A 65,741-nucleotide genomic window follows, 5' to 3' on the forward strand; every position below is an offset into this window, starting at 1 on the left:
CAGTTCTTATAGGCCTCTATACTGCTGCATGCTCCATCTCATTAGCAACATTTAATCTGCAAGTGGTATGATCTTCTATTAAAAAAAAAAAATTACATACACTGAAGTTTTTTTTTAAAGCCATTTACATGAGGGACAAAGTCCTGAGATAACTTCTTTCCACAGCAACTTTTCCCTCCTCCGCTTTAAAAGTTGAATACCCTCCCAGATAAATGTGGTCTTTGTTTTTCCCATTTTTCTGTGATTTTTATTATTTTGTACTTACTTGTGATGCTGCAGAATTTACACAGACCTGTAGTTTTGAGACTTCTATCTCCTCCCTCCACCTGCGAGGAAGATACCAGCTAAAATCACTGTCTATACACCATTTTCCCCCCCTTTTCCCTCCAAAATTTTCCAAACAAATGTGAGAGGGAAAAATGTTTAAGATAATGAGTTCAAATTCGGTTTGCTAAATCAAAAAAAAAAAAACCACCTTGGTTCAGTTTGTCATTTAATAAGCATTATCAACACAAATCATGGTCAGAAAGCCTCAGCACTGTAGGGTGTAGTATTTATAACTAAACTGCCTTTAAAAAAAAAAAAAAATCTGTCATCTCTTACCCTTTTCCTTCCACATATTTACCCTCCTCATACTGCTTAGATCTACAGCAGACTATGGCCGCATATGTATTTTTCCACCCAATTTCCTAGACACTGACAAATGTGAACCAAAGAAGAATTTTGCACAATGTTAACTTATCTAAACCACTTATTTCCTCCATTCTCTCCTTTTGCCCATGGCATCCAGTGCTTTTTTTTACCGTCTGCTGTTGTTTTGTTTTGTAGTTCCCCAGCTTCCTGTACATTTGTCTCCTGCTGATCCTACTAGACTGGGCAGGAAGAACTGAATGTCTGTCTCTCCCCATTGCTACACTGCCTCTCAGTTTTTGGTGTTTTATTAATTAAACACATTTGACCATCATTTTGATATATTTTTAAAGGTACTTTTTCTTTCCTTTCTCTAGAAACTTGCTGATTATGGTCACCAATACTTCTGTAAAGCAAGGTCAATCCTGTCCTGCTCTAGTACATGCTTCTGTCAGAATATTAAGGGTACACAACTTAAAAGTCTGTCATGCAACGCATGCAAAAGGAAAATGCATGAGAAAGAAAAAGAGGGTAACATGTACAGATGCCCTTAAATATCATAAAGAAAAAAAAAATAGAAATTTTTTATTGGTTCTGACTTTTTAAAGAGATACCATCATGAGAAAACACCTATCTTGGGGGAAATCTTTGTCTAGATCACTAGCAACACTTTTTCTCACTAATAAAAGTAAAGAAAATTTTAAAATTCAAATTTACTGTTAAGGATCAGCACTTTAGGATTTCTGCATTTCACTCAGCCTGGGGAGTGAGAGTTGCCTGTTGGTTTCACTTTTGTTCTCAGCTAGTTTCACTTTCACACACTGGCAGAATCTTTTATGTTTTCCGTTCAGCAATGTTAAAGACGACATTTACATCTTTAAACAATCCTCATTACACTTTTAATACAAACAATTTGTGTCCTTCTGCTTCCCAGGACACTAAGAAAAAGTAATTTGGGAGCCTAAACATAATGGGCAGCATACTTCTAAAGGAGCAGCTTTCACCTGTCTCATGTTGGGTTGTAGTCTGCTCTTTCTTTCCCTGAGATCAATAGGAAATGTGCCATTCACTTCAGTGATAGCAGGATGAGGCCACTGGGTCTGTAATCTGCAACAAAAGAATGCCATACGCAGACCAATATATTCCTTATAACATACAATGTTTGCCTTTAATTATTTTCCTATGCAAACTCAAGGGGGAAAAAATGGTCCCTGCATTTACCTTTTTGTATGCTTTTAAATTAGCAATAAATACCCTTCTTGACAGAGGCCATACGAAATTAGAGGGCATATGTTCACTTTGGTTTGCATGGGGAAGGAAACACCATGTCTCCCTGCTACGAACTGCAGTAACTCTTTCTCCTCCTCGTGCCAAGCACAATCTATAAAAAGCACTCCAGCCCAGACAGAACCTTGCACCAGGACCTTGTTTAACTAAAGTTTCCAAAGCATACACTTTTATAACCCTCATTTTTTCAGGATAAACCACAATGCTCTAAGCAACTAAACTATCAACAGCAGGACAAAAACTGGCTTGCATTTATTTATTCCAAACTTGTATATTCCCTTTTATATTACCTTCTCTATGGTACAGACTCCAAAACACAGCTGTGAACTCACATACGTCTAGGCAAGCACATATATACACAACGGAATCTTCCTCTAGCTACCAAAGCACTGCAGGTTCTGCCTTTATAGACACAAGGGCTTCTGAGACATTGAAACTTAATGGAAAGACTTAGGTGTTTGTAGGAGCCATGCAACAATCACTTTTCAATGTCTTTCATAGAAATTTTGTGTCCCACAAGCGCACATAGAAATTGTCACTTCATAGAATTTGCTTATAGAAATTACTGTCATGTTTACATGCCAAAAGTTAAATACTAAAAGCTCACATATGCAACTCCTGTGAGAATACTTACATCATAGTTTTATTTACACTACTGTTTATTTCACCATATGAAATGGGAATAAAAGCGTGGAATTGCACATGTGATCATGTACCCATCCACTTCACATTAATGCACTTTTCTATCCCAATAATCTCTGGTAGTCTATATTTGACTTACCAATGTCACATTACACGTCTAGACATGAGCAACTTCCACAGCATGATGTAGGACATATCCTGCTTTCTCTTTTCCTGGATATTACTACACAGAAGAAGAGTAACTTCTCTCTCAAAGAATTTGTCTCTGCCTTCCTTCTCAACCACCACTTCTCTTCTCCTTTGCCCAGAAGACATTCTTTGTGTTTCCAAGGCCAGTTCAACATGAGACTAACACTAAATTTTGAGCATACAAACATACCCCATGTTCAGTGGGGTTATTCACTCATTTAGGTAAACCACACCTTAAGGTGCTTCAGTGCCATACAAAAACAGACCACTATGATCACCTGCATCACAGAAAACTCAGTTTACTGGAAAGCATGATCACAACACCGACTTTCACATATTCACAACACGCTACATTTGCGTCCCCAAGGTATCCACATTCCTCTTAAGTGCCAAAATTCACTCTTTCCTAACAGCAACATCTAAGACTTGTTTGTCCCTAATTTCTTAATGTCCAACCATGCTGTTGATAGAGTGTTTTGGTGGGAGGTGGCTATTACACAGATTTTACATCAGGCTTTCACCCACGGCTGCATCTGCCCCAGTAATAGTATCCTGGGAGAAAGACACTGCTACTGCCAGCTTTCCTTGCATTAGCTTTTAGGGCAAAACCCCTGAATTGTATCCATTTTGTTAATATATGATGAAGCTTACCTTAAGTGAACACTCATGAACCAGTACATATCTATCAATTAATGTTGGTGAAAGCAGAGAAATAATTACAGGGAATACAACGGTCTGTTTCAAAACAGTTCCTTTAAAGGATGTGCTTCATAACTTAGCCTTGTTCTTAAATGATGTTCTTGGTGCACTCATACAAATTATTTCCTTCTGGAGCATTCTGGCCTATATTTTACCTGAATTTTATATAAATATTTGCTGCACATTTTTGTGTTTCTAAAACTAGAATAACCAGATAATTTTAGCTGTGTGATTGCCATTTATCTTTTGTCTTCCAATAATAAAGATATTAAGGCCTCACAGCAAGCATTTCAATGAACCCTTCGAAATAATGTGAGAGTGGCAGAAAGGCCAAAGACAGTTACATGGGAAAGACAATGGAAAGAGGGTTGGTGTTACTTCAAAGATACTTGATTTTATACTAATTTCTGAAGTGCAAAGAAGGGAACTCCCCATGAGGTGCCTTTTCTAGCCATGCCAGCAGTTTTGAAGGGTTCTGTAGTCTCTCCTTGGGGTTCCTAATGGAACCCTCTTCTGACAAGTTCTGCTGCAGTACAAGAGGTTATAACAAGGACAGTCTACTCTCTCCTTTTCCCTTCTGGAAACAAGGAGCAGAGCAACTATTAACAAATACTCGCTTGGGTATTTTTGTCTTGGAAGGCACCAGGAGTAACACCTGGTGCTGTGTAATAGTCACATTATTCATAACCCTTGTAAGTGGAGAGTAACTGTCATGACAGATAGGTTAAACAGAGGAACAGAGATGTGAACAAGTCAAACAGTGTCTGTGACAGGTGAGGAGAGCACAGCCTAGGATCACTGACTTTTCACCTCTCTTTCACTCTAGTTCCGTCTCAAATACACCAGACTTTAGCTGTCTTTACTTTTTCCTGATCTTTAAGCAGTGCCCTGATCCTAACTCAATGGGGCAGTCACATAGGAGAGACCAAGATGAGCACAGCAATAACCAGGCTAGCTCCTGGGGATGGGAATCCATGGAAAGAATCCCAGTAGCGTTGGGACCTCTCCTTTGGCTTGTGAGTGAACAGCATCTTCCTATTTGCACAACAGGGTTATCTCAGAGATATAGTGAATATTACAACACACAGATTGTAAATGCTATCTGGCCCTATTTTAAACAACCAAGGTAACACAGCTTCATAGATTTCCAATAGTCTTTTGCAACTTCAACTAAAAATCAGCTGATCAAGAGATCTAAAACAGTAGACACACAACACTGGGAAAAAATACTTTCATTCTTTCCTTAAAGTAAATATACCAACATCAAAACCTCTTCTATGGCCCATATCCTTTACCAAGAATAATTTTGTTTGTAGAGAAACAAGAGAGAAAGGTGACTGTAACTCAGGTGGTCACAGAGACTTTGCGCTGTTATGGAATTATATAGGTCCTCTGCCACTATCAGCAGACCTTCTCTGCATCCAGGTTAAACAAACCTGCTTTCTGTCACTTTCTAAAACTGGGCTGTTGGGGAATTCATCACTCAATGGGAACTTTGCCTCTGCTAAACAATTGTTTCTCAAACCATGGCTTGCCAAAGGACAACAATATTCACAGTGTTAAAAAAAACAAAGTTTGTCAGCAGGATCTCAGTTTTGAAGCTGGGGACTGAGAAGCTCCTGCAAGTAGGAGCTTCTAGGGTAGCCATTGATCTACCAGCTACCTTGGCTTGCTGTCAGTAAGTGCAGTCTCCCTGAAAAAGTGACTTTTCAGGCAGCAATTACAAAAAATTATCATCAAAAAAGGGAAGAATTCAAGACAATAACAGGGAGAGAGGTGAATCAAAAGGAAATCACAGATTCAGAAAGTTTAATAAACACTGTACTAAAGGACATAATGACATTGCATATAATAGACTGCAAAATAAGGAAGTGCATATACTGCCTGCTAACAAGAAAAGGAACTGCACCACAGGTTACCTCCCTATGAGATTAAAAGAAAGATACATAAAACTTTCCCTGATGATGGGCTGACTGGTAGCAGATTTATCAGACTTGATCAATTCACAGCACATCATTTAGTGACTACCTTTTTGCCACATATCCAGTATCCTTCCACGATTAAAAAGTAGGGCACGATCCTCACAGCCCAAAAGCATTGGTCCTTCTGAATGAGATAGTAGTAGATGAATGGGAAAGAACAACACATCACTCTGCTGGAAAAAGTGCTCAGCATGTCTAAAAATCCTATGGACTTCAACTGTCCCAAAACATATTGTTACCTTTGTACCTTTTGAGTTGTATGCAGATAGCTGATGAGCTTGCTCTATTTCCCTCTGCCATTTTCAAGGGCTTCAGCTATGAAAACAACTTATTGCCAAACAGCCCTTCTGTTTTCCTGTTCTTAGACCAGCTTTGTCTAGGACCAGCTCCCAAGTCCTTTCCCAACTCTTGCTTGGAGAAGATGGTGTGTGATTTCTCCCATAGCAAATCTTAAATAATATATTTTACCCATATTCTACATGTTTGTACATATATTCTACATAGAAATATATTTCTACATTTTCTTTGTAAAAATTATTCTAGGGCACCTAGGCAAATGGCATTCAAATCAGTTAATATTAAGCTTTTTGCAAAGGATAAAAGACCCCTTACTTCTCCCACCCTCTTAACATGCTAAGTGTGAAAAATAACACTCTCAGGTCAACAAAAGTTTGGCTAGAAATTCATAGGATAATGAAGATCAGAAGCCATTTACTAACAGGAGACTGCCAGAACATCCATTTCTATCCTCAGGAGGACCATCCAAAACCATACTATATCTATCCTTAAGAATGCATATTCCCATGGATTGTAAACCAAAATGTGTCCAAATAATCTTGGACATAAAGTATACCCACCCTTTCCTGGGTACCAAGTCAAGTCACTCTCAAATATCAAAACACACTCATTAGCACTAAGCAAGTGGCTTTCCAACAGTGCAGTTATGACCATGACATAACAATTTAAATGGGATTTAGCAAAATTCAGGAGACTTCCATAGAAAGAAAATGCAGGTTTTGGTTTCAGAAATATCACAGGTGTGACTTTGAGCTTTTCCCATTAAAAAAAAATTAAAGTGGTTTATAAAAATCACATCAATGATCCTACAGATTTTAATGAAAAATTAAGCCCTGTCAATCTTTTCCATGGACATTTCTTACTGTCCCATATGATTTTGCAGCACCTCAATATTAATGGTATTTTACAGTATTTGTCTAAATACTGTAGGATTTCTGGTCACAGCTAATAGCAAAATATTCTTCTCCAGCTGCCCAACCATAGTTAAAATAATCAGAAATCAGACAAGGGGACAGAAGAAGAAAAATTTGGCCTGATAGTTATCCACATGACAATAGATTACAGATCTATCTGTAAACAGTGGCTGTGGGCCCAAGTACTTATTCCTGATCAAAGCAGTATGAAGTGGACACTTCATATAGGTTTAAGGTCAGGTATTTCTGCTCAGGTTTTCTGTCTCTCACATGAATGGTATTGAAGCTGGTCTCACTGTGTTTTGTAAAGGGACTCAGCAAGCTGCCAGAGTATAAACTCAAGAAAAAGAGAAGGTTGAGCACATTAATTCAAACTTCACTCTGTTGAACTTCTCAAATAAACTAACCATGGGAAGAACACTGTTAATTGACATGACCTAGCTGAGATTTTTTCCCCACTTTGAACCTTCAGAGCTTGTATGCCATGTAGTTGAAGAATACGACCCATATTTCACTACTATTGTGTATCTTTGTGTGACCAGTGACCTCTGAAATTTCAGAAAATGTATACAGGAAAAATTCTGAATTTTAATTAAATTTGGAAAATGAGACACATGTGGAGCTCCCACAGATGGCAAGCGATTCTGTCAGCATCCACTTGATTTTTACCAGTTGTTAGTTTAAAGCAGCCATTAATATCTTCTTGCTTCATTTTACCCTCCACTCATATGCATAAGGAATAAATACACCAGCAGCTAGGTGACATCATCTATACAGAGTCTGTTCTATATACAATATTTTTTCTTTGGGAAAAAAATAATTTCTCTCTATTCCTAAAGTTTCAGTTTCTTTTAAGCAAGCAGTTAAAATAATCACGATGTCCAAGCTATAAATACAGAATATTGTACACAAAAATTCTGATAAATACAACCCAATTGAAACCAAGTGCACTGTGCAGTAGAATGTAGCCAAATAGTTTTTACCAAAACAGGCCTGACCATAAATTTCTGGAGGTTTTGGGTACCACAGACCTGGAATGGTCCCCCATCCAAGAGCTGGGCTGCTCTGAGGATGGGCAGGCTTGTGTTCCAGCTACGAAGCTTAGCCTGTACCTCCACCTCATCCATATCTCAACTCCAGACTCCATTTCAGGATGGAGTTAGGCTGCAGTACAACAAGTCACTGCTATCACATGAGCCCAATGATCACTGACAAGCTCTTGGCTGGATTTATATAGATCACACAGTCTGTATAATTTCACATCTTCACACCTATGATTCTATATGAATTAAAATTGCGTATCATAGTTCAACAATTTACAAAGAAGTTTGGTGTTAACCCACTTAAATCAGATATTCTTGTATTCTGTCTGCTTTCCTTTTTGTTCCAATTAGATGCCCCTGTGCACATAGCACCATCTCATCTTAAATCCCTCTGTCATGAAATACAGATTTGCTGCATTATTGTAGCAGAACAGTAGTGAAGATGATTTGAATGGCTGCTTTAAATCTTAAAAGCATGAGGCCTGATTGTTTAAATAGCACTCTATATGGTAAGTATTATGACCATTAAAACTAAGAGTTAATAACTAAAATCCCAATTTGCAACTCTTATAAATATTGAGGCAAATTAACTGGATTTTTTTGAGTGAATTAAATTTAATGAATGGTATATTTTAGGTTAAAAAAATTAATGCTAGTAGCAGCATGTCATTATTACCCCAAGAATCTGTCTTATAGAAAGAGAGGATTTGATATGAGTTAGGAAATTACAGAAACACAGAATAGTTTGAATTGGAAGGGACCTTAAATATCAACTAGTTCCAACCCCCTTGCCATGGCAGACGAAATTATACTAATCTGAGTCCTATTTTTGCCCTCTACCAAATTAACCAGGGAGAAAAAGGGAAAGAGAAAACTTAAAGTTAATTAAAGCTATATTAATTAATTCTCATCCTGACAGGATGGATTTTCAGAGACCAGAGAGCAAGCAACTGGGTCTTCTTATTTGAAATACCTTAAAAATAAAAAACGTGGCAAAAAATATTAGTAAATAGAATACAAATCTAGATAACTGTAGCAGAAGAAAAGTATTCAATTTGGAATCTCTAATACAGATATTCCTATGGTTTTAAGATTACAGTCAGAAATGAGGAAACTGCATTCCAAATTTTGCCTTGCCTAATCTTATTCTATTATCGGCTGGAGTTTTCAATGTAGGACCTTGTCTTATATTTACGGTGTCCTACAGAAAAAAAATTAATAACAAATTATTAAATATGAGTTTACGGGAAAAATAATTCATAGCTTAATCTTCATCATTGGAAATTTTAAAATTAATGGATTACATCAAACCATCTTTCACATCTGCTTTATTGTAATGTGAAATACAGAAATATTTGAAAACTTTTTGGGGGAACTTTAACTGGTAATATTTGACCCAAATATTCAAAAATATTTGAAAATATTTTGTAATATTTTGCAACTTTGGCATAATTTCTGGAGAGCAAAAAGATAACCTAATTAATGTCATACTTAATGACAGGAGAACAAAACATTTTCAAAAAGTAACAGAAGTATACACATTTGTGAATTTATTCTGGAGAATTTACTATTCACCTCTAAAATTGTTCATTTAAAAATAAAGAATGAAGCATATCATTAACACATGAATTCCGTTTTCCATCTTTGGCTTACACTATGACTTACAGAGCTCTCTTTCTAATTAATGAAATAGTTAATGACATAATCATATTTAAGCTTGTTAATAAATGTTTAAAATCCCATGATTTCATTGAAGCACATACAATTCACAAATTCAAATTTAAGGTGATATCTCTGTGGAAATTATAGTGAAAGAAATTGAACTTTGTTCCTGACATTTATGTGCTGCCCTACACTGAAGCAACTTTGAGCTCGCTCCCACTTCACTGTACCTACCTTCCATTTAGTTGCTAAAGTCTACCTTATTGTACTGATTATAGCACTAATATGGCCAGAAACAGATGGCCATTGATTTAGATGTTATATGGAAATAATTCTTTTCCTTTGAAAAAAATCACTTTTGTGGTGTTCCTGTCTCCATTGATCAGATATATGCAGTTATTCTTTTCCAAGGTAAACATTTAGGTTTACTTAGTACGTGAAAACATAATTTTTTAATGTAGTTTCAATTAAATTTAAGGAGCTGTCCAGACCTTTGAAAAGCTAAGTTCTGTGGTAGAACTCTCATTATGAATTTTAATGTTATTATTTGAATTTTAATACATTGCCAAAGCAAAAAAGCTGCTTCCCCTCTTAAAAAAATTGCAGCAGAAATTTAGAAACATTTTTATTCAAATATGGGAGGGGTGGGGGGTCATTCGTTTGGTTTTGTTCTTTTAACTCCTTCCCTGCAAGGATTTTAAAACTTCATAAAGTTACTTGTGCAAAATTTCTGTATATTTCCTTCTGTCAGTAATTTCTCTTGGTGTCAAAACAAAACCAATATTTATTCTTTATTTTAAATTCCAAAAACAACAGGAATATTGTGTTTATTATTCTGAAAGCCATAAATGGAAAAAGCTCCAAGAATATTAAGTAGAAACTGAACATAGAGCTTCCAGATACATGATCGATAGGGGACTTTTAACATACAATAATTATTACAGGTACTATTATGTGGATAAAACTTCACGTAGGATATTTATCTAGCTCATTTTTCTATTAAATAAGTCTCAGTTAAATTTACAAACAAAAATGATGTAGCCCTGTCTGCTCAGTCAGTTTAATGAGATATGAACTATCTATAAATAAAAATATTTTATCCTAAAAAAGATTTCTAAATAACCTATAATTTATAGGCAAAAATATATCAAGCCACTTTTAAAGATTTAGAAACATTTTTCAAGTTTTTAAGGAAGATTTGAAACATTCTTTTAATCTCAATTTGTTTTCATTGCTAACTACTTGAGAGACTTAAGAAAGAGCAAACTCCCCATAAGATTCAACAATGCAAATTAATGTTCCTAATAATTGTACCTGTATCTACATCCACATATTTTGTTAATTATTATGTACAGTATTCAATTTGAAAAAAGGCTGAATTCTAGCTGCAGTCAGTTATAAGATAATATTATAACTTTCAAAAAGCTTCTCACATAAAGTAACTTTAAAAAAATTGTTCAAATAATTTCCTATTACTAATTTCAAAGTAAAAAATCAGCTTCAAGAGAAGGAGTATTTGTGAATTATGATCGAATTTACTTTTTTTTTTCTGCTTCTCTATAGAAAAATCAATAACAATTTTTGAAAGAGGAAAAAACATAACATTTTAATAGAAATATATTCAGTAAGGATGAGTAACAATTCTAACAATTTTGTCTTTAAGTCATATGAATTAGTATGATATAAAGGAATTCATGGGATAGTGATGAACCTCAAACTGACTTATGCTTACTGTTTGCCCTTATCAAAGTATTTTCTTTGTGTACAAACTGTAAGTTTTAATCCTACCAATTATCCTTCTTCAAAGGTTGTCTCTGCCTACTATTTAAACAATGTATTTACTAAACTACAAATTTAAACTGACAAACACAAATATTTTTTTTTAATGCCTGAAAGACCAAATTTGTATATTTTGTTAAAAGAAGTTCTTTTTTGATGCAAAGACATCTCTATTTTATTTTCTAATGCTAACATTAAAATGTCTGTTCTTAGGTAACTAGGTATTAGATTCAGCAGCCAGATTTAATTGTTTTAATTGTCAAAACTTATTTCTACCTTTATTCTGCAAGGGCAGGGCTTTATTTCTTTTGCATCCTGTACATGTTAATGGAGAATCTAAAACATCTAAGTCCTATAAACCACTTAAAACAGTAGATAAATAAGACTGAATACTTTTTATTAAATTATCAGCTGATAGGCTACCAATAGCTACCTCCCAAAAGCTTTTTTTTAAAAGTATTTGCTAGTCCTTGTTTGCTTAGATTTTAATCTAACATTTTTGTTACTTTGATTTTAAAGAAACAGTGAGGTTTTATTATTTATCAGAATACTGAAGAGTTAATAAATTCTATTTTAAAAACTGACATGAAATTCAGCTCCCTTTGAAGGCAAATGGAATTTTACCACTCATTTCAGGAGAGCAGGATCAGTCCAGAAGAATTTAAAATCCAATTGTCTTCTAACTTTTACCATATGAATTCAGTAGCAACTGGGTATGCTTACTCTTTGGACACATTTGATAATTTAAATCTTTTTTATTACTGTTAGGAAATAAGTCCAGCAAAAGGGAAAAAAAAAAAAAATTAGCTGGCATTTTGGCTAAAGTATACAACATTCCCACTTCAGCTTTTTCATCTGTATATTAAGGTATAAAACACTGCTCTAAATAGATTTCACAAATACTTGTCTTTATATCTATATTGGATAACTGAGCTTATTTTGTTTTATATTTAGCTGCATGCTACGTAGTACTTTGGCTATTATGAGTCTAACTTCCCAGAATATAAGAAAATATCTTCCCTGAAAATTCTTTCTGAACTGGATGCCATTTAGTATAAATATTCACTTTTAAAAAAAGCTGCCCACTAAAATTATTTGGCTGGTGCCTGCAGTTCTAAAGTGTTTTCCCTAACTTTTAATCTTTTCTAATTTTTAATTTCCTTCAAGTCCAAATTCTAGACAATTAAGAGGACCTGTCTCTGTATGTCAATATTTCACAATATGTAATATTTTCAAATAAAAGCTATATAAAGCTCAAGCCTTTGTTTTTTCCCTGAAAGAAGTAATTTCAGGCAATACATTTAAAGGCAGTAGGTATTGTGCCTAAATTAACTATGGAGGTCAAGAGACCTGTATGAAATTTCTCTTAATATGAAAATATGGATTTATGATTCTGTGAAAATAATGTTTGTGGTAGACAGCATGTTATCAAAGCAGCTTTGAAAGCTTATATAGTTACCTTCTCTGAATGTTCTGGCTACTTCTGGTCCTCCCTCATCTGGAAGAAAAAGCTGGTTTCAAAGTTAAATTTGCAAATTATTGTTACAAATCAAATATTCAATTTCTTTACTTTAAAAACTCTAGTACTGTGCAAAATTTTGCTTATTTATTTAGAGATTCAAGCTGCTTGTCCTGGAGATTTTAATTTTTGTGGAACTGATTATAGCAGATCCCAAATATCCAAGAAAAGAAACTCAAACAAAACTACAGCTAAAGGCTTTTTAACTTGTTTTTTAATTCTTTTGGAATACTTAATGTTGTTTGATGTATAATGCATTTGGAAACATGCAATTAAAAGTTTTAACTTTTACTTTTGATTTACTGCTTTCAAAACTTAGCTCTAAAAGCCAGGTACCATAAGAGGAAGCACTGCAGCATTATCAGTTGGAGATTTTGCTGGGGCCATATTATGTTAACCTGCACTCCTAGGAATAATTCTGATCCACAGAAAAGTTCCTATTGAGTTCCTTGCTATTATTTTCATGAATATGCATGAATATTCACTATTTAGCCTCCAAATAGACAGCAGAAATTCCTTACTTTTTCCAGCAAGGAACAGAAAGCATTTTTAGTTCTGATGTTGATCAAAGCTATTTTACAGGACAAAACTTTTTTGGAACTAATTGTGTCAATCTAGGTCCCAGGATTTATAAACTTCTTCAGGAAGCAGTGCAATTTAGTCTCATGTAAAATTTCCTCTGAACCCAAGCAGAGTGTGGTGCAGAGACAGAGCAGGACGCTCACGAGCCTCCAGGCCAGTGCGGACCCAGGTACACAGGTCCTCCATGCTCAGGACCCAGGGCACCAGTAACAGCTGGGATGAAAGCTGGCTTCCAATCCACAAACCTACAGGTGTCAAACAGTGAGGGCAATGGAAAGGCATGGGAGGTTGCTCAAGATCAGGCCTTTGTGATGCATGCTTTTGCTAGTATACAGTTGAAAAAATTAGTAGTTCTATCTGTTTTACCTGTGCCTTGATGCCTCTGGTCTATTTGCTGTGAAGTCATAGGCTTCACCTCTCCCCCCACAAAGAAGCAAGCTGGCAAGAAATTTTCCAGCAAACACAGAAAGTGTGACCCAGGAGTGGAAAGGGAGAATTGGTGAAAAGTCGTTTATATTATCTAAATCCAGGAGTTAAATCAGGATGGTCTGTTAAAGAGTTACCAAATCAACCAGCAAAGCTCTCCACCGATAGTTCTTTGAATTGCTGGAGTTGAAGCAAGTCTTTGAGAAGGTGCTGGGCAGGAAAGGGTTAATGTATTTTTTGGAACTGAGTGACACTGATGGCTCTATTTGTGGTGACAAAGAGAGTTATGGGTCTGATCCAAGGAAATCGTGAGCACTTTAAGCCGAGCAAGAGCCTGAAACTACACAAGGCACAGCAGACTACACCTTGTGTCGTTTTGAAAAACTGTTGCCAAAAATAAAGCTTTGATAACTTTTCCATTCAGAATTACCCTTTTTCGGGCCAAAAACTGTCTCACTAAATTAAAACAGAATATCTAAAATTTCAGTCTAGATGTGTAACAAAGTTTTATTTAAAGAAGATGTGAAACTATTTAGAATGTAATTTGTAAGTTGTCCTATTTAAAACTTCGAAAAGAATTTAAAAATGCATTACTGATAAATACAAATTAGGGCTATTGAGACAATTTTGAACATTTCCTTAATTGTAAAAAAGGCAAGTTCAAGTTCAGAGCCCATTAATCATTGGTAAAGACAAATATTTAAACTAGAAAAAGTGCTTTTATACAGATAACGTATCTATTACAAGGTATGAAAAGAGTTAGTCCACTTTAAAAAAGTACCTGCTCCACAAGTATTATGAGCCATGGAGTTGCTGATTTTACCCTTTATTAGCCTTTTCACAGTAGATAATGATACTTTAGTGTTTTCCTAGAAAAACTGCCCACCACATCCCACCCCCCTCACCCCCCCACTTCCAAAGGGTTAACCAGATTTTAAGCCCAGATTTTTTTTAAAAAAAAAAAAAAGGTCTATAACTGAACTGGAATCTAATGGTCACAGTTCAGTTGCCAGTGGCAGGGGTCTTTTGTGTAGCTCTCCCACTGACTGCACAGTCTCAGGTATCTTGTCTTTGCTGTGCTCTTACACCCTCAGCTGCACAACCCTACTATGAAAAGGACCAGCCCGAGGGGCCAGATGGGTAAGCAGGGACTAAGAGCTATCTTCTGAGAAGTTAAAATACTCTGCATTAAGCAGAAAATAACATTTTTATTATACTTTTTTCACCTAAGAAAACAGCCATAAACCAGTTTTCAAAAACCACAACTGAACCCTTAATGCATGCATGACTTGTGAAACGTCTTCATGGGGTCTGATCACAAAAGCCGCTTGGGGTATGGTCTGATGAAATCCCCTGAGGTCAGCAAGTGTTCAGTGATTAGCCCCCAGTGGTGTTAACTCTTTACAGCAGGTTTATGGCACACACCTTCCAGAGAAGTGACTGCAAAACACTTCCCATTCCTAGCACATACATTCAGTTCCCTACATATAAATGTACTCTGTGAAACTGGAGTTGGGTGGTACACAGCACTGACCCGTGGCAGAAAACTTCCAAACATTTTGAGGGGAAAGATCTCCACATTTTACTGACAAACTAAAGCCAAAGCTACTGATGCAAACATCTGCAGCTGCAATGATTTTAGCAATTTCTCTCATGTATGCCAGTAAGAATTCAGATCCACTGCATGTACTTCTATCAGTGAAATGCTGGCAAACTACCTGTATGAGTTACAGAGAGTGGGACCTCAGTCTGCCTGGGAAAGCATCATGACCTCCATTAGGACTGGAGCACAGAGATCTGCAATAAGCACTATGAGAGGCAGTAAGATGTACCTTGATTTTCAGATTTTGGGGGCTGAAATGTGGCTTTAAAACATTTAAACTTTAGTTTAAATAACTGTTTAAAACGTTATCACCTAACACTGTGAAGTCACTCTTTGCCAAGGGCCAACACACCACCTACACAGAGCCGCAGTCCAAGCCAGTAGAATGTTGTCTGTCTGCACTTTGCAGAACAATCAGTTTTCCCCTGGTTACAATGAACTACAGATGTATGCAAAATCTTGTCAAAGTTTGGGGTTTTTTTTACATTTCTGCATTCAGACATCTTCAACTTAGCTCAAATAGTTTTCTTCATACACACTCCCTCCTTCAAAAAAAATTTTGCAGTACAGTATATTTTCTCCACTTTTTTTTTGTATTAGGAAGGAGAAGATTTTACTAGCAGAAATTTTTCATATTCTTTACTTTTTAGTCAGCATCTTGATACTAGTGTTTGAGGAAATGCTTAGCTGCCGAATTACATGCAATTTAGGTATTTATTTATAGAAGCTGAATCACAAAACCTGCACTTTCCCCCTTTCTAGCAGAATTCTGCCAGAGCCAGCCCCTCTGAATCCCCCCAAAACTCTAACAACTTCACTGGTTGCAGGTGAACCTCACTTTGCATCTGTTGTTAAGGAGGTGGGGAGGAAGCATGACAATGTCTTGTCATTAAAGTTATACAGAGAAGACCTGCTTACCTCAGTGTTAGTCCCCACTGATGAAAGTGTCTCCCCAGCCAGCACGTGGTTTTCTCTCTCATGGTAAAACAGAACCTATTTTTTAAAATGGATCCGAGAGGTATTCTTACACTGCTTTTTTTTCAAAAGCAGTGCTAAGGTTAAGTATTTTGATTAAAGTATATGTTTTAAATAGGTTCCTTACCTTTGTTACCACTAGCACACAGAACTGCTAAAGGGAGCAGTTTTTACAAATTCACTTGCATCTCACAGCCTGGAGTATCTGTGTGTTGGTGTACTTTGGTCACGTTGAACAGTGAAGCTGGACTGGCCAGCTTACTCTTCTGCCTCCTTGAGTTCCCAGGCTCCACGCAGCCCAGGGCAGCAAACTCCAAGTCACTAAAATGGCCTTCTGATACTACTTTTTACAAATCATTGAAACAATTCTAACTAATCTTCATTGCAAATGTAAAAAATAATCTGTTTTAATCAAGGTAGTTGGACCTACTTCTAAACATTTTGTTGTTTATCATTATCTATTTCACCCTGTTTGTTCTTATCAAATGTCCCTTCCAAATATTAACAAGTGCTAAGACTACAGTGAGATGTGGCCCTATGGATTTTAATGCACATGTTGGAAACACTGCAAACCAGGTAAGTTCAAAAAGAAAAAATGGCCTTCTTTGGCAGAGACTATGTCAAGTGAGCTAAACACCAAAATACTGTTCAGTCTGAAAGAAAAACATATTTCCTACTGCATTTAGGAGATACAAGTTAAGGCTGTGTTATTCTAAATGGGATAAAAGGGTTTCAAAGAGAAAGACATTCCTTCCTCTTTTCTGTCAGTTTAAGTCTTGAATGATTCCAGTGAAGTGACTGAGGTTACTTAGTCTTTATATCTCTGTAACTGAAGGTCGCTTACCAATACATCTCCTGGATAGTTTAATTGACAGACACGTCTTCTACTATTTGGTTCAACGTTTCTGTACCTCTGCTGTAGCCAAAAATATATTAATTGGGAACTAACACCTCCAAATTGGTCAAAGTCCTTCTGTCCCAGAAAGCAATGAATAGCTATATCAATGATTCACCCTGTCCTTCCAACAAATATTGATAATCATCTCCTTCCCAGCTCCCCAGATAGATACAGTGGATGGGATCTTCTGTGTTGATGGGTAAAGCCTTCCTGTTTTAGACAACCTTGCTATATAAACCCTTTCATTAAACAATCAAAATCCACAGCTAATTTGCTTGCCTGTTTCCACCACTCCCATGAGAAAACTTTTCCAGAAGTCTACACCTGTATTGGCTAAAGCCCTCCCCTAATTTTGAGCTTCTATATTAGGGTCACAAATTGAAAGTACAAAATTAGGAAAAAAAATCAATAAAATCTCCAAAATAAAGCTGTACCCTTCTGTCTCAGGACATTATTAATGGGCGACTAAGTAAAATTATGTTGTAAGGAATGACTGCAAAAATGCCCCTTGCTCCAGCATGTATTTCCTACTTCGATGTTTTCCAAGCCATACTGACATCATTTACCTGGAGTCCTGCCTAGACTGACGCATGCAGTTTCTACTGTCATCAGTGAGAATTCCCATCGTGTATCAGGGCCTCTGTACAGCCTTGTACTTCTGAGACTGCCAGTATGGCACAGTCAGGGTACCACTGGCAGTATGGGCACACTTTTCGTTGCCTGGTATGTGCCAGAACTCTCTTCTGACTCTAGAGCTGGGATGCTTAGGGACGGGACTCAAAGAGGGGACAAATCTCCAAACATCTGCACTGTAGATGACATGTTGATACCACTGCAGAGTTACTCTTAGAAGAGGAGGAGGAAATCTGGTATTGAACAAACTGAACAAATGTATTGGGGTGCTCCAAAACAACAGACAGCATTGGAACTTTCTCCAAGTAATAGCTATCTCTCACATAGCCAGTAATGCTCTTTTCTTATAAAATTCCTTGGATATATCTAGGCCTCACTGCAGAAATTCAAAGGCATTGGTATGAACACCAGGATAAATGGGAAGAAAAAGGTGCTGGTGTGGCCTTGCACTCTATTGTTTTCTACACACAGAAAAGTAGTATGGCTCTTTGAGGTGATGGTAGGAAATGTTTAAGCCTTGATCCATTTCAATCAATTAGGTAAATGTATCTATCTCTTGCTATACCAACTAGAATATACAAACCTTTCTGACATAGATCAGGGACATCAGTGACAAGGAACAAGACATACCATTCAGAAATCAGATATTTAATGGCCACTAATCCTATCATAATAGTTACAAAATAATGTAATGATGAGCCTGAGTAAACAAAATATATGAACAAAAATGGCAAGGAAAAAAATGCAATTAGAGTCTTGGGCTTGATCCAACTCCCTTTTGCTGTGGGAGTTCTGATAGACTATTACCCCTATGTAATTAGAGGTTTAGGCTTAATCCAGTTCCCATTTCCTTTGTGGGAATTGGGATAGGCCCCTATGCCCTAATTTTCTGCTGTCTTGGCCCTTGTATATACAGCTCTGTATAAGCACCTGTTTCACCATGCTGGTACTCTGTACCATATTAGGAATGATGTTTCAAGACTCAGGTAAGAGAATAGTGCAAAATAGAGCATCAATACCTCTTTTGCACTAACTTTGCATGGACCTAAATTATTAAATGAAGCAATAAAAATTCAAGTCTTTATTTTTATTCAAGATGCTGGAGACTGAAATACTTTTATTTCTGTTACCATTAAAAAAAAATTCCTGGTTCTTTGGAAAACTATGTGAAATGCTCCCACTTCAGGAAGATTACTTCACTTAACAAATTAAGTAGACAGAAAAACTGATGAGTATAATCTCTCACTTTGGCTCACCAGACAGCTCAAAGTGCCTCTAAAACACTTACTAGGGATGCAATTTCCAAACTTGGCATCAAAAATCTAAAGGTTTGTATTTCTAAGCATAAGGCAAAAGCAAACAAAAAAAACCTCTCAAAACCAATCTTGGCCATATTCTGCACTCCCCTAAGAAAAAAAGGTCAGGTTTCTCATAGTGCTGTAATTTTGTTTGGGTTTTTGGGGGGGGGTTTGTTGTTGCTGTTGTTGTTTTTGTTTGATTGGTTGGTTTTTGGGGGGGTTTTTTTGTGAATGAGAGAAAATAGAATCAATTTTGTGCAAGAATATGGACATTATTATCTTGATAAATTAAAATACCTTTCATGTTGGCAATCATTACTAACCCTGATGTTGTCATAAGCACTCAGTAGTCAGCATTCTGTACACTAAGAATATGTTAAATATCTGCAAACTAGTAAAAGCAAACTTCCCTCATATACACCCTTCTGCACAGAGTTATTCACCTCTCCAGATCAGACCAAAGCAGGTTAACCATGTCTTCATGAATGCATGCATACACAGATCATGGACAAGCACAGCTCCTGACTCGTACATGTAGAACTCAAATGAACTCAAACATGTGCCTTGGCAAACACAGCTAAATGGATATGGTTATGACTCACACTGCCTTGGAAGAACTGGTAAAATGGATTGTATGTATGTCCAGACAGACGCACAGAAAAATAAATGCAAAACACTTCATCAACACGCAGACACACATGGAGAGGACACACAGTTATACTCAGACAGCATATACATTATGAAGGCATTTGCATCCTGGCTACATAACCCCCTATTACTGTCTCTCTGCCCAAATCAGCCTGGAAATTTATCTGAGCTTGAACATCTTTTTTTTCTTTTTTTTCATAGAGAGACCATGTGCACATGTTTCAAAGCTAGTGACTACACTAAATGCATGCACACTTTAGTGTGTACATACCAATACTCACACATATTCCAGAGAGAAATCCCTATTTTCCAGAAATAAAATCAGCTCTTTTCCCCTGCCAGGCTCTTTCTCTTTATAAGCTGCTGATGTCTTTCAGCAGTAAGTGGGAAGGGAGAAGCAAAAATATCAGCTATTAAATAATAACTACTTGGATTACATTTATAAAGATCATTTATCCCCACTTTACTTCTTGAAGTTTTATTTCAAAGTATGGCTTTCCATCTACAGCCTTGTCATGAAAGATCTGACTTTGAAATCTAAGCATGGAAGAGCAGAAATAATGAATCCTTTGGTTAGTACACATAAATTTGAGCTAAAGGAACTGTGCTGATGCCTTTCCTCTTGTTACTGATTCAGTGCCATACGTGCATATATCCCAATACAGGTAAAAATATTAAAAAACATTGGTTCCTGAGAAGCTAATATTCTAAATTAAACTAATCCCAAACATACCTTAGGGAGCATGAAGAAAAGGCAGGAATAAAGTAGGGATGCTTGAGCAGCGCAAGGGTGTTCTACAGAAGACAGCCAGTGGTTGCTGTTTGGTTCCACATAGTCCTCACCATTTTATTTTATCATCCTTTTCAATCTGTTATCATGGACATTTCACTGGTAGATCTCCTCTGAAAGGACTTGCAGAAGAAATCTGTTCTGAGGAATCTGCAGAAAAAGACAGTACCTGAATAGCAACATTAACTGAGAGTTGGTGTAATAATTTTGTGAATAGAGGCATCCAGGAGTCAGTGCGGAGATGAGGAGAATGAAAGGAGAGGACAAAGCAAGGAAAACAAGTTAGAGGAGCTAAGTTAAATTCTTTGCAAAGCGAGACTTATGGTGAAGATTGAGGTTATCAATGCCTTTTCTCCTCATGATGGTATAGAGGTCACATCAACATATTTTTCTCCGCAAGACATTGGAGCACTTATTGAAGGTCTCCTATGAAAAGTCTTTGTAATAGAAGACTGGTACCACTGGGGAGGTTATAAGCATTGCTGACCTTCTTATAATTACTAGTCAACACTCCAGCTGTTGTGGACGCTACTGGACAACCACAGTTAGTCTCACTGTAGTAGGACTGTACAGTCCCACAACAACTGGCTGCTTCTGCTCCAAAGGTAAACTGAAGGATAAGCCCAGACAGAGAAAGAGCTTGACAGGTGTAGTAATGGCACTCAGTTTTGACAATAGGTATGAACTCAGGGCTCACCACGTGTTATTGACAAAGCCACATCATAGAACTCTTTGAAGGTTTCTCATTTATTAAACAGGGAAAAAAGTTTTAGGTTTTTGTTGGAGCCTTTTTCTTACTTTTTTTTTTCTTCCCCATTTAAATGGGATTATTCCTCAATTAACCTTGGTAAAATGTTTGGGGATCTCCAAGCTAGCAGCACTACATAAGTAACAAGAAACAGTCAGCAGGAGCTATAGTATTTAAAAAGACAAATGCCCACACACATTTCACTGTCTAGCTCACAGTTTATACTAGTAAGTCTGTGTACTGGTCTGGGCTGGTACTCAGAGCTGTCAGTTAGTATCATTAGTCAATATAGATATATACTGTCCTATATTAGTCAATATAGATGTATATTGTCCTCTCAGATGTATAAGTCAAGTTTCTTCTAACTCCCTTTATCACTGGTTATTAAAACCTGGTGCTTAAAGGAAATTACTTGTGAAAGCAGACAAGTTTTAGGGATTTCAATGATAAATCAACATTTTAATTGTATGTATGGATATTAAAAATAGATATACATGTGTAAATAAAAAGAAAAACTTAGTGGATCATACTGACTGTCAACGAAGAAGGTTGTTGATAGCTTTTAAAATTTTAATAGAGCTTTTAAATATTAGCCTTTTCCAGCAGGATGCACTTGTGAGATGTACTGTCTGATACGCCCTTGGCCAGAATTATCCTTACACACATTGTGCAGTTCACACACATTATGCAGTGTGCTGTAAGCTGATTATTTTCTTGGCTGCAGCCCACCCTCTAAGCCTGGGCATTTCAGAGGAGAAGGAATTCCTGTACATACGTCATTTGCAAAGCACCACAAGATCCTCTGGGTTGAATGTACACTGATAGCTGTACACAAAAGGAGATACAAATAATAGAAGTGTTTTATTTCTGTAGCATTTGATTGGCTAAAAAGGGCTAATCTCAGAGAATTTAGTCTTCTTGAGCTGTGAAATAATTCCATGTATGTATGTGTGGTAGTACATGTTACAACACTTCCACAGTGTAAGTTTTGCTGTTGGAACTCCCTCACAAAATTTCTAGGTAAAATTATAAAGAAGATATATGGTGGAACAGACTGTAAAGCATAATTCTCACACTGCTTGGTTTGGGGAGTCTTTGAAATACCCTGGAGAAAACAGGGAGACATCTGCGTAGGATGTTCTCAGGAAGGGTTCAGCACAATCCTAGGGAATCACTGAAGATGCAAAGAGTTTTTCATTCTTGGTCATTGCATTTAAAAAACAGATGAGCTAAGCAAGTCAAGGAATTACATTTCTGTTAAAACTGAAATCTTTCTAAGGTCCCTAAATTGTAGTTATATATTTTTGATGCTTCTTGAAGATATGTACATGCTCCTAATTTCAATCCTACTAACTTAGCAGTAAGGAAATTTGCATCAATATCTTCCTGTCTCGGTAATTTAATTCCCCTTTTAAAAATAAATTCAAATTAGCAACAATAAAAGAAAACACAAAAACTCCATTGAACTCAAGTAGTTACCATAAACAACTCCCCCAAACCAATCAGACACTGTGCAAAGTCATTGTTTGTTGAGGAAAGAAATCCTGAGAAAGGGGACCAGCCCCTGTTCTCACAAAAACCTATACTCTAAATCCCAGTGCCTGAAAGAAGAATGGGGGCAGAAGAAGGGGGGCACTTGATAACAGGACAAGGTGTACTAACACATCCCATGTGGGGAGAAGGGCTACGACAAAATGTGGAACATTTCAGGCCAGCAGCACTGACGTTACCAGAGTTGCTGGGAATGCTTTATTCAGTCTCATCACTGAACACTTTAAAAAAGAAGAAGCTGAATTGAGTCGTGACAGGCTTAAAGACACATGACTGCCTCCAAGCACAAATTTCTTACCAATTTCAGTAATCATTGTGTAATAAGTTTTGTCCCTCTTTTCAGTCTCTCTGACTTTCAGGTCATCATCTGCCTTCTGCATTGCAGTACAGGTCACCAATCTACAACAAACGAAACTCATTTTCTATTACTTGTTAGTTTTCATTTTTTTAATTACTGTGTACTAGAAAAGCTCTGATTTTGTTTTGGATAGCAAATCATTCAGAGGAAAGCTGAAATCCAAAAATATAAACAAAAACGTATATTTCAGGAAGAAGTTCAATGAAATATCTCTACTTCAGTTGGTTCATTTCTAAAGAAAATCTTAAGCTAGAAACAATTAATTTGCCCTTTTAACTATTATTTCTATAGCCAGACAGATGCAACTGAGAAATTATTTGTGAGGTACCTATTGCAGAATGTGGTTTTGCCGTATTTCCATTTCACTGGTCTTGAATGTGAAGGGTTTCAAAATTCTTTGTACTTTTTAACTGTACAAAATATAAAACCAAAATCTGTCGTATTACAAATTGCTTTTGGAATACTGTGATAGATGAGTAGACAACATAAAGTAATTTTAATGCTGTTGTACCATCAAATTATAATGGAGGGATACTGTTTTGACTATGCAAAGGCAGTCATTGTATACTTGAGAACCAGAAGAAATTTTAGTGAAATATGAAACTATTTTAGTAATATAGTGCTTTAGAAACTCAGTCTTAATTAGGCAATTGTAGAAAAATAAACAGCTGTGTCAGGAAATTATATTACCCCCCCAACCCAGAAAAGGAACACATGAAGAGCTCCATGTCTATACATGATGGGATCTGTTTTCCAGTCACTACTGAAATGAGGCTGAAATTGCACAAATAACCTTGTAAGGAACACATTTGAAGTAGCTATGCCAGCTAAGCTACCAATCTGAAATCAGTCCATGCGCATATGGACCACAAGTTGCAAGCACTATTCATGTATCCTGCATGAAATGAATCTGTCAGTCTCAATTCATGTCCCATGTCTACATCACAAACACATACCCCTATAAATGACCTTTCTTGTTGGGAATTTCAGCAAAGACATAAAAGGAAGAAGACGACACAGGAAACAAACCTCCTTTGAACCTCTAAAGCATGTCACAGATGAGCAGCATGGCAGAACTGATTCTCAGGGCCAATGAGAAGGGAATGTTGCCGGAATGGGCCCTCGTAAATCTTGTAACTGCAGCAGATCATAAATCACGAGCTATGAACTGTTCTGGATCTACCTGTGGTCTGCAGAGGAGTTTAAACTAATGCCTGCCAATAACCGCATTTTCAAATATGTACTAGGATCCCTGATGCTAATGCGTAACAGCCTTCAGAAGTGAATTTTGGTTCAAAGTTCAAATTGCAATCCATCTTTTTTAACATATCCAAGCATAAAAATTTGAAATTTTGTTTAAAAAAAGCCATCTAGCTGCAAATTTCAGATTGGGACCAAGCCACTCATACAGATTTGGGGTTTTATTGAAATTGTGTCACAACTCTGGGGTTACATTTCTGCTGTTTGGGGAACTGGGGGGTCTGCACATCTAGACAGACTTCTTCCAATAAGAAATACCAGAAGTTCAGAAATATCAGAAGGCGTCTAAATATTTGTAAGTAGAGTCATGTGTTTTGGGTTGTGAGCTGGCAAGATATTTCCCACAATGCATTTAAGTGATTTGTCTTCTTTTTTTCCAAAATGTCAATGAGCAGATATATTTTTCACAAATTACTGAAGGAGTAATTGCCAACATACTTCTGCCCATGAGATTGCTCACAAGCTACTCACCAAAATGACTGTTTTAGGTATTTTAGGAATTCACCACTCATAGATTAGTATTTATAGGGGGTTGTTGGTCACCCAAATCACCTGACATCTGTTTTTTACCCTTGGCTGGTAAACTTACAACCCATCAAAGGCTTCCCTAAGAACTGCACACAGACTTCCAGTTCAGGCATTCATATGGATACAGAAATGCATCATTGCATGTGACAGTTTTTCCACAGAATATCATCTAATGAATGTTTGTGGAAAGTGAAGGAATTGCCTCAATTACCATCAAAACAAATAGTTATATTCAAACAAAAGTTCACATTTTTTTTCCAACAGTCATCAGTCTTTATGTACTAACCTCCATGGACAGAATACATTTCCAGATTTTACAAATGAATAGACCATTTGTTAAAACTACTCTAAAATTCTTAGTTTAGAACATAATAATCCCAGTGCTGTATATGCAGTAGTCCTTCTATCCACAGAAGCCCTATACATACAGCATAAGAAATAACAATGACTACTACTTAATACCATTTGAAATGTATCAGAATTTGGTTCCATCTGCCTTGTGCATGCCCCCCTTCAAGAATGTGTTTGTTAATCTCAATACGTTGTGAACTCAATGCCATACCTTCTAACTTTCCCACAGGTTTCCCATTGATTTAATCATATAGTGACGTCCACACTGCTGGAGGATCCTCCATAAAAATATAGCACAGCTTTCTGAATAGTCCCCAAACAACAAAATCCAGTTCACTTTGCTAACTCATTGAAATAAGCAGACTAGCTCCCATGAGTTAAGCAAACAGCATTTGTCCCACAGAATATTTCACTCAACTATCAGTCTAACAGAAAGCCTCAGAATAGCAAAAATACCTAAGATATTTTGTTTACGTATCCAAGATAGCTCTAGGAATAGATACACTCATTTGAGAATGTAGACACAACCTTAACAGACTACAATGAATCTCCATGGTCCTGTATCATCACTGATTTGCCCAGGACATACCAGCATTTAATTAAAATATTGTCTTTTATTTCAGATTTTGACCTGTAGATTTGTAAAATATTATTAACAAGAAATTTAAGTCTTCTCAGTTAACAAAATAATCACCAGAAGGAAACCTCTTCCCCTTGGCTAACACTGTGCCTCCTAGACCACGGCTGACAAATGAGTCAGTGAGCAGAAGCCCAGTTAACATGCCTGGCCAAATTCAACCAGAGCTTCCATCAGGCTCCACAGGATGTTTCAGAATGAAGATGTACCTTGAAAGATTATACTGGAACAAAATAATTCTGGTGATCTTCTGAAGAGCCTACAAGGGATCAAAGCAATCTGAATGCTCAAATCAAGAACTTTTGACCAAGTGCATCCTTTCAGTAGGACCTCCATTACAGGTTTTCTGTGGATCGTGGCAGCAAACTACGAGTTATAAAAAAATACCTGAGAAGGTATTATTATCTGCCTTCAATACCTTGGGGCTTTAGCAAGGGTTTTATAATAGATAATGTCCTTTGTGGTGGCATTAGAGTTTCTGGCAACAGTGGCACAGGGACTATGGCGAATGTGGCACAGGAATAAAAACAGCAATGCCTTTCTGGCCGTACTGGTCACTCTCCCAGTGCACATCCTTGCTGCCCGACTACATTACAAAAGAAGCTGACATTTATTAATTAAATAATATTTATAGAATCCCTTTCCCTATCCTTGGGGAAATACAAGTTCAAACACAATCAAATACAATCACAACAGCAAACTATTAAACAGATGAAAATAGTAAGCCATTCCAGCATTCATCAGAATAAAATCTCATGTTTAAGTGAGAAGACAAAGGGATTGACAAAGAGAAGGAACTACAGCCCTTGTAAAAAGGATCAACCCTTCCATCTTCTTACTGTGGCAAAGGCACCCACAATTCACCTGCAAGACTGCTGGCTACACCTTCTCTGAAACATTAAATGGTGCCAGGGACACTACTGTTGGCATCTCTTCTCCAGTTTCTCGAAGATCCCTGGCATGGCTGAGGCCAGGACCAACCAGCACTCTCTCAAACAGCTTCTGAGTGAGGGCTGAAAGCTACCATGAGCCAGGGACTGTTCTCAAGAGACATTTTGCATATGGCTGTCCTGTCTTGGGAGATCAAGACAGCTTAGTAGTATGGACACTGGATGTATTGTGCCAGTTGACCTCAGTGCCAGAGAATGGTCCAGGATGCATATAATTCACTAGCATGGACACAGTCAGTGATGTGAGCCTTCAAGATACATGGTGCCAGGTCTGAAGTGTCTCTCAGTGAGCTGCCAGTTTCCTTTTCTTTAAGGATTTTAAAGCTATATCCCTAGGGTTTGAAAGAATGCAGGGAGATAGGTGCACACTCTGTGGCAACTTTAATCTCCTAGATGGCTTTTGAAAATAACTGTATTTTCATAGTTCCTTTCTCTGCCGATCTGATAACATCAGCACAGCTCCCAGACTGCAAATGTTTCATGGTTTGGCACCACGAGCAGCCCAAACCCTGTGTATACAACTAGTAAAGACAGTGATACAGTTCTAGGGAAGCTGGGGATGGGTGGTGAAAGAGAGTTTCAGAAAATGCGTTTTCCGTGCCCTTGTTGGTGGCCTCCAAGTTTTACAGTTTCCCACCATTACTCTAGCAGGCTTCTTCCCCCTCCTCAATAAACCCTTGATGCTGAGAAGAGCTTTTGTCCCTAGAAGGCCTAACAAAACTGAGATGGCTGGAGGCCATTGCTGAGTGACTTTGGGTACTCTGTTTCTGCAGCACTGACAAAGCCAGGGAAAAGAAGATGTAGAAATGCATATAGGATTGGGGTGAGCTATGTACCACTGGGATTTCCTAATCGTCCCTGCAAAGGAATCATTAATAAACAATATAGACATTTAAGACATAATTTCCATCCACTGGAGCAAAAAAGTATGCAGACAGGACAAGAGGAAGTATTTTTCAAGGCTGACATTTCTCTGATTTTACCCAAGAACAGGTAAAAGTACAAGTACTGTAAGAGCAAGTACATGTGAAAGCAGAGAAAATCAGAAGCAAGGCACAAGCCTTCCCTTGCCATGGGGACAGGCCACCATAACCAAGTTAAGTGTCCAATTTCTGAATTTCTAAAACAGTATATGGAAAATACGAAGTTTGACTTATTTTGATTCATTCATGATAAAACATGTACAAATAACTGTGCCCATTTGTAGGCACCTTATTTGAATGTTTACATGAGATAAAGAAATACATACTACACTTATATTACTAACTAAGCTGTTTTACACATATATATCCAGATGTTCCTTACGGCTTGTACTTTGCAAGTGTATTTGATAGAAGAAGATGGAAGAGAAGGCAACAATTCATGTTGAAAAGACAAATAAGTCTCTGCAAGTAACCATGTCGGTCAAAAAAGTGACACTTTGCTGCTCTGTTAGGGGGGACAAAGAAAGAAGTGTTACCCATGAACAGTTACCAAATGCAGGATGCATGTAATTCACTAGCATGGACACAGCCAGTGATGTGAGCCTTCAAGATACATGGTGCCAGGTCTGAAGTGTCTCTCTTATGGAGAGTTACGGTATACCTCAGATCTCCTGCCCAGGGAAGTACCTCTGTATCATAAAGGTTTAGTCATAATACACTATAAATATTTATTCTAAAGCAAAGATGCCAGTTGAGTCAGTTGTAACCAGACTAGCGATTTCTGTAATATTTAACCACTGATGACCCTGCTTGGGTTTTTGGAATACCTTTTGTTCCTGTGATGCTGCTACTTTTTTCAAGGTGGGCAAAACTCTGCAGTGAGATCAAAGTGATTATGGGAGACGTTCTCAACAACAAGCAGGGGACCAGGAAGGAAACTGCAAGCTCAAGCAGCAAGTATGACTACTAAATCTAGTAGAGACTGACTAGGGAGTGAGGTAAGGCCTGACAAAGATGGCAACCAGACAAACTCCATGATGGACACCACCATGTCATGCAGTATAAAACTAGCAGGCAGCAAGTATGATTTCCATCACCTAGCATCCAAACCTGTGTTTAATCTAATGAATAACAAAAGCCTGTGTTAGGAGTTTTTAAGAAAGAACAGGAAAAGGAAAACAATGAGCTCATGCCTTCTGACCTTGCTTGTTTTTAGCTTGGTTTCCTATAGCAACAAGCCTTGTGATCATGCTGTGTGTGTGCATGTGTGTGTACATGTGCATGGACAAGACACACAGAAAGTGACCATAAGGGTGGTCAATAACTGCTGAATGCGCTGGTAGTCTGTACTCAGTCCTGGTACTTAAATACAGGTCTCAATGGTAACTGAGTTTGCACAAGTTTTGTGGAAACAAGTGGCCAGCAAGACTTACAGAGACATGTAAACGTCCCAGGTTGGATGAAAAGGCTGCACTGTGACAGCGTGCCTTATTAGGCACCAGAGAATCCACACAGGAGAGGGCAGCTATGAATGGCCCAACTGCAGGAAAAGCATCCATCAGAATTTACAGCAAGGCATGAAACAATGCCAGGAAACCAGCTTTGTCAACTCTGGTGCTACTGTACATAAGACACTCAGGCAACATTTCTTTTCCTATTTTTCCTGGTGAAAGGTAACAGGGACATCCCCATTGCTGGTCTTCAGGAATCTGATCCTGATTAACAACAGGGAGACAACAACTTTCAATTTGGAATTTTTTTAGACTGTGAATGTCAATAGCCTCATAAATGAAATGTCTTGCAGGACAAGTAAGAATCAAAGATTTGATGATTGTCTTCTGAAACAAAGGGCTAAGAAACATCATAGGCAGCTTAGCTGGGTCCTCTAAAGACATCTGAGAAAAAAACAAGTGTTGACTTGTTGATATTGTTAAGTGTCTGCCAGATAAATGACAGTTAATTTCTGGTCAGTGTGGTTCCGGAAGACCCACCAGAGCCTTTCCACTTATCCTTGTACACAGCTTTCTGACACAACAGGCTGCCTTCTTTCTTCTGCTCAAGAATTTTTAAAAATGGAGAGAGACCAAATCACTATTCCAGACAGGACCCTTCAGAAACGATCAGAAACCAGGATATTCAGATGGTATCACCAAGCTACACTCATAAAAGAAGTGAAAGAGAATAAATAAATGTGTGTATGCCAATCTCCCCAAACTGATAACTAGCTGCCTAGGATCAGTCTACCCAAAACTGTGCCTGCTTGTTGAAGCCTCCATTTTGCTTAAATATGTTTAATGTAGATACTACATACCATTTGAAAAAGAGATGTCTGTCCAGGTTTATACTGGAAAGCTGGGGGACCCTGGAGGAGGATCTGGAAGTCCTGCTTACTAATGCTCTGTTTGAATCACAGAACCTAGCAATGCATTTGGGCTAGTCATATTTACAGGACAGAGGAGCAAAGCCATTACACAGCAGTTTGAAGAGGGCATGATAGCCAGTATTTCTGTCACTCATTTTAGCAGACAGTCTTCTGTAGTATGAAGTTCTGCATATGAGTAAATTCCCTCTTCCCTGTAAAAGCCAAAATTGCCATTTGTCATTGCTATGTACAGTTCAATAGCTATCGTGTTTAACTCCAAAGAGATTGCTCTCTATGCCTGATGAAATCATCTCTCTATACATTGGCAGATCAATTTGGGATCCTCTGATCTGGAAGTCACTCCAGAGTCATCTGAAAATAGTCTTTTTGGTTTGGTTCCAAGTCAGATGTGAGATGTTAAAATCTTCCCTCTTGATGCCATCAGGCAATATATGTCTGAGCGCAGAATTTGACTCTCAGAGGTTTTTCTTAATTTCACTACTGCAAAACCAGTATTTTTAAAAAACTTAATTGCCATTTCCTAGGTAGATATATTTGTCATATTTGTAGGCATGGCTTCTAAAACATTGATTTGTCGTGTTTCCTTATTTACCATTGACTATATCCACAGATCCCTTTTCTCTCATTGCACAGGCTTCTGACTACATTATAAATATTCTCCAAGTTGTGAAATACTCTTTTTATGTATCTCTCTCCTTCTGCTTTTACACCATACCCCTCACCTCTAAAACTGATACTGATCCCATTAAATTAAGTAAGAGCAGTATCAAGAACCAGGCAAGTAGCTTTTTCTTAGATGGTTTTTAATTTGTGGCTGCAGTTTGGAAGGGGTGTGGTGAAGGGGAAAAAAAGGCCTAACTAACCAAAACAAATTTCTTAGTGAAAAAACACAGCAGTCGTTAACAACTTTTATATAAAACCCAAAAGGCTGTTGATCTTATAGAATCTTCTAAAAGCCCCGACAAATTTTAGAAAATGATTCCTGCTTTTGCAAATTTTTCAACCAGGTATCATCAGATGGGAAGATTTTTAGATGTTTGAATGGTACCTAAAATTTAACTAAATCAGGACCAAAAGTTTCAACAATCACAATGATTAGATTTGATTAAGATATCAGGTATTTAGGTTAATTTTATTTTAGGTTATCAAGTCAGGCAAACAGCTTCATTTGTGTCATGTGTCCCAAAGAGTCCGTTTCATTAAATATACTGTCATATTTCTTGATGATCCTGGCAGGCATGTGTAATTAAAAATAAAACTTGGTATCTGTAGCCCTTCCCTATCATCTCCTCCATCCAAATATCTGCAGGTCCCAAGCCTGCAAACACATACTTGTTTGAGGAGCCCTGCTGGATTAGACTACTAACAAAATTAGACTTACTCATACGTACAGAAGTGTTTATAGCCTCAGACCTGAACCCCCAAGCCTGCAAGAAAGACTAACCCAAATACTGACTGCTCAAAACAAGACAACTTTAGTATAGAGTATTTAGTGTTTTGGGTAATGAAGGTAAAGTTACAGAGGGGAAATTCTCACTTGAAAGGCAAGATATTTCTCAGGAAAATATTAGTAATGTATGTAGAAATAGAGGATTAGAATCCTACAGAAATGAAAACCTATTTCATATACTGTCCAGAAAAAACAGCAAGTAAAATATCAAATAAAAAGCAATAATTGGGATGGTCAACAATAAGTGACAAGTAAATAAATTGTTAATCAGTAGTTTAAATGGAGGGGAAAATAAAAATCCAGCCTTTGTTCTCAACAGCAAAATGTTTTTATATTTTTAACTTCAAAATTAAAGAGAAAAATATGACTGTTACCGTGGAGTAAATACCAAAAGAGGATTAACATTTATTTTTAATATTCATATTTACTTAATAACATATATATTAACAGATGAGACTGGTAAAATGGCAGTATGCTGCTCTGACAGTTGGTTTTTTTTTTTCTGACGCAAGCTTGTTTAACATTTAGTTTCCACTACTACCACAATGGAATTATTTTCCTTCCTATTCGGGGTTACATTCATATAAAAAAAATCATCCTAAACCTGCTTTTTTAGTTGTGAATGTGCAGAAGAACTTTTGTTTGCACATGACTGAGCCAAAACCTGCTTCCTTTCTGTATCTGAATTGACTGTATGAAGCCAATGGGCTAGGTCCTGCTTACATGTCACAGCAGCAGATTCATGGGATGGGGCAATATAGATTTGACTGTTACCTAAACACACAATTAGTTTTTGTTTTATTAGCTGTAGCAGTCATTATGCACTTTATATATCAATAGCCCCCTGATTAGCTGCAGCAAGAACAACAGAGTAGAGGTTTAATTTTTTTTTTGTTTATTCTCAGCTTCATTGTAAATTTGAATTTTTTTTTTTTCCCAAAGAATGCAAAGGAATAATACTCTGGCTAATTTTTAATGCAAGTTTCTGCTCTGGCCACTCAGATAAATCCTTTCATTTACTGGAAACAAGACTGTGGTAAATGTACAAAAAGTGAGTTACATTAGGCCTTAACACACATGGGCTTGGAAACTGTATCATGCCTAACAGACATACTTATCTTTCACCCCCCTACAAAGCATTCTCGTGCTTCCATGTTGGACCCTTGAATAAGCAAATACAAAGTAAAACTTTCATTACAGCTTACTCATACTAGGCAAATGTGCTTCTAAAGCAACTACTTAAAAACATCTTCAAGGTCTCCATTACAAAACTGCCTAACTTTAGAATAAATAAAAAAAAAGCTGTTAAAATATTCCTTCAAGTAAGAGGTCAAGCCTGCATTCATCATGCAGCCAGAACTCCTAATTTCAAAAAGAGCCCCCTAGTACTTTTGATATCTTTTTGATCTTTAACTTTTCTTTTTAGCATACACTTTTCTTCATTTTTGCTCGTCCTCGCTCGCCAAATTAGCTCAGCCCTAGACACAGCAGGCACTGAGGCCGGCTGCTGGCTCAGCTGACCAGTATTGGCCACCACAGCTCCAAGGGACTTCACACATGTTACACACGTGCCTGTTTACAAGACTAAAACCCTCTAAAGTTAAAAACTGTCTGGGACAAAAGATCAGACCCACATATATTCCATTTTTCTTTTGACCCAGATTTTCTAACAGGCTGAGCTGCTGCTGTGGCAGGGCGGTGGGTAGACCAGCAGAGCACTCTCTGGTGCCAGAGCTGCAGGTGGCCCCAGCAGGATGGTGCATGTCCCCTCTCCTGCCCACTCACCCAGTCTGACACACTGCCACAGCCTCACATGTCTGCTGGACTAAGAGAGTGGAGGACTGGCTGCACACATGGGTTTCACCCTAGGCTGATGCTTATAGCCTCAGACCCGAACCCCCAAGCTTGCAAGAAAGACTAACCCGAATACTGACTGCTCAAAATAAGACAACTTCAGTTTAGAGTATTTAGTGTTTTGGGTAATGAAGGTAAAGTTACAGAGGGGAAATTCTCACTTGAAATGCCAAATGCTCACATTTCATCGTGCTCTATTAGCACAATTTGCATTGTTCAGAATGCCCTTAGATCCAAAATCTTCTATTCCCTCCACTGAATTTCTATTACTCAAATTACATACTGTTCAGGGCTGCTAGAAATAACAGAAAGCAAGCTGACTTGTTTCCTTCTTGACACCTTTTCCCAAAACTCCGTTAGACCTAACTGTGGTTACCTTTTGGATACCAGAAAGCAGTACCTCATTTATTCTTAAAACTGATAAAGAAATAAGTGCTGTATAGTTTGGGGACCATCTATAATGTTAGAAAACAATGGCCTGAAATTTCAAACTTGCTTGTCTGAGGTTAGGCTCCTAAACTAGGCAGCAGGAAAGGCAAGCCGATACAAAAAAGCATTGTAAATCAAAGAACAATTATTTAATGTAATGCCTATGTTACATACAGATACTACAGCCACCTATGAAAGAAAACACTATTTTTAGCTCCATAATTAAGCAAGTGGACTTGGTTAGGAAAATTTGGATAATGAAATTAGCAGGTATTGGCCCATATTTGCTTTACCACTATGGAGTGGGGAAAAAAAAATCTCTTCTGATGTGTTAGACACTTCAGATATGTGTTCTTAACTTCTCAGTCCTTGTGCCAGAGACATTACAGTCTGTTTCCAAATAAAAATCGTGACATGAAGTGATCACCAAAATAATTTTGACCTTCAAGGACAAATTAAAATGGAAAAAAACAGCAAAAATTCATCTGCCATTTTCCCCATTGAAGGTTAGATGATGGCTGTCTCCCAGATATAAAAAAAATAAATACTTGAGCATAAAGAGGAGACCACTGCAACACAACTCTTCCCATGTACTACTTCATGGACATGTGCCTACCTAACACATGCACAAAGCCACAGTAAAACTACACAAAACATATGGGGTTTTTCTATATGATGATACATGAATAAAATTTACATAGCTACACATGCACACACACACACAGAGAAATCCTGACAGCTGTTACCCTCAAATAAACAAGGCTACTGAAGGGACTGATACAATTCCTATTCAGTTAAAAAAAAGCCCTTAATTTCAGTGGGATTTGGATCAGATTTGGTTAAACTTGGTAAGGACTAGGTATGCACTTTATAGACGGGTATGTTCAAACATATTTTCAAAGCAACTCTTTGTGAAATCCCTCTCCAACATAGCTGTTTCACTGTATGGGAGAACTATACTGCAGTTTCATGAACAAATTAAAATTCTATTATTCTAACCAAATGCCTTAAAAACAAATGACCTAGGGACAGATTAATTTGATTCTATTTGTTATTTTAAGTTGCTATATTTTTCCTGTATTTTTAATGCACTTATGCCTACATACATGCCCATATACCTAGTCCTCCACATACAGAGTTCTATTCTACCAGTTCAAGTCTATACAAGAAATTCCTCTAAAAGGAATGAGCCAAAAGACTTATTTAGTTAATAAGAGTGAAAAGCAATGACCATTATTTAATTGAGACAATGTTAGCTAAAATTTCATCTACAGCATATGGGGAGTACAGGGGGACATGCATATGTGGTACCAGTGGGTTACATGGGTGTTAGACAATGTGGGGGCTGGGAGTGGACAGACTGTGGACTTTTATACATCAGAACACCCAAATTAATCTGAAAAGACAAAGATTAAATGCAATGTTACTTTATGCACAATGTTTTCTTCCATTTCAACGTCATCAGATTTTTCTGATTGTTTTTCTAAGATTGTTTTTCTTGCATGTAATATCTGCTTTTTAAATTTGCGCAGCAATTAAAATACCCAAACCATGACATTCCACTGTACATAAATATATATAAACTGAAAAAAATAAACAAAAGGGATGAATATGCCTCAAAAGAAGAGGTCAAATAACTTCAGAATAAGAAATTATCACTCTTGAACAAGGACTTTTTGTATACGAGTCTAAAGGAGTTTTACTAATGGCCTCACTGTAGGAGCAGAACTGACTCCATAATCTCACAAACCATATGGGAAAGTAAATGAAGGTGTTATGCAAAAAGATATAGTATAGCAGGTTACAAGAGTTTCTGCAGTCATGTTCATTTGGGAATCTGTAAACCTATTGGCATGACAGTACTTGGTAACATTTTGTTTACTGAGTGCTATACTGCAGGATCTCCATTCTCAAATTAGGAGCTGCATTATACATATATTTTTTAAGCCCATTACCTTGAGAAAGGCTTAGTATGACTGTGAATAATCAGAGAAGGAAACAAGCAAGGTAGAAATGGTTTGTGTGATATAAGTTTGGAAAGTCTCTGTTCAGTTGCCAGGCAATAATTGTTAGTGTTATAAAAAAAAATTTAAATTAAAAAATTAAAAATAAAGAATAAAAGAAAATACCCCTACTCTTTTATTTTGACAACCTAATCAGAAAGGACCTAGAAACCAAAATATTCCTCTCGGGCTTTGAATAGTCCCTCTGCCCTGGAGTAGATGTAGCATGGGGCAGTGAATTAAAAAAGCCAGAATATCTATTGCTAATAGGTTTACCAAGCATGGGAACAGATAGCCAGTAACACAATGCCAAAACTACATCCTATGGAAACTGTTCAAACTGACAAAAAAATAGATATTCAGAGACCAGGATCCTTCAGGGAGGCTGTAAGGTCTTTATCCCACTTCTGTAACTGGACAATTAAAAGTAAAGCAAAATTCAGCAAGAGCTTGATTTTCAACACAAGCAAGATATTTTTACCCATTGTGAAAAGGAAGAGAAAAAAAACCTCAGATGCAGTAGTGCAAAACAAAAGGCCTTTCCCTGCAAGCATCTGTGTCTCTTTGCAGCATTTACTGCTGTGAGAAGCCCTGTTGTGGTCAGGCTAAGTCCTGTTAGAAGTCTGCTTGGAAGAGGAAAGCCCTTGCTGGATCAGGATGTAGTTACTTTTCTCAAGAAACAGCTGCTGGGTTTGCAACCTACGTACCAAGCTTTGAATTGCAACAGACTGCTGGTGAATGCAAACAGCCAGAAAATATTTTCTTGACTAAATAGTTAAAATTGGTGTTAAAAAAAACACCTGAGTGGAAATTGCAGAAATGCAGGCAGTCACTGGTCAATAAACATTATTTTTTAAAATGTCCTCGACTCCATGAACTGTGATATAATAAAATAATCTGCCCTGTACTTCAGCATAATTAATACTGAATAGGCCTTTAAAAAGTTAGTAAATATTTATGAAATGAACTATAATTTTCTCAGTGTACATTAAAGCCTCTGGATCAGTAAACCATCTTCAATTTTTTGCAAAACTTATACCTAGCAAGAAGGGATCACATTTTGCCTTTATTACTTCTACTATGGACTTGCATGTACCTGTATTTGAAGATATGTCCACGTGTGCACATACACATCTGTCCATGCACATACAAAGATTTATATATTCACAAGTACTGGGTAAGAAAAACTAAAGAAGAGGTAAAAAATGTACCTTGTATAATTGTTATAATAAGTTAAAATTATTACGTAAATTTAAAATTATTATGTAAAAATGTCATGGTTCCTGATATTCTTTTTTTTTAAAAGCAAAAGCAGAAAGCACTTGGAGAAACTAAAAAAAAAAAACAAATAAACAAGGGGAAATCCTGATTTCCCATTTTATAGGCTCTTTATTCTTGCATTTCATTCAGTTTGGCCAGTAAAAAGTAACCCAACAACCTTGAAGATCAATTGTTTATCTTCCTGTTCTAGCCATATTGCCTCCTTGCTTTCATGTACTAACAAAAAGCAGTTGCTTTTGGTTTTTAATGTTAACTATAAAGTTTTTAAATTTAATTTAAACCCAAAAGATGGTTGAGGTTTTTTTTTTTTTCCTTTTCACAAATGTACTTCTCAATTTTTTTTTAAAGAAAAACATGTGACTTTAAAAATTCATTGTCATAGGGCCTTCAAGACTACTTCGAGGGTCACTTTTCAACATAATGTTCCTTATACTGCAAGCCTGATGAGCAGAGCTCCCAAATGTTTCAGCTGCGTGACTCGGCACTCTGGCTTTTTAAGTCACGCTTTACACAAGTCCTTCAACCTCTTAATAAAGCCCAGAGATGAAGGTGTGGGAGGCATGCCAGTATATGGACTCAAACAGTTCAGTGTAGAAATCAGTAGTGTAAAGTTGGGGGTTTTCCTCTTCCTCCTGTTTTTCTTAGTTTGGTTCAGTTAGGTTGGCCTTTTGGTACAACTGCGTGAAAAAAACATATGCACGTGAACATACACACAGAGTTAACTACGAAACTCCACATAAAAATGTGTAATACATGTCAATAAATCCTATTTTTGTGTAATGGATTCTTCCTTCCCATCCTTTCTTGCCTCAACTTGTCATAAAGCAGGGAGCATGTGCTCCCCTCTATGCCTTGTAACTTCCATCATCATCTGCAACATACTGCAGATAGGTAATTCCTTTCTAAACTGCCTGTAAAGTCCACATCAACTCTGTGGAGCACACACCACTCTAATTTACCTACAAAGCAATTAAGGTGAGGAACCCTAACACCAAACTCAGCAGGTGAGGGGAAGGTTTCTCACACTTACATTGACAGGCCCTGATGCCTGTGCACTCTGCATCCATGATGAACATTGTAAACGCCAAGTGCCCAAAAACAGTGGCCAAGCCAGCTACTGATCACATCTGCTGAACTGGCTGCTCAGGCTCACTCCTCTGCCTTCTGGCCTGACTCGCAATTTTCACCTCCTGTGTTCACCAGGAGCACTCATCTTGTGTGCATTGTGGGAAACAAGGTGGGAGGAGCAGTGTAGCAGGGGAATCAGCTGAGGGCCCTTTCCAGGAACAGGTGTCCGTGGAGGTGGGTGAATCTGGGAGACACAATGGAAGGAAAATAGAGAGACAGTGTGCATGTGCCTGAGTCAAGACAAAGAAGAAGAAGGAACAATAAAATAAAAATAAGGGAAGACTAGGAATTTATTTTTTTTTTTAAAGGAGGGAGGATTGAAAGAGGAAAAATGAGAACTGTCTTGCCACATTCCCACCATGAGCTGCGTTTAGTCATTTCTCTACCTGTGCCATACCATGCCTCCCCAGCACATGTTCCTGTGAGGGTAAGGAGAGTGGCTGAGAAGTGTTGCTTTGATGAGGGTGAGTCTGGAACCAACAGTGGACAGATCTTTTTAAAAAGCCTACCTGTCACTCTGCTAATTTGTTTCTTTTTTTGGCTTCATAAATCCTGATTTGGAAGGAAAAGAGAGTTATCAAATATATTGTCAGAAAACAACACCCCCCCGAAGTCATGTCGTCTGTCCCTCTCTTTCTACGTCGAGAAGAAATCCAATTTCTTTTCCAACCACGAATTACGCCTAGCCTTATGCTTGGGACACATGGGCTGGAGACTCTCTGAGGAGCAAGAGGCCACAGGAGCAGGTCTATGACAAAGGCTAAGAACTGTGCCCAGGCAGGGAAGCCCTCACTGCACCATCCTTGCACTGGAGATGGACCAACAAACAGCAAATTAGCAATGAGTATATGTTCACATCAAAACTGGCAAAAGTATTGGCACAGCCAGGAACTTCTAACAGGTATGTCAGGATTTTTCACATTTTCTTAACAGACAAATAGGTCTTCTCTTAAATCACTGGCCATTTTTATTGTGACAAAACAGAGGATGTGAACACATGCTGAAAAAATAACTAAAACAATATAATTAAAGGTATTTAGAAAAGAAACCAGAAAGTGATAGAGACCTGGCATCAGCTCGCCGCTAAGGACAAGGGCAGCTACGCCAGACATGCAGAATTTTATTGAGTCACCCAGCCAGACCTACCAGAAGAGAAAGACAAAGGCATTGAGATGTTTCTGTGTTGGCTTTTGTGTCTTTCTTTGGGTGTTTGCAGCTCAGGGTACTTCTGTTAAATTAACACCGCTGACTATGTATTCTATATATTGCTATATATTGAAGTTAAATAATTGATAGTGTCATGGCTGCTGGACACGTCTCCCCAGCCCTTCTCCTAATTAACTGGCCTTTTTTGTCTTTACTCCTCTCCCAGGAAATGCTGATGTTTTTTCCGGAGTGGACACTGTGTGCCATCCACTCAGTGCAAGATCAAATGCCCTCTCTTCTAGGCCACTTCCTCCTTTCCCTCCTGCTTGCAGTGAGGGTGGACACTAGCACAGGCTGACTTACATCTATACAGCTGGGACTGTGCTGTGATGAGTTGAACAACAGCACATGTTTTCCCAGTGCTTGTCCCAGTTCCTCTGTTGGAAAATAACCTTATTTTCTTCAGTAAAGCTAAAAACTCAAGGGTGTGGTGGGCCTTGATTTGGCAGTGCTTTCTGCCTCCCACACCTCTCCGGTAAAAACATTCACATGAGGGCAGATAATACAAAGAGAACAAAAATGGAAGAATCACATCCTTTAAAAAGGATGTAATTTCTCCATGGCAGTGTCCCACTGCTTTCCATTTTTTTCCTTCAACCTTGCAGTCATTTTGAAAAGGCATCATTTAAAACAATCAAATTCTCAGAAGAATTTTTTTTTGCAACTCGCCTTTTCAGAGAGGTTTGCACACAAATTGAAAATTTTCAGATTTCCCAGGCAAATGAACCTTGTCCACTTGGGCAGAAACCCATGATAGCTTATGTTATTTAGCTTGGCATTATCCCATGCTGTTTACTTATAGCTTGCTGAAAATAAGGGATGATGGAACACCTTTTCCAGGGCACACCCTGAATTTATTCTTAGTAAATTGTTTACTATCTTCTTGGCCTAGAAACTCACAATTCTCTGAGCCCTTTTTAAAAACTACTTGCCCACTTTCAGCTGGGGGGAGAAGGTGACAATAACCTCTTCAGTACCTCCACTGGTGAACAAAGTGGGTGACTTCAGAAGACAGCCTGGCCACCTCCCAGGAGACAGAGCTGCTGCAATGGGAGAGCATGGATTTGTCAAATTCAGAGAACGAGCTTTGGGGATGAGGGAATCCTCTAATAAAATAAAGAGAAAATTAAATTCACCTCCCTTTTCCTCTCCCATCTATGCCTGGCTGGAAGAGAACTACGTGGTGCCTAGACATTAGCACTAAAGACACTACAACTCATTGACAAACACAGGGGGCACATTTCTCCTCCCACTCGAGTCGAGGGAATCATCTCTTTTCTCCTGCAGAAGTTGATGCTGCATCCTGGTGACCAGCACAGGTACCACCAGTGCCTGAATGCGTCCTTGTCACCACACTTACAGGTCAGCCTGTGACTACCTGCACACAGACAGGAACATGGGTCACGGGAAGCACTTGAGCTGTGCTGGAATTTGGACTGTGGCCACGTGGAGTAGATGGTGTCTACTAACCCCAGAGAGGTTCTACAGAGACTAAAGCTGTATTACAAATGAGACTCATGTCATGCTGCTACCGTCATGCATTTCTCCATGTGCATGTAGAAAAATTAATAAAGCATCTTCTATCATCCTTCCAAACCCTCCTGAACAACAGCATCAAATATGCTATGAAACACAGGTGTCACTTCTTAATTTAAGTGGAAACCTTGAGTTTCACAGGGACTAGTTTTGTAACTCTCTTCTACAAATGAATAAGCTTGACTATCCAGAATTAAAACAAAGTGCTAGAAAATAATTCCATTTTATATTCACATGCATATGTACTTTTTGTGCATGTATGCAGCCAACCCTGTGCCTCTGTGTACTGCTCTGAACATTACTTGGTCACTTACACAGAAAATTGAATGTATTTAAATTAGGTGCAGCTTCTCCCTACTCCAAACAAAGTCCATGGACAATGCTGCTCTTTGCTGTTTATATTTACAAATGGAAATGGATTATATTTACAAACAGAAATAGCATCGTGTCATTTCAGACTAAGTTTGGCTGCTGCAGTGCTCCTCTCTGAACTTTGGGAAGTCTACATCCTGTATTTTCCCCCAGACTCCATATCATGTCTGCAGTACCATAAATCTGCCAACCTTTCCTACCATTTCTACTGCTAATTAGGCTTCATTGGGGTATCACTCTCCCACTCCCTACGTTAGATAAACGCAGTGTCAGCTAAGCACGCTGCAAGCACTACTAACTGCATAACTGGTTATCAGGACACTTCCACTTGTCATGCTAAACCAGTGATGATAACACTGGGAACATTTTGACAAAACACACTTCTGTAGACACTGCCAGTGAGTCAAAAAACCCTATTTAGTAGTCCATAAGTAGTTCCCATAAAATATTTCAGAAAAAGAAAGAGAAATAATAACTTTTTGTCCTTTTTTTTTTTTGGGTGGGGGGGGGAGAGGGGCAACAACATAACATCAACTGAATTAACCTGCCCTGTAGCAGAAAAGCTGAAAGATACTTATTTTAATTTATAGGAAAAGCCCCTTTAGACATATATTTAAAAACATCTAGTGTTTCAACAAGGCTTGATAGTTACTGAAAGTTACATGAAAAACAACCACTACACAACTTGCCTGAAAATATAATAATACAAATAAAAGGTAATTTACATGAGTCCTTTATAAGAGCAATCTCTACATCCAGAAATGAGATGGCAGCATACTACAGCTAATGCAAATATTATAGCCAAATATATTTGTGGTAACACATCTAAAAGAGAAAGAATGAGAACTGATGTGCAGATGATCTGTAAAAGATTCAAATACTAATAAAAACTGGGGGGAGAAGGAGGGTAGAAGGAGGGTAGGGTAAGAGTGTTAAATCATTTTTTCATGAGGCCTGTATTCACAAAGCAATTTTTTACAGATGGTTGGAGGTATTTCTCAGCCCTTAACTGACAGGAATACAGGAGGCTGAGGCCTTAAGCAGCAATTCTATTCATAGGCCCTTAGCCTTTGTATAATTGTATTAAGTGCAGTAACAGACATAAATTAACATGCACTGACCCCCCGCTCCTAGCAATGTATGCCTTGACCTTTTAAGAAACCTCAAGAGTAGTACTAGTTTAGTATTTGACACATCCTCTTTTGGGGCAGATTAAATGCTAGTCTGGGAGTCGCATGTACTCGAGGCTCTAGCAGGCCTTACCCATCTTTGGCTACGAGAAGCTGCTTTTCTTTCATATCTTTAAGTAAGCAGAGTTTGTCTACTATGGTGGCAAACGAGCTGATACCAGTAAAGCACTGCTAAGATTTATGGGTCCTAAAGGAGTGTTTGACGTAAGTCAGGTGGCAGGTTAGGAGCTCCTAACCTCTGAAGACACCTGCCCATAATGGCAGCTTTCTGAAGAAAGATATTTTTGTTGTTCTACAGCAAATCGTCCACTGCAATTTGTGGGCAGATAACGTCCATCAAGAAATTAGATGCCAAAATAAAAAGACAAAAATGGACTTCTTGCAAAAAGCCTTCCTCTGTGTATTTCATTTACTCATAAATTGAATTTAAAATTCAAAATATGAAAAATGAATTCAAAATTCAAAATGTAAAAAAACTTTTCTGTAGTTACTTATCTATAAACTTTTCATTTTGTAACTGGAACGTACTTCATCTTTCTCTAAAATTGCCATGTCTGGAAACAGAGCAGGGGACAAAGGCTAAACAAGACTGAAACAAGGATATGTTTGGTTGTTTTACTGGGAGAGGGTCCTTTTTCTTTTAAAACATGTGCTATCAATTAATGTGCCTCTTGATTTTCTACCTCACGACTATAGTGGTAGACAGTAATTTGTACTAGCTGTCTCAAGGATGGTGGGTTAAAAAAGAAGAAGAAAAAAGAAAGAAATCTACCAGACAAAAACTACGAGAACTGCAGACAGCAGACAATGCATTTAACTATGAAGTGGAAGAGTGTTAACTAGTGAATAAAGAAGGAAAGATGAGGGAAGTAAGGAGATTTTAGGCAAATGCTCACTAACTTTTTTTCTTCCCCACCTCCTTAAGACGACAGGTTTCACTAGAAATCCACAACAGCCTGTTTATATACAATTTGTATCAACTTTACATGGATTTGCCCCCCTGTTTCAATGCCCTGACCTCCCTTCCACCATCCTGGGCTTTCTCCCGTGTGCGATGAGGTTGCTGCCTGTGCCTGGGGGCAGCAGGTGCTGCCTGGGACCCTGTCGGCGCTGAGGGTCCGGGGGCAGCTGTGGCCTAGTGCTGTGTTAGGCCGAGCTTGGCTGTAACCAGCACCGGGGTCTGAGGGAATGGCAGCAGCCGAGAACCTGGACGGTTCCTCGGCTTTCGGGCGGGCCCCGTGTAAGGAATCCCCGGGGGTGTGGGGAATGCCCGTCGCTTCTCTCACCTGCCTGCAGCCCTCGCTGCTCCCGTGGCGCCTCCGGCCTCGACGGTGCGGCCGCACCTGCGGGGAAAGGCAGAGGGAGAGGAGGGTTAACGGCGCCGGAGTGGCTCCCGCAGGGGTCTCCGCTCCTCCCCGGCTCAACTGGCTGCGGCTTGCCTTGAAGCACCGAGGGGAGCGGAGACCGGCTCACGGCCCCACCCGGACGTCCCTGTCACCCGTGGGGATACACACACACACACACACGCTCACACACACAGAGTACCAGAGCGGAGCCTCTCCAGCTGCCTCAGGCCCAGACCTGGCACAGCACGTCGGGGGAGGCGAGGCCCGCCCGGGGTGCGCCTTGACAGGGTCGGGCAAGAGCCCGACGGGAGGAGGAGAGGGCCGGGGCTTCCCCGGGGCAGCCCAGAGGGGCTGCCGGGGGTGGGTGCCCGGTCGGGTGCGGCAGGCGCGGCAGCGGCCCGGACCGCCCGACGTGTCCAAGTGTCCTGCAGCGGAAAAGAACCTGCGAGGAGCGAGGGCAGGGAGAGGGGCAGGGCAGGGAGCGGGGCAGGGCGGCTGGCGAGAGGCGCCCTGTGGAGCTGCGGCGGCCGCGGAGCCCGGCCAGGGGCAGCCCCCGAGCAAAAGGGAGCGGCTCCCGCTCCGCCCGCAGCAGCCGCAGCCCTGAGCATGGCAGCAACAGTTGGCTGGCAAGGTAAAGAGACGGCGAGCTGCACCACCGTGGCTCGGATTTCCCCTCGCGCCTGAGCTGCCCCCCCAATATCACTCCTGGTTTCCATCCTCTTGAGGGGCGACAGTAGGCAGGGAACAGAGAGGATATTTTTTTAGCCTTAGCTTGTCTGATCCCTCTTATCACATCTCTCTTCTTTTTTTTCTCCAAGTTCCCTCTACCTTGTCTCTCCCTTTAGAATATGCTCACATGAATAAAACCCCTGTAAAGACGTTTGCTGGCGACCGGAAAGTACAAATGTCTCTTTTTTTCTCTAAATAGAAGAGGATAAATAATTATGAAAATGCGAGTCTACTTAAAAGATACTGTGACCCTTCCACCTTTGTTTTCATCAAGCCAGCTAGGTCTCAAACTACGTGTCCTGAGCAAGAAGGAAAGGAGGTAAGGGAGCAACGAAATGCTTTTGCTTTGCCTTCTTTCCTTGCTTATGCCTTAGCCGGCCTTTTACTCTTTTCTAAAGTGCGAGCAGGTCTTCAAAATATCTTTTATCTCTCGAGAAATATTAACTCTTAGACTGTGGTCCTCACCCGATCTCTCCAATGCAGGCTTCTCTGAAATGCAAGATCAGCCCTTTCTCAGCCGGATCTCCCTCCGTGCCGCTGTCGGGGGCGGGGGGGGGCAGATGGAAGAGCCCTTGTATTTTCTAACAGCTGAGACATTAGATCGCACCCCCACCTCCTTTTTATTTTACAGCCGGGCGAACCATAGGCCCCTGTGTTGCGTCAAGCGGCCACTCTGCTACCAACTTGCTGCTTAGATCTTGTCTCTTTCACGAGGCTGATCTGCACGGACAGATCTGCACTTAATCGCTCCTTCTTTTGGGGGGCGGCAGGCAGGGAGGATTTCTCTTTGCTATTTATTTCTTGCCCACGGAATCCGGGCTGGTAATTACTGGAAAGAGAGGGAAAATGCAGCTTCCCTAACTCCTGCCTGAGATGCTCTCAGTGCTGTGTGCATGCACAAGGCAGTTTCAGAACCACAGAGCTGGTGCTGATGCTGCTTTGCTCGCTTGCAATCACCTCGTCAAAAAGCATCGCCTCGGCTGGGTTTTCCCTCGGATTCTGCCTTTTTTACCCTTTTCGGGGGCACTAGTTTTTGCGGAAAGAGTGATTGGAGATATCGCCGGACTGCAAGTTGCTTAAAATCAGGTTGGAAGTGGGCAGGGGGGAGGGAGGCGCCTTTGGCAAGCGCTTCCATGGTGCATCTGCTGCTAACTGGGGTCTCCCCCAAACCGCGGCGGATCCGTGCACCTCCCCCTCCTCCTCCTCCCTCCCTATTATTTATGGGGTGATCCCAGTAAATCCCACCCTCCCCACCTCGAAATAAGCCGAGGCTCACGATTACAGAGCATTTAATGAATCGCTCCGAAGATTTTTTTTTTTTTTTATGAATTAATCTCGATCAACTAGGACACCCATATTTTTCAAACACGGCTATGCCCTGGAAGGGGGGGGGGGGGGGGGGGGGGGAGGAAAGGTGAGGATAGGAGAACTTTTAGGAAGTTTTATGCTATTTTTATTTTTCCATTAATGAAATAAAAAACACCATACAGTTATCCGAATAAACGTGTGATTTGCTCCTTTAGGCAAAAGTCGATTAAAAAGTTAGGCTACTCGGCGACGGGGAATATTTGGACGTCTGGGGGACCAAGCGGAGTAGGAAAAGGGGGAAAGGGTGTTTATTTCTCTCACTACATATATATCTAGAAACACATATATACACTCACAGCGGGAGGGGGGTGGGGGGGGGGGATGGGCTGGACGGGGAAAAGGGAAAGGTGCCAGGAATTAATAATAGAAGCCCACAGAGTCTAGATAAGTCCAAGGCTCGGCGATCGCAGCTGCTGCTCCTTCGGCGAATGCGCCCTCCGCGAATGCTTTTTGGGGTAAGGGCTTCCCGGGTAGGTAGTTATGTACAGCAAGCCCAGACCGCAAAAAGATTCGCGAAGGACAAAGTCTCCCGCGGCTTCCTACATCCATCCATCCGGCTGCCACCATAACATCCACAGGACCCACGGGCGATCGGCTCCGCCGTCCCCCGCCACGCCGGGTCCCCACCCCCCATCCCCGCCAAGTCCCGTTCCGAAACCCAGGACCCCGCCGGGGCGAGGCGGCGCTGGGAGGAAGGGGGGGGTGTCCCGCCACCCCCCCTCCCCCCCGCGGCGGGGCCGGCGGCGCGGGGCCGCGGGAGCGTGGCGGAGCGCGGCGTGTCCGCGGCCCCGCTCCGCGCGGAGGCTCCGACGCTGGGCACGGGCGCTGCGTAAAGAGAAAACTCTCCCCCCTGAGCGCTAAATAAATAGAGAGCAGGCGGGCCGCTCATTGGTGCGGGCTAAAATCGTCACCCACCAATCAGCGGGCGCCTCACACTGCCTCGCTCGGCTTTTTTTTTTTTTTTTTTTTTTTTTTTCCTCCTCCTTTTTTTTTTTTTTTTTTCCTTTTTTTTTTCCCGAAAGGGGGAAAGGAGACGAGAGAAGAGCGGGAGGGAAGGATGGATGGATAGAAGGAAGGAAGGAGGAAGGAAAAAAAAAAAAAAAAAAGAGGAAAAAAAGGCCCTCTCCATGTTCAATTAGTCACCAAATCCGCGACAAGAGCACGTCCAAGAGTGCGGCCGGGCCAGCCCAGATCCCTTCTCGCTTCTGCCGCTCCCCGAGCCCCTCTCCGGGAATCCTCTGCCAAAGGGGCGCCGTTAAGCTAAGGACCAGCCTCGCCGCGGGGTACCCCGGGCGCAGAGCCGCTGCTCCCCCCGACGGGGGCGCCCCAGGCCGCCTGCCGCCTCGCGGCGGGCAGCCGGGGACACGGGGACCTGCCGCTGCCTTCTCCCCTGTTCCCCCGCCTCAGCGCGGGGAGCCAGCCAGACCCGAGGGGCGACCCTTCGGCGTCGGCGGGGGACGCGGGACGTCCCCTCCCCTCCGCTCCTTAGCGCCGTCCTGGGCGCTGAGCCACCCGCCACCGCCGCCGGCGAGGACACCGCTTGCTAAAAGTTTCCAGGACATGTCACTGAACTCCAGAGGTCTTCTGCTGAAAGCCTGCGGGGAACCAGAGGCCCCGCCAGCGCCCGGCGGCAACGGGAGCAAGACAAACACACGTCCGCGTCGCGGCCCGCCCGCCCGCCGGCATCCCGCACGAGTTGGGGCACAGACCCGCGGGGGACCGAGTGTACTCGCATCCCGGCCCGAACTCCAGAACTTGCAGGTCCACCACTGCCCCGCGGCGGCAAAGGGTCCCACGCGAGCGGCACGGGAGATGCACGCGTGACGCCCCCGCGCGCGTCCCATCCCGCACGGCCGCGGCTCCCTCCCGGCGCTCCTGCCCGCCGGGCGGCACGACGGCCCGCGCCTCCCGAGCCCCCGGCGAACCCAGCGGCAGCGGCGCGACGGAGCGGAGCGGAGCGCAGGCAGGACGGGCAGGGCGGCCGGGGCAGCGCAGGCAGCAGAAGTTTGAAAACCTCCAGCACTTACCTGGCGGGGCGCGTCCCTGGCCGCTCCGGGGAGTCCCGCGCGGGGTGCAACCATCACCAACAGTGTTTTGGTGGTTTTTGGTGGGATTTTTTTTTTTTTGGAAAGCCCAAAAGCAAAGCGTCCCTTCCTCCAGGTGTGTATATAAGTTACTGTACTGTGTGGGAGGGTCACGATCTCACTAGGTGCAGAAGATTCCCCAGGATTAACCCCTCCTCTCCCTACCCCTTCTGCAACTTGTTGAGGATTTTATACACACACGCGCGCAGGCACGGGCACACGGGCACACACGCACACACACGGACGGGAGAGCAAGGAGAAAGCGAGCTCCGCGGAGTCCGGCTGCCCCCCGACGCCGTTGTGATTGGATGGTCTTTTCATGGAGAGGGGACGTCTCAAGTCGAAGTCACGATTTCTCCTCAGTTTGGAACCATCTGTGACTGGAGCCATGACGCAGCCAGAGCACATTACTCACTTTTACAGTCACGACTTGGAAATCCGTGCAGTTTCCAACCAAAATTACACCGCCACCATTGAATTATTTAATAGGATCCAGTTAAGGGTAATCTTATGCATTGTGTCAAGTGAGGCAACGATCTAGGAGGGGAGGGCTGGGAAGGCGAGGGAGGGGGCGAGGAAGGAGGGCATTTCTTGTTTTTAATGCCTGTTTTGTAGAGATATATTAAGAGTTGCAACGATTGGCTACACGTGTTGTAAGGGGATTTTTTTCTTGCTTTAAAAAACCAACCAAAAAAAATAGATGTCTGGTCCGCTTGTAAATACGACCACGCAAGCTCGGGGAAGGGACGGTTTAGACATTAAGAGGAGCCGTGGGTGGAGTACTGTGCTGTGAATTCAGGCGCTGGTGTTTGATTAATTGCAAGAAATTATGTTTTTGTATGCCTAGATTAGAGCCATTGCATGCGGTCTTGGCCAGGAGGTGCTCTCACCCCAGCCCAGTGTGCTGTGCTATACTGATGTTCATGGCTGCATCATGCCATTGTCTGCAGGATCCGCAATTGTTGCTGGGCTTTGTGTGGTAGGTGCACCATTTTCTAAGCTTGCTTTTACCGCCAGGCTATGGCTAAACGTGCTCCGGGGGAAGCTCCTTCCTTGGCTATTGTCTGCCTCGTGCGTTTTCCATCCTTTGCAGGTCTGAGTCTGCGGCTAAGCCCCCTTCCACGGCGGTTTCGGAGGGGATACCATTGTCCGGGATAACGAGGTGGTGCATGTGAGTGCCAGACGGTGTTTCCTTGTCTCTTTTAATGCAATCTGATGACATGCCTTTGCTAGCCGGAATGCCTGCGAACCTGCATGCTCGTAGCCTAGCGAGAACTTCCCCGGCTCTCAGAAGCGGTGAGGGCATGACGGGTGGTTGCAGCACCGAGGTAACCCTACATAGCTACTCCGTATACACCACAACAATCCCCCACTACTTCGCCTCTAATTCAGTCATTCCACCAACTCCTCTGGTGAGGATATGACTAAGGACGCGAAGGACGGGCAATAATAAAAACAGACGCTCGCACACACACGATCTGCAGAAAGTGTGAGCACTTAGAGGGGAAAAATGAGGTGGGAGGAGAAGGGGTGAGTCCAAATAAAGCAACCTATAGCCTCTTATTTTGCGGAGCACCATCATCAGGTACAGGCTCTTTCAAACGCACGGGCGGGAAGGGCAGGCGGCGCCGGGCGGAGGAGCGGCGGCGGGGAAGCCTCCGCGGGAGCGGCGCTGCGGGCGGCGCAGCGCGGTCCCCGCCCGGCGGGCACCGGGGCCGGGACCGACCCCCGCCCGTGGCGGCGGCGGCAGAGGAGCGGCGGGTTCAGCACCGGGGCGCGGACAGCTCCCGGCGGCCGCCCTGCGGGGAGCGCCCGGCCCGCGCCCCCGGCCCCGCCGCCGGCTCTGCCTCTCCCCCCGCGGAAGGCGAAAATAGAGGGAGGGGGGGCGGGCAGGGAGAGGGGCTCAACAGCGCCGACAGAGAGAGAGAGAGAGTTGCAGCTCGCTATTGATTCAGAGATTTACCGACAGGGTGATTCCCCTTTCTGCAAGAATTCCCTCTGTCTGGGCTCCGGGCATGCACCAAATTCATTATGTAGACGAGTATACCCCTCTCGCTTTAGAGGAAGAGTAGAAAGGAAGGAAAAAATAATCCAGGCATGCATAAAATAAAGACAAGACTCACGGCCACTCTCTGCATCATGCACAGGAAAGATCACTACTTACCCAAACGGGAACTCCTCGGTTAGGGGAGGGAGGGGAGGAGGGGGAGAGGGGGGAGCCGGGGGGGGGGGGGGGGGGGGGTGTGGAGGGGAAAATCCAACAATTAATTTCCAGACAGGAGTTGGAAAAAAAATACTGCGGTGATGTCCAGGTTTTCTTCCACCCGCGCTCGCTTTTTATACAAGTGCAACCCTCTGTCTATTTCTGGAACGCGATCAAAACCCTGATGCTATTTTTAGCAGGTACTGGGGAAAAAAATCCACACACAAAGGCATTTTTCTGGAACGCTACGTCCAAAACATTAAATGTGCATCTAGTCTGCCCCCCTACAACACAACAACCCCCAACCACGCACCCCCATACCCCAGCCTCTTTCTGCAACACCATCTACATTTGCTTTAGGTGCATCATTGCAGAGAAAAAACCCCCTACAACAAAAACAAACAAACAAAACCCACACCAAACGACCCAAACTGACCGCCTTCCATGCTGTCCTATTGCATAAACCCCTAATCCACAGTTGTATTGAGTCTGTCTCTGTGCCTCTCTGCCTGTTGCCTTGCAAGCATTATTGTGTCTGTCTTCCTCCGGAGTCTTTATAAAGTGGGCTTTGGAAAAAACACAACCACCATGCACCAGTTTGCCATCATGCACAAATGTGGATTTCAGGCAGGGATGCTTGCTTTGCCGAGAGACAGAGATGGTTTCATGTACTGAACTGCACCCAGCACCAAGAAGGGTTGTTTTTAAAATAATTCTCCCCTCCCCACCCACTGCCTTTTCCCCCTTTAAAAAAATCCTTTGTTTGGAGAATAAAGGATCTATAAATATATATATGAAAAAAAGGGGGTGTGTGTGTTTGCGTTCTAGTAATTCACTACGAGGGGGGACTGGGGGAAAAAATAGAATCATTAGGGCTTGCAGGCTGCAAGGAGCCAGCCTGAGACTCCTTTGCAAGGCTGCGTCAGTTATCAGCTATTGACGTCACGTTCAGATTCTCCTCTTCAGAGGCTCTAGTTCATCATAAAAGATGTCTGTGCTTGGAGCTTTGTGCTTGCAGTAAGGCACTTCAATTCGAGGAAAAGAGTTAATTAGCAAGCCCCATATTTTGTGTAGTGCAGTTCTCTGTACAGTTGCACAAAAATCCTGAGGGCGCTGAGGGGGGGGTGGGGTATGGGCTGGGGACAGGGAGATATTTCTTAAAAACCACACACATATCCCATGCAGAAGCAGAGGCAGGGAGAGCAATCTGCATAGCCAGACCTTGCAAGAACATTAGCCCCCCCCCCCCCCCCCCCCCAAGCCCCCTTCTCGTGGTTACCAATTTTAAGAAAAAGAAATTTGGAAACATAAGCCTGTTTTCTGAATATCTGTAAGGCAAACAGCATGGGGGTTGCTGAATATATTTTAGCATCCTTACTTTCTCTCCTTCCCTCTCACCCCCCCGCGTGCCCCCCCCCCCATACCAACAACAACAGCAGCAGCAAGTCCCCCTACCACTTTACACTTGTATTTGGCTACTGTAGCAAAAGACAGATATTGATAAAACCAGGATTAATTCTGTATATTTGTCAGGCAAACAGCCCCGTCTCCTAGAATGACGCAAATAACAGATTCTATGGCTCTGGCTTTCTATATTCTGCACCCACGCACTCTGCTTGGTCTCCCACGGAATCAGCTACAGAGAGCAATGATCCAGATTATACAGAGAGAGGGGTGGGGGAAAGGGAGAGAATATCAAATGAAATTGCAATTAAAAATTATAATGCTGCTATTGTCTGTACGCAAATGGCTAAACCTGAGCTTGCACAGTGGTACACACAGACACACACTCGCACCCCCGAGCCCCCCGCCTCAAACCCAGGCATCAATAGCAACTAGACAAAAGAGAATTGTCTTGCTAACAAATGCGGGGTTTATCTGACCAAGAGAGGTATTTTCTTTAAGCACTACACCTTTCCCTGCTCCCATTAAGCAAAACACATCTCTGAAACGACCTCTCTTGCCATCAAGTGTGTGAAGAGGGGTCAATTAACAAATGCAGCCGGGGAGGGGAGGGCACCAGGAGCCCTTCCACGGTCCCAGAGGAGCTAATGAGGACCTTGAAGAGCAGATCGCCTTCCCTGTCTCCCAGTCAAAGGGATGCAGCTCTTTCTTAAAATGCCTAAAAAAAGGCAAGCGCAAAGGGCTGCTGCTATTTTTAAACACATCTCTCATTTGTTGGAAAATGGCACTAAAAGCATTAAACAACCTCCCCGCCCCGGGGACAGGCTCAGGCACACACACCAGCACCCGAGGGAAAGCCAATGTTTATGGGACCATCTCTTCACCAGGTGAGAATATCCTACCATGCCCTGCCCACCATCAGCCCTTTTCACACCTTGTTTGAAGAGAGAAGCAAAATGCTTGGGCAATCAAGAAGCCAGTAAGTTATTTACAGTCTAATCTGTACACACACATTCCTTATTTATTAACTCACTTAATTATTACCAACTTCTTTTGCAGACAATGAATTTTCTAATGTCAATAAACTGCAATCAATGAGGTAAGGCTGTCTCCTCCTCTGTCTCTTAGCCAGATAATACCATTGCAAACTATGGTACTGATAGAGCAGCACGTAGAGAGCGGACATCACACACCTATATGAGATCACATCATAGACACTGTCAGGCTTGGGGAGACAGATAGGCATTTTAAAATGACTACACACACTCTCTGGTAGAAGTGAGCAGATTCAGGACTGGGAGAGATGTTGTGCTCCAGACCTAGGAGAAAAGCCCAACCTAAGCTGTATTTCCACCATGTACACCTGGGAAGCTGGCCTTTATAGCAGTAGCAGCCCAGAAGCCAGACAGATGCAGAGAAATACCACTGTAGGGAGACCTTATACCAAGGACAGATCAAGACACCTCAAGAGCCCAGACAGAGCACCAGACACACAACATATCTTCTTTGAGGAGCTGCAAGGAAGCTCATCCTGGGTTAATAAAAACATTAGGCAACACAGGAGATTAAGGATGGAGGAGTGCACACCTAAACTATCTTCTGTCACGCAGACCCAAGAGCTTTCAGATAACCCATGGCCTCCTGTGGAAGGAGGGGATGATCATCTACTCTATTCCCTCCCACACACACCCCAAGAGCTCTGCATTTCTCTGTAGTGTTCACTTCTGCACATGTGAACAGAGGAAAGCTGTTCAGCTTTAGTTTTTCTCTGTCACAGAGAAAACAGTATCAACCTGGTTGTGTACAAAGGATGTTCTCTGTGGCAGGTCACAAGCAGGCATACTGGCAAATCTTGCAGCTCCTGGACGTCAGGCCCTCTCCAGCCATAAAGATACCTGGAATTCCCTCCCTGCTTCACATCTTGAGCAGCTCCTTGCAGTCACATGTGTGGGTTACTTAGGTTTGATTTTGGTTGTTTTTTTGTGTTGGAGGATGGGGGGGGGGAGTTGGGTTTTTTGGTGGGTTTTCTTTTTCCCTAAGCTCTCTAATCTTAGTGAAAGAACTAGATCTTCCTATCAAAGGGTTTGACATGTTCTCATGGAAGCCGTAGTACCATCTTTCAGCCTCATTTTCACAAAACCAGCCTGCCTTCCTCTTTGCTCTCCCCTACTTCTCCAGCCCAATGCATCATCTGCATCTCAGCAGAACCACCTCGTGTCTTCCCTACCTGCTGCTAAAGGCTTGGTTGAAGTGAGGTCCAGTGCCCAGAGAATCTCTCTCATGAAAAAAATAAGAAATGGAAACTATCCAAACTGAAAAGAATGTTTGGCAGGTGACCATGTACCAAACAGCAGTTCCCATTTCTCCTGATCATTAGAAGCACTAAAAAGAAAATCTATCTTCTATCTCAACATTTTAGTTATTAGCCATCTCCTTATTTTTGAACAATTAAGCCTTCCTACCAATGAAGTCTTAATGAAAGCAATGGATCCTGTATTTTTTCCTCCACTGTTAAGTGATACCTGACAGCAACTGAAGCAGCAGAGTCCCCACCAGCTGCAAGTATGTGGCCTTTCACCTACAGCTACTGAAGATGCCAAAGGGGCAGCCCAGTTTCTAACACATATGATCCACATATTGAACTATTCTCACCCTTGGAAATTTCCCTTTCAGACTCTGGCCTGATGGATAATGCCGCAGACTGGGATACTACTATTATTATTATTAGTAAAACATTAGCGTGCACAAAATTGCTGCTCAAAACCAACTATGATCTGACACTTAAAAAGTAGTATACTTTGAAAAGAAAACTATTTTAGTGGTATTCATAATTTGTTTGGGGTTTTGATCCAGCAAATTCAAGGCACCACCTCCTTCTCATTCTGGTTTTGCTGTAGTTTGACAGTTACCTCCTCAGAGCCTTGGAGATCTGCTCACCTGTGAGCCATTCATTAACATAACTGCTGTAAAATATTCTCCTAACCCAGTCTTACTCCCACTAACATTTTGAGTCTGTTCTTGGCCTAGTTCACCCAAGCAGCTGAAAGACATGTGATATGTTCCAAACATAAGGAGAACAGAAGATAAACAGAAACAGAGTGAAGTGCCACCAGGATATACTAGGATCTCACAAACCCCCGTCACCTTTTTGGATAAAATTCACCTTGTATCAGGTCAATCAATAACTTATGCTAGTTAACTCTTGTAACTGGAAAATATAGAACCCAGAAGGAAAGAGCAATCACATTAAAAGTAAATAAATTAGAGCAACATCTATTCAACAATTTGCTGGGTTTTATAGGTGGCAGAGTATATGCTAGTGAAAGGGCTGAAGAAGGGTAATTGCTAGTTAAAGCAGAGGATTAGAATCTGGATATTCCTCTTCCAATCACAAATTTGCTACAACAAGTGTTGATTTGAAATTTCTCATGGAAAGGCTTTTTCCTTGAATAATTTTGAGGTTCTCCTCAAATTTTAGATGAAGTACCAATCAATTTATGCTTGGCATATCTACTCATGAAGTGAAGATAAGGCAATACTCACCTAAACAGGATGTTCTTGAAGATATCTATAGCATTGAGATAATCAATAAAAGTCATCAGTAAGAAGACAGCAATATTATAAATAATCAGAGATCAGAGCATGCAAGGAAGCAACAGGAGGAAAGGAATGCTTTACCTCCAACATCAGAATGAGAAACTGCAGTACATTAGTAAAGAAAATCTCACCTGTGTCAGAAGATCAAGGACTTATTAAAACTTCAATTTATGGAACATTTTGAGAAGCTGAATGCATATACCAGAACACCAATAAAATAGACAACTTGTGCAAGTATCATCTCACACAGATTGTATTAATAAACACTTTGAACAGTTTGGGGTTGAAATGTCAGTATACGTGGGTTGCTTTGTCATCATTAGCTTTTCTGTTTACATTAGAGATACGTATCATTGCTATAACATGTAAAAGGATAGAAACTGGATTTTCCTCCAATGGCTGCAAAATCAGGCCCTGGAGACATAGCTCTGTGTAACAGGGATGAAAAGAAGAAAAGCATTAGCATAATGAAGCTCGTGGAAAAGAGTACTAAGGTCTCAATATTGAGGATGATATCAAAAGAAAATCATACAACTTCTTAATGAAAGTTAAACCTATGGAAGAAATACAGTGAATAGGCATCATACTTCAGATACAAGGAGCATAACCTTTGAGGAATCCTGCTACAAATTTGATGAGCCTTTACGCTAAGATTTGATTTTCATTAGCCTTTAAAATGGAACTTGTCACAAATAAGACCCGTGACCTTTAACATAATGTGCACACATATCTGGCAACCACCTTAAAGAAAGAGTTATAAACAAGACTGAAAAGATAAGACAACACTTCAAGGTAAATTATGTAGGAACTTGAACAGGTAGAAAATAAGGGAAGGCTGTGATGAAGAGATGCCAGAAATCTGTGTCAGTCTTCATGCTAGCCAGTATTATAGTCAGTGGGAGAGAATGGGCTATGGAGTGGGGTGATATTGAAGTAATTGAGAAAGAATTTATTTACTGAGATAATAAAACATGAAGCCAAAGGATCCAATCAAAGAAAAACCATCAAGTTCTCTCAAGGCAGAAGACAGTGGGGTGGGAAAAAGAAAATACATTCATTTAGCTTCATTTCATAGATGGTGAGGTGAAAGACAAGGTGAGATGCCTAAGGTTATGAGGACATGGCCTTGTGAGATCTTATTCTGATATATGATGCTCCTGTAACACTGTTCTTTCCTAATTTGCTGCTTCTGATTTGTTCTTCCTTATAATGCAGTTCAATGTGGCTATCAAAAATTACAACATAAAATTGCTACTCAGCCAGAAAATGTAATACATATTCAAATAAGGACAGGATGGTGATTTCATCAGTCACTTCTCTACTTACCTTTCACAGTAACAAAACCTCTCAAATTCACACTGTTCAGTAGTCTGGAATCCCTATCTATCTAGACCCCCAAATTCCAGAAATCCACATTCAATAAAGCAGAAACATCTGGCAGTCTCAAATAACATGAAGGAAAATGAAAACACAAATGGATCAAAAGATCTAGATCACATATGATTTTTTGTCTGAACATCTATTTTTATTCTCAGTTAACATTTATGCACTGTGTGCTAATAGCAAGTTCAACCCTATAAATGGCACCAAAATCCAAGCTGTTTCTGCTCAGATCCAAGCTGTGTTTTCTATGCACAGTTCACAAACTAAGCCACTGGTTCCCTGACTGTGACTGGCAAACCATCAGTGTGTACAGAACTTGTGGAAGTCCCAGGAGGAGCAGCTGGGCAAGCACCAAGACTTTTACTTTTCCAGATGCTGACTCTTCTCAATAGAAACATGCTAGACTTCACATTCTTTTACTTTGCCAAATAAATGACTATGTCTATTAGTACATGGTGTTATTTGGTCATGAATCGGGAGGAGGTAAGTCATGTGACTGGGCATAGGAGCAGAAACACCTACAAGTTTTTACTGTTTAGACATGCTGCAGTTCCCCTAGGAAAAGCTGTGACAGCTGCTGGACTAACAGCTATCACTGAGAAGACAAGACATGCCATGAAATTCACCAGAAAAGGGACACACTTCATTACTTGGAAGGGTATAGGCCCTTTAGAAAGTCCTCAGAAACACCACTGCACTGCACACACCTGATCAAAACACTAGCACCAGGCAATATATGGCCAAATGCTTGTGGGGGAACTACAGTGGTTCTCTCCATTTTGTCCCCTCCGAAGCACAGGATGGGCAGCACCTCTGGTCCTTGCTGTGACTGTATGTACATCCTTTTAATGACAGGAGATGTGTATTAATACTCACCCAGCTCATGAGGTGAATTGGATGGAGAAGTATCATACATAAGTTACTGAGTATTAGTAGAATATCTGGAGATCCATGGATAAGCAACAGAGAAGTGCAGGCTATTATCATATTGCTATAAATGCTTGCTGCAGAGCCAGGGGATGAAACCCATATACTTCTGCAAATGCCTCACAGATCACTGTTTTGTGCTGCTTTTGCAGTAATTGCAATTATTATAGGACTATATGAACAGAGATACAAAGTCTGAATTACATTCCATGTAATGATTTTCTGAGTAGTTCAAGGTTTGCATATAAAAGCTATTCTGAGTTGTTGTTTAAGACTGACAATGAGTATTTAGCTAAATTTAGAAATGTGTTAATTTTTGTTCACGTTAATATTGTATCAGTTGATTGCTCCTTATATTAGCAACGTGTCACAAGTTAAACTTTCAAACGTGAGCCTCATTATCATATGCTGGCAATCTCAGATTAAGCTCCCATCCTACTGGATGCTGTGTAAACCCAGAATCAAAAAGGAATCATGTGGAACATTCTAGCCAGGAGCCAACACTTGAAAACACAGGTTGGAGCATTAAAATAAAGCTGGATACTTATTCAGGGAGAAGAAAAAGTAAAAATAACGACAGATGATGTCTTTGTTACCTACCCATCTGTGATGCAACTGGTAGTGAACAAAAGAATGGACAAGACTCAGCCCTATGAGGTTACAATTCAAATGGAAGGGCACAGAACAGAGTCCCATAAAAAACAGGAAAATTACTTATGTCCCAGAATGGTTTTGTGTTTTGGAATAGTTATATTTTGCAGAAATATTATTGTTATATTATAAATTATATTATGGAGATAACCTATTATTTATACTATAAACTATATTATTTATAGTATAAACTATATTGTGCAGATAATTTTGGTAGCATTACAGTAAGTGACAGACACAAGTTGATAGGCAGGAGATCTTGGGTAGTACAAAGAGAAGTGGAAAGTAAGCAAGCAGTAAGAGCAAGATGCATGGCCTCATACTGCCAGTGGGGATCAACAGGAAGCTGGTGGCCTAGGCTGAAAGGCAGGAGCAGCTTCTACACAGCAAGAATCTGCAAGAATGCATTGCAAAAGAGCAAATATAAGGGCTGAGACAATCTTTCAATCCTATTTGTGATACTGGTGTTTCAAGGGGAAAAATGTCATAGAATATCAAAAATACTCCAATGAGTATGAGGATGAGTGGAGCCACTCATCTTGGCTTGATACTAGGTTTTCAATTGAGAAAGGAGAGGTGAACTAACTGGGCAGTGAGACTGCACATGGGTGTCAATGAATTTTAGAGTGTCTTTCAGAGAGGTCTGCAGTGAAGTTGAGAGAGGGCAGATCTTCCGCCAGACAGTTTGTGGACTGGTATCCTCTTGCTCATTTTTCTATAAATTAAAAGGGAATACAAGCAATAAACTGTTTAGCTCTACCTCACCAGCACTGACTTTTTGTCCAGTCCTTCTACAGAATGCACAGTTTAGTAGAAGAAAAAGTTTTGCTTCTTGTGCCTGGAGCTTATAAGGTGGTGTGGGGTTGCCTCTCTGAAGGCTTTTCAGAAGAAAGTGGTACTTTCATTGCCTATTTACTGTTAAGACGACTGTATCTAGATCTCCAGAAGTACTTTGCAATTCTTGGTAAGACCATTCAGAGAAGTCCTGTGAGAAGAAATACAGGATTTTCATCTATATGGCTGTCCACCTGACATTGAATATGCTCTATGGTGACATAAACGACCACCATCTTAAATAAAAACTTCACTTTAGAACTAGCTTACGCAGCCTCCTTGAGATAAGTTGCAGCACAGGACATACTTTAACATGAGAAAATCAGGAGTAGCAGAAGACTGTACAAATCAGGAGGAGTCTTAATGAGGAATGTTCTTCTGCACAAGCATCTAAACCAACATACGCATTTTCAGGGTAAGATCATGTGTTGATGCAGTCCTGTTCACTGTTGGACTAGGAGGAGATGGTAGTAGAGAGAAAGGACATGGCAGAAAAAGAGGTAGTGGTTAGCTCTTTCAACACAGAGAATCCTTCTAAACCTGACATGAAAAGACACAGCATCTGGAAAGCTGCAGGAAGGTAGATGAGCAGTGTGCAAGCTGGAGAATTCCCTCTATTGCACAAGCTATGCAAATGTAATTGTAGGCTAGAAAGTGCAGTGACTCATAGGTGAAGTGGATGTGAGAATATCTGGGTTAAAGAGAGTTTGTACAAAGGAGACCATGCGTAGGACCTCAGAAGTTCCCAGAGAAGAGGAAGTCAAAGGAGTTAATGAAAACCCATTACCAAGAGTCATCCTGCCACATACTGCTGTCTTGAAGTGGCAAGGGAGGAGCTCCTGAAGGTGTTTAAACCTGGTAGCATTTCAAAACATTCAGATAGCCAGATCAGTCAAAGATTTAGGGGTCAGGGTAAGGAGCAGAGAAAAGAAATACCAAAAATCAGAGGCATTAATGCAGATTAGGAGGGCACAGGTTGGACCCAAAACAGCACCCCGAGGTGATGCACTCCAGCTGCTGCAATGTTATGTGGAGGAAACAAGAGAGTAGCACTGCCCCATGGTGTTTCAGCTTCTGTAGTCTCACTACTCAGATGACCCCAATGACGTATGCATCAAGATTCACAGGAATAAAACACAGGATTTCCATGTTCCCTCAGCTAGACAGGCAAATGACAGATGAAGGGTCAACAGATGGCAGTAGAGGTGATTCAAGGCCAAGCTAACTTGAGATCTCCATGTTTCTGTAAGGGAGGTGGACCAATGATGCAGCAGACATCAGAAGAATTAAGTGTTGGATGTGTTCAAGACCAGGTTGGCTAGGGCCTTGAACAATGTGGTCACATGGATGGTGTCCCTGGGGGTTGGAACTAGATGATCTTTAAGGTCCCTTCCAACCCTAACCATTCTATGACTCTATGATTAAGAAATGAGTGCTTTGTAACTACCAGTCCATTCTTGACAGAACTGTCCTTCACGACAAGGGGTGAAAATAGTGTATGAGCAAGTGCAAAGGGAAAATGCCGCCTCCTAACCACCTCACTTTTGACTTCCTGCACGACCTGCCAGGACTTTGACTTCCACTGCCACCTCACCCTTCTGAGGCACTTGGTCATCACCCTGCAGTTGCATGTTTTGTCCCCTCTGAGGTCAGGCTGCTTCATTGCTCCACTGAGTGCCCTGAGATTCCTCAGAAGAAAAGGCATTGCCCAAGGTGTGACACATTACTCACATTGTGCCCTGTGTCTGTTGTCACCAGGTATTACTCTTCTAGTTACACAGAACTTGAGCAGGATCCTCTGAAGGGAAAAACACTTTCCACTGGTTAGAGCAGTTGGTCCCTACAGCTACTTTGGAAACCTTTCCCTCAGACAGTGAAGACCATCCAACTTCTTCCAATTAAAAAACCTGCTTGAAATTAGTAATACCAAACCCACTCTTCTCAGGCAAGATATCTCTTGATAACCATGTCGAGTGCGGCAGCAGTAAAGAAAACCAGGATGGTTTTCCTAGTGCAAAAACAGATGGCTGCAGCCTAGGTGGAGACTAAGAATCAGTAGCTGCTAAACCCCCATTACTCTTGAGCTAACAGTATCTGCAATTTGCAAGCCACCGAGAATCTTGGCATCTTGGCTAGCACATTGCAGAGCAGCAAAGTTAGGAACATGTAATTCTCTTTAGTTTCTGTATAGATCAGCTATCAGACATTACTATGTATAAAGATTTCCCTCTACAGGTGGTTAGAGCTTGTAACAGCCTCTCACTTTCCTGCATCACTTTAATTAGTATTTTGCCTCATCATTTACTTTGCTACTATTTTACCTATTTCCCCCCCTCCACTATGGACTTTCAGTCTATTCCCAGTGGTAGCAAATTCTCTATGCAAAAAATCTCAACTCCCTTTCATCCTCTTTAAGCTTCAACGCTGCTGACTTTGACTCTTTCTGCAATCAAAATTTCATTTGCAAGCTCGTTTCCCGAGTGACTTGACGCCTTACTTCTCCCCCCACCCCAAAATGTGACAAAATGAAAGTTGCAGCCTCTACAAAAAGTGTGTGTGGGTCTAAAATGCATAGCTCCCTGCCTGCAGTTTGAGCTCACAAACTAGCATGCTTTCCTGCAGGAACATCAAATGCACAGGACACACGACACGACAGCCTAGAGAACTCTTTACAAGGAGGAGGAATGCAACGCTGTCCAGTCTTTTCCAAGGCAGGCAGCCGAACAAATCAGAAAAGTCTACTTCTTGCAAAGCATCTAGCAACTGAAATCAGAAAACTTTGCAAAAAGCAAAAGGAAAACACCTGCACACGCACACACACGCACGCACACACGCGCACACACAGAGAAACCTACCTTGCAAAATCTTCTTCACTTATTTTTGTATGCAAAGAAAAAGAATCAACAAAGCAAAACAATCCCCAAACAAAACAAAAATAAATAACTCCCTCCCCTCCAAAACCGCTTTCTCCTCTTCCCCACGCCTTAGCTGGATTTCTAGGGAATTTGGGGACGGGTGGGAAGAGCCGAGGGTGGAGGGGCTATATAAATAAACTAGAGCGTTTCGAGCTGTGTATCGCGAAAGGCTGTGGGTTTCGCGTAATGTGTGCCTGCACTCTTCCAGGAGAAAGGGGAAAAAAAAAAAAAAAAAAAGGAAAAAAAAAAAAAAAAAGAAGAAGCCAGTTCGTGTTCAGAGCCTGACTTGGAGACAGGGAGAAGCAGCAGCCCCCTCCTCCCCTCCCCCTCCGCCGCCCACGCACCACCCCCGCACCGCCGAGCCCGGCACCTCCTGAGCGAGTGCGCGGGGCGGAATCGCTCAGCCCCCGCCGCCCCGCGCCCCCGCCGCTATTTATAGCCCGCGGTCCCGGCCGGCCGGGCGGGCACACGCGTGTCCCTGCCTGCCTCCCTCCCTCCGTGTGCGTGCACCGCCACAATAATGCTGCCTTTCACAGGTAGTGAGGGTTGGCTTCTTTTTCCACCGCACTGGCTCTCATGGCAGATTTTAATTTTTTTTTTTGGGGGGGTGGGGGGCGTGGGGGGTGATTGCAAACAGCCCACGAGGTGCGTGGGGGGGCGGGGGTGGCCAGGGAGGCGGCGGGGGTGCGTGTGCGGGAGCCGGGGTGTTGGAGCGGGCTCCCAGCCCTTGGCTCCCGGTAGCACAGTCAGTTCCTCCAGTGTGTGCTATTGACCTGCATTGACGTCATTGCGTCATTAGGTCTCCCTTAGAAACACTGACTTTCAAAAATAGTATCAAATTAATTCAACTGGCAGAGAGAAGCCACTAGCTGGAATGAGCCATAAAACTCCAGAATCTTCAGCCCGGCTTTGCTGTGCCAGCCCACCCCCCTCCCCCCAGCCCTCCCCCCCCCCCCCCCCCCCCCCCAGCCAAGCGGGCAGAAATCAGATTGTATGGAAAATACCACCGATGGAATAAAAAAAGAGAGTAAGGAAAAAAAAAAAAAAGGAGGGGGGAAGAGGGAGACCAAATTAGATTGCAAACCCTAGACCAGCCTCTCTCCCTCTCTTTCCTTTCTCTCTCCCTCTCCCCTCCTTTCCCTTTTCTGATCTAAAAATATCCCCTTTGCTTGAGCTGACTGCGGTATCTTTTGTGTTGCATCTTTCTGTTTTTAGCCTTTGCATGAGCCATTGAAGGGTGGCCCGCAAGAGATCAGAAGCACAAGATATTGATCTATCGATACCCTCTGGGGCCAAGAATTAATTTTAAATGAAAGAGCTGCACCTTGATTTTGGCAGTGGGTGGGTGGGCAGATGACAGGGGTTATTTTAGGATACCATTCACATTCTATGAAGCCGCAGCTTCCACTTTCTCCCTCTAGATTCATTTTAAAAATATCTCTCCTTCCTCACCCCACCTCTCTCACGTGGACCTGTGGGCAAGCACATGTCACCCCCATTCATACAAACACAATGCAACGGAGCAGCGGTAATTTGCAGAGATGGTACATTCACAAACAGCAACCCAGTCGCTTTAATGCAGGTTGATTTCACAGAAAGGACACCACAGCCCAGAGGAATTTGATTAGACTGGTGACTTAAATTTGCAAGCTGCTTATTGGGTTCCTTATTATCTTCACCCTAAGTTAGCAAAACTGATTTAATCTCTCTCTCTCTTCTGTTTTTTTTTAAAAATAAGTAGGAGAAAAATTCCTTTTACACTGTAGATGGTAGACCTAAATCTTAGAACCAGTGGTAAAGGACAGTAAAAATTATTGATGGCGACCAGCTTTTGGGTGCTTTGCATCAAGGCAGACACCCATGGCCAGATACAACTATATCTATCCATGACCTACACTATGCAGAGCTGTACGTATGTACCAAACAGCAATCTAATCCTGCAACCTTCACAGTTCAGGAGAGTATTTGAGGATTTTTTTTTTTTTTTTGCATTGGTGAAAATATTCAGAAACAGAGGCACAGTGCTAGACAGTAATAATTTGCAAGATCAGGCCATAAATAGGGCTCTAGCCCTGCAAACATTTATTCACGTGCCAAGTGTTAAGACTGTGACTAATCTAATTTGAAATCACGGGGATTACTCATAGTAGTAACATTAAACTCATGCATGTTTGCAGGATCAGGGCCTAAATGATTAATCATCACTGCAGCTAGGCACTTTTGGGTACACCATTTATTACTTACAATATTTCAGCACTGTATACGCTCAGATCCATCCTGGACAGTGTGCATTGCTCTACTGTAGTGGAGAATGAGCATCATATTCTGCTCAATGAGGAAGTATGCAACACACCCCAATATTCTTATGCTTGATCTGATTTTTGCAATACTGGTGAGCCTCCCAGAGGGCCTGGCTAAAACCACTTGGGGCAAATTTGGAATCATTTGAGCAAGAAGTTGCAGATGTGCAGCGTGCTTGAGATGGGCATCTCACATGTCGCTTTTTTCCATGTAATGGCCACATATGTACTATGGCTGGAACTGTATCTGCAGACTGCTGCTGACTCCAAGTTTAGCACTGGTGTGCACAGAGACTCCACTTTTAGTTCCAAGGGAGAAATAGAGAAAGACTGAAAGCATGGCCATTGTATGAATCATTCATTCATGCATTAATTCATCTTTGTATTACCACTGATATTATTATTATTACTACTGCTACTACTATTATTATTGTCATCATCATCATCCTCATCATCATTTTGCAAAAGAAGTTTTGGCCCTGTTCAGACTGGTCTGTTCTTTGATACTCATTTCTGCTGGTGCTGAGCACCAGTGATGACACTACTACAAAAGTGACTGACCTTTGACCCTAGGTCCCCACACGAGCTAGTGGCAAACTATCAAGTCAAAGAAAGTAAGTTAAGCATGAGAAGGAAGATGTGCTGAGGCAAGGTGGTTTCCAGGCAGCTTGCTGATAAAATAACTAAGTGATCCATGTGGATCACGGGGTGCCATGGGGTGTTGGCTAAACCTGAGAAGCACCCGTGCACTGTGCCGGTGACTTCTCTTGACAGCTTTTGGGAACAGAGGGATATACACGCTTCTCATGTTTTGTCCTTTTGTCCAAACCCCACTATCTCTGGTTTAAACCAACATTTGTGAGTTCTCTAAAATAAACAGTCCAATGTTGTTTTAGAAACATAAGTAGTCAGGAGAAATCAGTAATGACTTACTGAGGGAAGATAGAAGACAGTCAAAAACAACAGGATTAGGTTACCTGGAGCAAGGAAAGTGAATGCACTCAAAGAAAAACAAGCAATTTGGTCACCTACTCCAATAAGTCACTGACAAAAAATACCTTTAGCACAGACTATTCTGGAGTTGCTAAATTTTTTACATTCTGGGGATAGTGGACAGAGGGAAGGCTTTGGGGCATGTGCATTGACTAAAGAGAGGCAAGGTGGGTTGCGTGGATGCAGAAGCAAGAAGGGTCTGGAGGAAAGCACAGGAAGGAGAGGATAGGATGCTGGAGGGGCAAAAGCAATTAGAGTGAGGGGGTTAGAAGACAGCAGGAAAAAAAGCAAGTGAGTAGAGCTGGGGCCCTAGCTCAGAAGTGTGATGAAGAGCCTGGTGCAGAATGAAGGCCAGGTAGGCAGTGAAGAGGAC

The 65,741-nt window shown here is 41.2% G+C and overlaps 2 protein-coding genes across 4 annotated transcripts; one reads left to right on the forward strand and one right to left on the reverse strand.

Annotated features, from left to right (window-relative positions):
* Positions 1-265: 265 nt before the first annotated feature.
* Positions 266-45,259, reverse strand: LOC125326937 (translation initiation factor IF-2-like). 3 transcript variants are annotated; one of them, XM_048305627.1, is made up of 5 exons: positions 44,180-45,259; positions 43,921-43,977; positions 20,440-20,646; positions 12,584-12,622; positions 268-326 (listed from the first exon to the last, which is right to left on the reverse strand). In XM_048305627.1, exons 1-3 carry the CDS (start codon positions 44,694-44,696, stop codon positions 20,582-20,584), a joined length of 639 nt encoding a protein of 212 aa, XP_048161584.1. In that variant the 5' UTR covers positions 44,697-45,259; the 3' UTR covers positions 268-326; positions 12,584-12,622; positions 20,440-20,581. The 3 variants fall into 3 exon arrangements, with proteins under 3 accessions (XP_048161583.1, XP_048161584.1, XP_048161585.1); XM_048305628.1 differs by having other exon boundaries at positions 12,584-12,635; XM_048305626.1 differs by lacking the exon at positions 12,584-12,622 and having other exon boundaries at positions 266-326.
* A 1,246-nt stretch (positions 45,260-46,505) lies between these two features.
* Positions 46,506-49,724, forward strand: LOC125327680 (basic salivary proline-rich protein 3-like). The gene is made up of 3 exons (XM_048307467.1): positions 46,506-46,564; positions 47,100-48,663; positions 49,009-49,724. Exons 1-2 carry the CDS (start codon positions 46,506-46,508, stop codon positions 47,899-47,901), a joined length of 861 nt encoding a protein of 286 aa, XP_048163424.1. The 3' UTR covers positions 47,902-48,663; positions 49,009-49,724.
* The last annotated feature ends 16,017 nt before the right edge of the window (positions 49,725-65,741 follow it).

Source organism: Corvus hawaiiensis, chromosome 6 (assembly GCF_020740725.1).
Source record: "Corvus hawaiiensis isolate bCorHaw1 chromosome 6, bCorHaw1.pri.cur, whole genome shotgun sequence".
Taxonomy (NCBI): domain Eukaryota; kingdom Metazoa; phylum Chordata; class Aves; order Passeriformes; family Corvidae; genus Corvus; species Corvus hawaiiensis.

Coding starts and splice junctions, on each gene's coding strand:
- LOC125327680 (XM_048307467.1), top strand. CDS start 46,506: ATGCGCCCTCCGCGAATGCTTTTTGGGGTAAGGGCTTCCCGGGTAGGT. Junction 46,565..47,099: donor CGGGTAGGTAGTTATGTACA/GCAAGCCCAGAC, acceptor TTTTCCCGAAAG/GGGGAAAGGAGACGAGAGAA.
- LOC125326937 (XM_048305626.1), bottom strand. CDS start 44,696: ATGGAAACCAGGAGTGATATTGGGGGGGCAGCTCAGGCGCGAGGGGAA. Junction 43,978..44,179: donor GCTGGAGAGGCTCCGCTCTG/GTACTCTGTGTG, acceptor CTTTCCCCGCAG/GTGCGGCCGCACCGTCGAGG. Junction 20,647..43,920: donor GCAGCGAGGGCTGCAGGCAG/GTGAGAGAAGCG, acceptor CTTTTTCTGCAG/ATTCCTCAGAACAGATTTCT.